At 37.0% G+C, this 72,089-nt stretch overlaps 1 protein-coding gene across 1 annotated transcript; it reads left to right on the top strand.

Moving 5' to 3' along the window:
* The first annotated feature begins 36,352 nt into the window (after positions 1–36,352).
* Positions 36,353–49,125, top strand: LOC127120088 (phospholipase D delta). Its single transcript, XM_051050468.1, has 10 exons — positions 36,353–37,620; positions 37,702–37,818; positions 38,126–38,320; positions 40,005–40,310; positions 40,434–40,502; positions 40,656–40,803; positions 41,355–41,503; positions 42,160–42,312; positions 48,054–48,254; positions 48,580–49,125. The coding sequence occupies exons 1-10, from the start codon at positions 36,682–36,684 to the stop codon at positions 48,874–48,876; spliced, it is 2,574 nt and encodes an 857-aa protein (XP_050906425.1). The 5' UTR covers positions 36,353–36,681; the 3' UTR covers positions 48,877–49,125.
* The last annotated feature ends 22,964 nt before the right edge of the window (positions 49,126–72,089 follow it).

Below are 72,089 nucleotides of genomic sequence, written 5' to 3'. Positions count from 1 at the left end.
ATGTGAAAATCTCCTAGTGAACTAAACAAAGCGCTTTCGCTGTTTTTGAAATAGTTAAAAACAATTAAGTTTAAAAAGACGTTGGACGGCTTTCGATCTTACCCAACGAAATTGAAGTGCGGGAAAACTTAAGTTGAAAGTTAAAATAGCCCTTAAGTGCTTCTACGAACAATTGTACGAATTATCGGTTCAATTACGATCCTTACATTCTAACCTTTTAGATTTAGTTAGACATGGTAAAGTAAAAGTGCATTAAAGTAAATAAAAGTAAAGCGAGTGCGGGAAATAAATAATTTAAAGCAAGTGCGGGAAATAAACAAATTTAAAGCGAGTGCGGAAATAAACAAAGTAAAAGCGAGTGCGGAAAATAAACAAAGTAAAAGCGAGTGCGGAAAATAAACAAAGTAAAAGCGAGTGCGGGAAATAAATAAAGTAAAGGCGAGTGCGGAAAATAAATAAAGTAAAGACAAGTAATAAAAACCTGCTCCAATCGGAGGGCTGAGTAAATTGCAATGCGGAAATGAAAATGGCGGCAGGATTAACTTCCTTCCAAAATGCTCCAAACTTGATTACAGACTCTATCACAGACTCGATTACACAATTGTGGTAACACTCCAATGCGAAGCGATTACCACTATAAAATACTGAATATATGCCTAAGTGAAACAAAGTTGCTTCTGAGTTTGCCTCTGCTCTAAGTTTGGATGATTGTAAAAGTGAATTCGCGTTTCTATTTATAAGCAAGTAAAAAGATGGAAATGACTTGGATGCCCTTCAACTTGAAAATAGGAGGGAACCTTTTTTCCTCTTGTGGCGCCCGCCACAAGGCCATGGCGCCCGCCACAAGCACAATATGGGGTGCCTTAGTGGAAGTAGTGGGAAAACATGGGAGTTGATGGAAGTTGAATTTGACACGTCATGGCAGGGGCGGGTCGGGGACGGTTTTTACCTCTCCCAAACCCAAACCTGAATCCCCAAACAATCCCCATTCCCCGCCCCAAACCCAAACGGGGATGGGGAATCAAAACCCAAACCCGTCCCAAACGGGTTCGGGTATCCCCGCCCCGCCACCATTCATTTAGTAAAATCAATTTTTTAATAGAAATATTTATTTTTCCAAAATAAAATTACATTACAAATAATAAAATAAAACAATCTAAAAAAATTCCATACATACATTTCAAATATTTTAAATAATAAATTCAAATTAAAATATCAAAACATTGACACAATATTTAATATTTTAAATTATCAAAAATAAATAATAATGTACATAGTAAAATAAACGGGGCGGGTTCGGGGTGGGTACTAATGTCCCCATTACCCGACCCATCCCCATATTTTAAAATCGGGGAAAACCCAATCCCAAACCCAAACCCAGTCAAAGCGGGTTTTCCCCGTCAACTTCGGGGCGGGTTCGGGTTGGTACCCGCGGGTACGGGTTATATTGCCATGCCTACCACAAACTGATTTAGATAAGGATGGAAAATCCTATTCATATCATATTATCATCTCACTACAAATTATCATAACCACTACATTCAATTCCTTGGTATGTAACTCACTAGTTTATATAATAATTCCTTAACTCCTTAGGTCAATTCAAAGAAAAATTTGGTGTTGTCAGTGCATTAATTCATAAGCAACAACTCATAAATTCATATTCCTAGTTCATTACAAAATTGAATAAATTACCTAGTTCAGATAATTAGACTAACGAATAGAAATCCCTAATTATCTATATTAGTTCATGCATCCATAAGCTACAAAAAACATTAAACACAAGAACAATTTAAATAAGATAATAATACTGAAAGTACTCAACAAATCTCAAACACACATATGATCTAACAGGGTAAAAACAAGGTTCATTTAAAAAAGCCCTAATCTAGAAAAATTAACTACTCATTGATAATTTTACAAATACCATGAGTGGAGAAGTATTCATCATCAAAATCTATGGAATAATTGCTCTCCAATGACTCAATGTGCTCCAAAATTGCTCATTGAATGACCCTAGTTGTCGCTTTATATCTCTGATTTGAAATCCTTGAAAAAGTAGCCAAATTTGCATATAAATAGAAAAAGGCGTGTCATGCTGAAAAAACAGTATCGCATCGCAGTCGGTTATCATCGTGTCGCGATGCAAGCCTCATCGCACCGCAATAGGTTGCATTGCGCACGAGAAATCCTGTGGCAAACTCAATTTTTTCCTCATTTTTCTTCATATTTTTCACCGAGTCTTTGTATCTTCCTTGTATTCACATTGTGCTCTTTTCTTTATGTTTTAACATGGTTTTTTTTTATCATTCTTCTTCCAAATTTACCTGAATTTCTTCATAAAAATCTCCTAATGATGATTATCATCACCTACAAAGAGTATCTCATTGAGAACATTAGAAAAACCCTGGCTTGTTTTGAGCATGGTGTCATTAGATTCACTAAGAGAGACTTGAGTAATGAGGCCCACAGACAAGCCCAAAAGTCCATCCAAGAAAAAAATCATATCATCTTCAAAGATCCCAATCCAAATTCTCTTAATGCCTTGGTAAAAATATTAAAAAATATATAAATTGAATTTTCCATTTTCAAAATATAAAAAAAACTTTAAACAAGTAATATATAATAAACTTTAAATGATGAATAAAAAAATTAATTATTTTCTAAATATTACTTCATTATTTATTTATATTTTAAAAGTTCTATTAGTATTTGTTTCAGGCTAACCAGAAGGGTCATCGGCTGACGATCCAAAGGGGCAATGATTCACTCAAAAATGGTCACACCATGGGGAAACTACCCTATGGAAGTGTATAATAGATCCAATGTCAAGATACATCAAACGACTCCCCGCATACAACGCCTAGAGAATAACATGTTGTTATAACTTCTCTATTATATAAAGGACACGCATGAAGAGTCTCGGGTACACAATTTCAAATTTAAATTTCATTCACTTTTCTCCTTCACATACTAAATTGAGCATTAGAGGAATAACCTTGAAGGTCAACACCTCATCCGCATCTGAGGCCTAGGTCCACCATTGTCAATCGCAACCATTGATTATCCGATTAGTTCTGGTTCCATAATGGAACAATGGTGTTTCCTTTTTATTCCAACGTTTTCCACAATCACACATTATTTCTTCTATCCATCAATTTGAAACCTCCTTAACTTATCGGATCTGAGTTCTCAAAATCAAACACTAGATTGACCATTTTCAACCTATTCGAGTGGCGGATCAACCTTGACTTTCAAATTTTCTAGATTCCTGACTTCTAAACCTTCCAACAATGGTTGAATCTAAAGTTACTCGTTCCATCACTTTATGTAAAACAACTACAGTTGTCGCTCAAGCGGCAAGAACTCAATCACCTCCTTTAACTCCAATCTCCTCTGATCATATGATCCACTCTAATACTTCTGCTCAGACATCTGGTATGACCACCAACCTTACGACCTTAATCATTGACTAATATACAACTGCTAGATGATAATGTTGAGGTACAAGTTTCTAATGATTTGTTGACTAGTAAGTACAACATGATTTGACTAGAAATATCACAGGCAATAGGAGAAATATTGCTTCACCTTGGAAAAATCTTGCACAACGTTACGCCTAAGGAAAATACCATGTAGGAAGTCCTTTCAAAGAGGATCAAAATCACCGTTCCTGTGCCAATCACATCACAGAGAGACGATGCTCAAAAATCACAGAACCACCAGAAGATCAAGAAGCTTCAAAGCCCTCCTTAAAGGCCCAGGGAAGACAGAGGTGGCCATTTTCCTCCTCAGGAGCAGGTAGAAATGCCACAGGCAAAGAATCCTCATCCCTTATACGCCCATATCATAGACAACGAAATACCGAAAGTACTAGAGAAACCTCTTAAGCTGAATGAGTACAATGGGAAAAGAGATCCCAACGAGCACATGCAACTTGTTGATAAGTGTTTGGACTACTTCCACGTTGATGAAGCTTCCAAATGAAAATTATTTGGATTAATGTTTATGTGTTTTTCAAGGTTGTAGTTTAAATCTCTGCTGGACAAGAGCATTGAGTCATAGGCTGACCTATGCGAGAGCTTCACGACTAACTTCACTACCCCCAGAAAGGTAGCCAATATCTTCCCTAAGCAGGATAACACATGGATAGAAAGATAGCTTGCAATCTTATATCGACTGTTTCACACAAGTTATCGTGGAAGTAAAAGAGTTTGAAGAGGGTCTAAAGTGATGGATATTTAAGAACATATTGTTATAGGATAGCTTCTTCAAGTAGAAGTTGGGGCGAAGAGAGACTCGTATTGTGAAAGAGATGATAAACATGTCACAACCTTTCATCAACCTTGAAGAAAATATTAACACCTAATTAAAAAATCCATACACAACATATGCAAACCCTAATCACTCATCTAGGAAAGACTCTCATAGGTGAAGAGATGAATTTGACCGTGGCACCCATGGTTGATACGATAAGTATACTCCTTAGAATGTCTAACGATAGAAGATTTATCAAGAGTGAACCAACATGGAGTTTTGAAAAGGAGGATTAAGAAAACCTTTCCTCTTTAGAAAGTAGTCTAGAACAAATAAGACAAAAAAATTCCACTTCCACAAGGGCCACGACCACAACATCGATGACTGCATCTAGCTGGAGAATGTCAATAAATTATTTAATAAGAGAGGACGTTTTCCCGAATATGTCAAGGGAGGCAAAAAAAGATAGATAATAATCGCCTAATAGAAAGTTCCTCGCAAAAGCGGTGTATGTTGTGACCAACGAATAGGGGACCGATAGCAAAGATAAGGGAGCAGGCAAAGGAAAGCACCGAGACATTGATATTGTAAGACCCCAATTTTGACCCTAAGATCCCTCATGTAATTCCATCATAAGCATAAGCATTGGGATCATAACCTGGTATCCTCCTTACCCCTTCCTTCATTGGGTTTGTTTTGGGAGAGATCACCAAGCACTTCGTGATTATATCATACTTGTATTTTATCATTTCACTAACCAAAATACCAAAAATATGTCTTTGTATTTGCCTAACTCTTTTGTAGGTAGGGCATGATCTCATTGATTGACCAAGATCACATCTAGGGTTTGAGACCCTCATGAACAAAGAGCACAACCAAGAATTGATTCAAGAATGGTTTTTAACATCATATATGAGTCCCAATGATCTCTACATGTTATATTTATCAAGTTTGTTTCAAGAGTTTGAGGGTGATTTGCCTTGGAAACCCTAGTTTAATTGGGTATCTTGAGTAACTTCCCCAACAAGCTATCTCACCAATTGATAAAATTTCTCAAGGGGAACTTAAAATTTCATCATATTATGCATATATGATCTACCATGAGCCAAGAAAGTCAAGAGAATTGGAAATTAGCAAGTTGGTCGATGGTGGTTGGCCAGATGAATTCATCTGATCAAAACCAGGTCTCCCTAAACCCTATCTCCTGCAATTTTCTCCATATGAAAATGATTCCAAGAGAAAACTTACTCTAAATGACATTATAAACAACTTTCATGTTGAGACCTAGATCGAGTTTTTCTTGGAAAATTATTTTCTATGTTAAAACATTATAGGTCATTTTGTATAACCCTAATTTGAAAGTCAACTTTCCAAGGCCATAACTTTCTCATTTATTATGAGATGAAAGATTTACAAGTTGCAAAATCAAATTCAATGTGTCTACTTCAACTTTTATGTTTGGAGTGGGAGCTAATTCAACTTCTTTGAACATGTGATATGAGGCTACATTATAGGTCACTTTTGACCTATACCATTGATCAAGTGATTTTTCCAAACTTCAAAAATGCATAACTCTATCATTTCAAATACAAATTACATGAAATTGGTGACCATTTTGAAGGTCTTTGATAGAGATACAACTTTGATAAAGACATGTTTCTCATCTGAAGCTCCCATAAAAAGTTAAGCAAGGTGGAATATTAAGACATATGGCTTGACACTTAGAAAAATTTTGATATGTCAAAATTTTCCAAACTTACACCTCAAATTTATCCAAGTTCCAAGCTCCAAATGAAAAAGTGTTCAACGTCAAACTTGTTCCTCTGGATCTCACCTTTCCAAAGAGTTCAAATTCATTCATTTTGGACATGAAATACATAGGCTACGCATGACTTAAACAGGATGATATCATTTGGCATGGATCCAACTTCAAGCATCAATGTTCAATTGCCTTGCATTCCAAATTTGCTTCAACACATCTGATTATTCATTTTGGACTTCAAGCCATCATTTCATGGGCCTATGCACGCCCATGCACCATGCTACCATCATTTGCCAAATTTGGAAGGTTGAAAAGAGTGTGCAAATATCACATGGATTTGGTTATAAATTCAGTTGCATTTGCTCAGAAATCACACACACATTGCGTCAGCTTTGAATCTCAAATGAAAACCCCTCACTCTCATAGGATAACCCTGATAAATTCATTTGAATTTGAGCTTGAATCTCCACTGTTTTGGAATTCAATTCTCCAGGAGTCCATTGCTTCTAAGCCTTTCCATTCCTCTCCTGCAAGCAATTGAAGTGAAGCCAAGCACAATTCAGATCAAGATCTATCAAGTTCAGACCTCCATTGAAGGTAATTTGTAGAAATTTTAAACTCTTCGATTCTCTCAATTTATTGCTCAATTCCATTGATTCTTGAGTTGTCTGAAGTCCTACCAATGTAGGCAAGAAGATTGAGTTGCTTTGAGGCCAAATCGAAACAACTCAGATCATGAACCTCATTTTCAATTCCACATATCTCTTAATATATTTGGAACTGGAGGAATTGGAGGTCATATTCGTGCTCAGTGATGTTTTTTCTTTAAGATCATGTCCCTATTTTGTATTTTGGTGATGGTTCATCTCAACCAGTCCGGTGGAGCTCACCGGAGAAGACAACCGGAGTTCTGGCTCCGGTGATGATGTGTCTTGAGTCTGAACCATGGGATCCATCTTCCACGTTTTAATCTTAACCGTTCCTTGTGAATACCATGTGTACAACGCTGTTGACTTGGACATATATGGAACGCGCGTTCTGGATCATTAGATATGCCACCTCAATTAATGAGGGAGATCTGATGGTCCACGTATTTTTGGATTTTCTGAATTTCATTTTAATTCCATTTTCTTCAATAATTCATAATAAATTTAATATTGATTCAAAAAATATGGGACTTTCACTAAAAAAATTCAAGTATTTTTCTCTTTCATATTCTGAATTAAAATTATTTTTTGGATCATTATTAATATTTTTTCATGAATTAATTGATTTTGCATTTGTTTTTAATTGTTTAAAAATATTTTTAAGTGTCCAAAAATTATGAAATTTTTTCTCCAAGGTCCTTTGACCTTGTTTGACCTATGATAAATCTCATGGCCATTTATTTGGTGTTTTGATGAGATTTTAGGATTTGGACAAAACATATTTAAATGTAATGCATTATTTTATTATTTTTAATTGAATAAATTCCATTTTAATTGTGTTGACCATTTGTATTGACTTTATTGAATTTCTTATTTTGTTGTTGGGCCTTGGTCAAGGTTGATTTGACTTTGTCAAGTTAATATCATTGGATTTAGGGGATTGATGGAATGTACATTCCATCTCCCAAAATGAATGAATGATATTAATTTGGTAAAAGTCCTCATTTGACCAATTTGTGATCTCACTCATCCCCTTCCCTCTTCATCTAATTCTCCTTCTTCATCCATTCATTTCCAATTGGCCAATGACATCTCAAAGTCCTAATGCTAGTTGATTGAAAGATTAACATGAGTATGGATGAGATTAGGCCACACCTTTTGCATATTTTTTGTGTGTGGTATGTTTAATGATCATAGTTCATAATACTATATCTCCAATATGCATTAACACCAAAATTCTATTGCCCGGCCTCAAATAGTTGTGACTTCTATATAAGTCCAATTACGATTGCTTAACATAGCGCTAAATTTATGACACAAAAGGCATAAGCATTCTAGTTAGTGAGATTGTAAGTCTCCCCTCTTCCATGGTATTATGTGGAAACTTGGACTTCTTTCCTTCCTTTGGAAGATGTTTTGGTTCAAGGATCCATGCTTGTGGCAAGTGGGTTGAGTGTTCTCCAAAGAATGTCTTGAAATCAAAAAGCAAAACAAAACTAACTACTAACTTACTAACTATTAACTTTTAACTTCAAGTCTTTACTTTAATACAATTTACTTTTAGCATTTTATTTCATTTGCCATTATACATATCATTCTAATTATTTATGTTAATGTAATTTTCACTTTGTTCATTTGGACCATATTGTGTGATATTATTTTGTTTGTGTATACTTTGTTTGCTTGTTTGGACTTTGACCATTAATGCACATAATAATAACAAAAACCCTAAAAGACTTTTGAGTGGACTGTTGGTTTGATCTTGCCCAATTGGACGTAGAATTTAGGCAACATTCCTTTGCTAATGGACTTGGCCAATGCCAACTTGTTGAAGAACCAAATGCTTGTAATGTGAAATTCATCTGATACATCATTCAAGATCCCTCCAGTTCATCTGCAACATTGATCATTGTTAAGCCTTAATGTTGAACCTGTGACTTGTGGAATTCATCTGCTCCATAGGCTATTTTGAAGAAGATCATGAAGTGGATAAGCTTGGATGAGGCCATCTTTATTTGATGCCTTTGCTCTTAAAGATTGATATAATTGTGCATTTGTGTGTTGCTTGATTCTAAAAGTCCAAGGGAATTCTGGGTTTCTATTGACATACTTGTCTATTGGATTGCTCCCATTTGGTCAGATCTTTTCAATTCTAAACTTTTAAATTTTTGTACATAGGGTAGTCTCTTCATCTTCTCCCCACTTCTTTAATTTCAAAATATCTCCCTCCATTTTCAAAACCTTCTTTGTGTGAACTACTTTTATTCTAAATTTTGACCACTCTTGCAAAAGATAGAAACCTTGGCCTTAGGCCATTGCATTTTCAAACTTCTTTTCTTAAATCAAACTTGTAAATAAGCTTAACTATACTTGACTTAAACTTTCAAAAAGCCAAAAAGAACTAACTCATTCAAACCATTTTTAGGCCTTTGTGCCTTTCAAACTTAAATTTTGTTAAAACCAACACACTCATTTTGAAATTTATAGCACGAACTACGAGGTTTTGATCCCTTATTTATATGTTGGTACGTAGGCACAGGACCGAAGGTCTTGTCAAACACAAAAATATAATTAATGAATTCTTTTTTCATCCCCCCATTCTATTTGTTTGTAAACATCATTTTGTACAAAATACATATGCACACAAAAAGGGCTCCCTAGGAGTACCTAGGACACTTTGGGTGCTAACACCTTCCCTCTGTGTAACCAATCCCCTTACCTGTGATCTCTGATTTTTATTAGTTTTTATTTGAAAACTTCTTAATAATTGGGTTTTGTTCGTAATTTTTCTCTTTTCCCTTGGAAATAATAAAAGCGCGATGGCAAATCTTGTTAATTGATCTCTAGCTTGTCAATAGCTTGATGATCATGAATTTCCCGCTACAGATATCATCACCGAAGGGGCACCTCGGGTGAATATCTCATCCAAGGGGATGATAAAGAGAAAAATTGTTGAGCTAATGGCCGTTCATAAGAAGTGTGGAACATATCAACTAAGACCCCTAACAGGACAATGCTCGAGTTTTGAGATTGCAAGAAAATCAGGGAAACCTCGAATGAGATCGTCTCCTTAGTTATAGCTTCTATAATCATGCATTTCGATGTTTCTAGAATTTTGATCGATGGGGGTAGTTTGTGTGACATGATGTACTTTGAGATGTTTGATAAGATTCTCCTCAATAGGTGAAAGTTATGGCCATATGAAGGATCAGACTTACATGCATTTAATGATACAACAACCCACACATGACGGTGTGTTGAATCAATGATATCTATAGGAGAATGAAGAAATGTCCAAACAATGAGCATGCAATTCCTTGTAGTCCCTTGCAAGAGTGTCTATAAATTCATTCGTGGCATACCTTTTGTAAGCTCCCTAGATCCCATGGCTTCACTAGTCCATCTCAAACTCAAATTTCATAACCTTGATGGTGAGCCGGTAATAGTCAATGCTAATCTTGAGGGAGAAAAAAAGAATACACCAAGCACTCCAGCAATACCAATGAGAGAGAAAAGCCATGGAAATTAATGTAGCATCCCTAACCGTCCATCTCAGAAGCATGAACATGCAACCTCCCATAAGTGGCTAATATAACAATATGTAGGATAAGGAGAATAAGCGTCAACTATTCCACCTGGTTATTTCTCGTATAATCAATTCTCTCACAAGTGTACAATAAACTCCTAATTGTTAATAAAGAAATTACAAGTTCTAAAATATCTCTTTTCTTTGTGATCTGTAAGGTAACAGCGAGTCCGAGGTAAGATCAAAAGGATCAAAGCACCAACACAAAGACTCAGGGATGGATGTTGTTGCAAACGCCACGAGTAGGCAACCATAACAATTGAAACCCACAACACGAAGCACACACATAAAGAAAGTGGAAAAACCACTAAAATGACAATAAAGATCCATCCCCCCTTTTGTAGCTAGTCACTCTATAGGCTGTGGTCGGTTGGCCACACGTCAACCTCGGACCAAGTTTTCACTTGGGGGGAAGGGGTAACGACCTTTGGCCAACCACGACCCCAAATACATTCAATAAACTTCGAGGAAAGACCTCTTAAGTTCACACAGAGATTGAAGTAATGTACTCAAAGTTAAACACATATACCTTAAACAGGTAAATATAACACCACATATATTTCATTTCACTTATACTTTACAGTATATGATGTGACAAAATAAATGTTATTAATCCCTGAGGGAGACAATCTTTCCATCTTTAAGCATTTGATCCGACCAAATTTGCTCCCTCGAAATACATCGAGGATGGTTAAAATGCACTACTTGGTGCAAGGCATTCTCAAAGGGCTCTGAAACAACTATGATACTAGCAACAAACGACTCCTTTAAACTTTGAGCCAAAGAGGAATTCTAAAGGTGCATGGCTTCTAGATATCCCTGAACCGCAAAATGGGATGGCTGAGCATATGATAAAGTAGCTCGAGCAGAAGCTAGAGCTTTATCCTTTAGTTGTACAAGGTGAAAAGAGGAGGAAGATAAAAATGGTAAATAAAATAGATTTATATATATTTTCTTTTCTATTTTTTTCTAACTTGAAATTTGTTTTGCTTTTTTTATGGGAGTTGGTGTTACTTCTTTTCTGTTATGAGCGATGAAGATGAGCAACCAACGAACTAAGAATGAGTAGACTGACAATGATTATTTTAGAATGTGGAGTTAGGGTTCATGACATTTCAGAAGAGAGTGGATTTCGTTATTGAATGTTTTACTTATTCTCTTTTTTAATTAGTTGATTTATTAAAATAGAAGAGATAATAATATTAGATTAATTTTTTTTATATTTTATAAAAAAACATTAACATAAATATTAAATTAAATAAAAAAAATTGGATTAATTTTAAAATGAATTGCCATTAACACGTCAACAAACTGAATGCCACGTTATTAAAAATAAGTCCCAAAATTGGAGAAGGGACTAAAATCTAACACAAAACTTAAAAGAGATACCAAAATCGCGGTTTCTAAAATGGGGGTACTAAAACAAAAAAAAAAGGCAAAATGAGGGGACCAAAGCTACAATTAAGCATACTTTTTATTACTCATTCAAGATTTTCAAATTTTTGAAGAAGTTTACACCCCCCTGTTAGCTAGTATTTGCGACAGGACTAAAATCTTAGCATAATAAAAGGGATTTTACTGTTGGAAGGATGAAAGGATACTTCGACATGATGTGTCCTCTAAGAAAATTGAAGTCTCAAGATGAAAAATGGAGAGTGGGACTTACTATTTTCTGAAAGGGGGTATTTCGTTCATCATTTTGACAACGACTTGGTTCAAGGTTTCGACGTTAGCAAGACACGTCAACAAATTGTATTTAGCGCAGAAGAATAATTTTGAAATAAGTAACTACTTTTCAGTCTTATACAGAAAGACATGTGAGAGACATTTCAGAGGTGAAACACATGCAAGAATGACATGGCAAGTGTTGAGGAGAAGAACATTACAAAACAATTATTTTACACTTGTATAAATGGGAGTTCTAGAATTAGGATTCAGGGTATTCTGTTGATTTCACTACAAACTCACAAACTCAGAGTACCTAGCGTAGCAAGAAACGAGTTTACTTGAGAAAAATGTATGATTTCTAAAACACCATTTCAATTAAACACAAAGTATTTACTTCAATTTACTTTCTTTGTAATTTGCTTTCATTATTCTATTAATTTCTTGTCACTTTACATTGTCTTTTAACAAACTTTTTACCCTTTTTATCATTGTCGAAATTCTCTACATTTCTAGATAATATATATATATATATATATATATATATATATATATATATATATATATATATATATATATATATATATATATATATATATATATATATATATATATATATATATATATATATATATATGCACTACTTTACTCAAAGATTTCGACCAAGTCGAAATCCTTTACTTTTCCATAAAAAAACTAAAAAAGTATTTAGCAATATGTCCTAAGATTATCTGGTCGATCCTGCAAATAACCTTTAATAAGAGACCAGTGCTTGTTTACCAAATTTCACGATAAACAAATTGACACACCTAGTGAGACCCATGCTAAAACTTTTGCTCTGTTAGAGATTTTCTAGTGTTCTTTTATAAAGTGTTCTGCGTATATGAAATGTTCTGAATATTTGTATGCATTTAAGAAGTGGAAAATATTTATCAAAAATGACATGTCCTTCTATGGATAATTCTAATTCACAAAACAATACTCAAAAGTAGTAGAATAAACAGTCATAATGTCAGTTGAAGAGGTAGTTATTTCAATTCCTGTTAGAACAACTGCTCGTATGGTATCATCAACTCAAGTTGCACCAATACAAACACAAAGGATGATTTCCCCACCACAACGTGGAAGTTCCCCTTTTAACCCGAAAGTTGCAAGACCTTTGTTTGGGTTTTCAATGCCAATGAATAATAGGGAATACCCTTATGGCATGCCAACACCGATGATGGGTGGCCTTCACACTAACATGTCAATATATGGTGACAATGAAATAGCCATATGGCCATCATATAACCCTCATAACGCCTTTACTTTGACCATACGACGTCTATGATGGCTATGAGGCAACAAATGGATGAAAGTAATCTTGAAATAGTTAATACATTGAACTAACAAATGGGTACAATATCCAATCCTTTGATTACGAACATTAACCAAACCTATGAGTTATGGGACAATCAAATAGGTTGAATAACCGATTTTTTTTGACACGCCTCAAGTTCAGGCTCGACCAACCCCTCAAATATCAAGCATTAGGCAAGTTGAAACACCTGAAAACGGGATGGCCCAAGTAAACTTATGCTAACATCCAGGTTTTTGACCACAAGAACCTACCAAATAGGGAGGATGAAGAGTATGTGGCCCAACATAACTCTAGGCTTGTAATGGTATAGAGAAATCAAGATTTGATCAAGTGCTTCGACATGTCCATTAAAATGACTGTGAGAGGCATAACAACATAGTGAACATGGTCAAACAAATTTTGGTCCAAAATGGCCTTAATGTGGGTCTACATAGACCCAACTTCATATCCCTTTTTTCAGAACACGTTCAACAAACAGAACTTCCTAGGGGCTAGAAAGTTCGCAAGTTCACCAAGTTTGCTAGTGACACCAGTGAGTCTATGGTTGAACATGCTGCAAGGTATCAGACTGAGGCAAAAGACATATCGAAGAATGAGAATTTTAAAATGAAGTATTTTCCCAATTCTCTAACTAAAAACGCTTTCGCTTCGTTTACCATACTCCCTCCATATTCCGTACAAACTTGGAGTCAATTGGAATGATTGTTCCATGAATAATTTTACATGGGCTAGTCGAAGATAAGCCTTAAGGAGTTGGCTAGTGTTAGGCGAAAAGCCCATGAGTCAATTGACGATTATTTAAACAAGCTTATACTTCTTAAAGAAATGTTTTTTACACAAGTCCATGAACACAGGTTAGTCGAAATGGATGTAGGAGTCTAGATTATTCCCTTAGGAAGAAACTAGACACTCAATACCTTGGGGACCTGGCATAATTGGCGGACAGGGTTTGCCAAGTCGAATGCTTGAAAGCTGAAAAAGCTAGGACAAATAAGTATCATAAGAAAGAAAAAGTTACATATGTAGATACATATGAGTATATCTATGACTTAGGCGACGAGCATGTCAAAGCGAGTCAAGCAACGTGGCAGAACTTAAGCCAGAACCTTCATATGTGTAAATTGTTGAAGTCGTCGAACGAGAAGAATTTTGTTGAACCCATCAAGAATTATAAATTCGTCACAAAAACATATACTTTTGATATAACCAAGTGTGATAAAATATTTGATTTGTTAGTTACTGATGGGCAAATTATACTGCCTCTGAACCTGAAAACTCATTCATTAGAACAAAAAAAAGAGGTTTTTGTAAGTACAACAATTTTATGGGTCATAAAACCTCTCAATGTGTGTTTTTCAGGGATTTGGTGCATAAGGCACTAAAAAAAGGAAGATTGCAGTTTGGAGAGAAGCCAAAAGCGTAAATGCAAGTGGATTCTGATCCACTCTAAATTGAAGAAGCTCATTATGTTGAGCCTGTCGAGATCCTTATGGTGGAAGCTACTGATGGCTTCGAAACAGATGTCAAGAAAGATGAACAGATTCTCGCAATTACTGATGAAGAAATGGATTTGGTGTACCCTTAGGCTAAAGAGGGATTGATTGACTTCTTAGAGCGTTGCAAGCTAACCAACTCCAAAATGATGTTATGCCCTAGGTGTAGCGCGACCTTTAACGAGGAGGCAAGAAATAAGATTGAACACACCAAAATGCATGATCCCCGGAAGAGAAATGGATGAAGTTCAACTGCTAGGTTGACTTTCAACAAACGAGGTGTTTCCCGCAGAAAAGAAGAATACATACGGCAGTTTCGACAGCCTCATCAAAGTACTTATCGTCCCCCTGCAAACGTACCCAAATGAAAATGAGTAAAACCTTTGAACTAAATGGGAGAAAATAAACCAAAATGGAAAATGGTCGACCCAAAGATATGGTTGCCAAACTAGAAAAATCGTAACGTCTCGAAGGGCCATCGACATGTCCCCCAAAACTACAAGGGAAAAATCCATATGACACGGACGCAATGAAGGCATCATTAAAGAAAGAAGAAGGATGAGTGTGAAGCCTTTGGATCAAAACATGAAGCTTTTATGTTGAAGCGTGAAGTTTTTGGCACAAGCACTAAGAAGAAACCTTTCACAAGGAGAGCGAGTGAAGAGGACAAGAAAATTGTTGATCACATATTATCCTTGAGAATTTCACACATGGTAAAGGATAGTGTTAAGGAAAGGGTGAAATCTCCTGAATATACCCCTCAACTAGAGTAGGAAATTCCTGAGTACACCCTTCACAACATGGTCTTGTTAAATTATGAAGGCAAGACCAATCATATTCTGGGAGTGATTCAAGTCGAACTATCAGTTGGATCTACAATTATACCAACATTATTTATGTTAATTGCATCTAATTCAAACTATAATTTATTGCTTTCACACAAATAGATCCATGGTATCGGTGCAATGTCTTCCATTTCGCACCAAAGGGTTTCCATATGGCACCTGTAATACCCCAAAATTTACCCTTCATTTTTCCTTAAAAAAAAAAAACGAAAAAAAAATTTAATTAATTAAATAAATAAATAAAATATAACAAATTATTTTGGACTTAGGTCTCCCTCATTTGAGCCCACTACCCACGAAAATCAGTCTATAAATACTGAAGTTTCAGTAGAGGAAAACAGACTGGGAGTTACACTTGGAGTTACACTGGGAGATTCACTTGAGAAAAAGGGAGAGAAGCAAAATACTCTGAGGTTTCCTTGGAACAAAACCCTGAGGAAAAAGATAGTGAGAGAAGACCTGACAGAGAACTCAGAGCAACCTCCAAACCCTGAAGGGAACTCAACTTGTAAACCTCACGGGTGCAACTCAATTTCAATCAAGCTCTCCAATCAGGTTTGCCCTATATCCATCATCTTTATGCCTTTTATTTGAATGCTCTAAATGTATGAGGTATTATGGGTGAATTTGATACCTTTTTTGTGAGCCTTTTGTGAATTTTGATGGAATTATTCATGTGGTTACATTTTGATTTAGGGGCAACTCTGGGTTACCCTATTTTGTTTATTCTAACCTGTCTTGTGTTTCCATGACATTGTTTTCTCTTGATTTCATCCTGCTGCTCTAACCCTTTGTCGAGTTTTGTGAGGGCTCACATGGCTTTCGCAGAGACACTCGCGTGGTTTCCCACTTTATTTGTGGGATACCCCCTGGAGTTTTATTCTGATTATTCGTGTTGACTGATTTCCTTTGACGGTCCAGCTGGAGACATTTCAGGGTTTCTTGCCCCTTTAACTGCTATAGCTTCGGATCTTTATCTGTGTGGTAATTTTTTCCCTTTCTCATACTTTATCGCTTTCTTAGCTGGAAGACCTCGATAGGAGGCAATGTTTGAGCCCCTTGGTGGCATTTTACTTTGAGATACATGTTTTGTGTTTTGTATTCATATCCCTGCAGGTAGCGCGGTTCCTTCGTCAAGGACTGCCTTTTTGCCCTCGAGCATCTCAAACCCTAAAACCCAAAGCAACACGTTTACTCCTTCTACTACAGGCGAGTAAGTCTCCAAAGGTCGAGCATCCGGTAGATTGCGTAGTGACGTCGTTCGTCCAAAACCCAATCCATAACCCCGTAGTTAGCCGAACTACGACTTGCTCTGATTCTCATTCCAGATGAGATACGTAGGCATAAAACGCGATGTCTTAGCGAGCACAATTACCCCTAACCCATAGGTCAGCCGAGCTACGAAGACTCTGATTCTCATATTCAGATGAGATACGTATGCAGTGGATGCGACATCCGCGCGAGTCATTTTCATTTAACCCCTTTTTTTTGGCAAACAACACAAGATAAACCCACACCCTTTAGACAAGAACTACAAAAGTGGATCCCGTAGAGTACTACGGATGCGTAGGGGTGCTAATACCTTCCCTTCGCATAACCGACTCCCGAACCCAAGATTTGGTTGCGAGACCCCGTCTTGTCCTTTCCTTTTTCAGGTTTACTTCGAGCGTTTCCTTTCCCTCCCTTGGGATAAATAACGCACGGTGGCGACTCTCCTGTCTTTTTCTTTCGCCGGTTGTTTTTTTTCGCACTGTATTTTTCAGGTTACGACAGCTGGCGACTCTACTGGGGACCTTTAAGAAGTTGACCTCTTGCTGGTCCATCTTCCCTAAGCGAGTCCCTCCTAGCTTTTGTAGTTTGTTTGTTTATTGGGTGTTCATGCTTTTGTACAGTTATTTATTTACCTGCTTTACCTTATTGCATTGTGTACATATCATTGTTGTATCTGTTGGCTGGCTATGGCTGCTTGGTGATCTTTGTGAGATGAGTTCTATACCCGAACTCGAGTGCACTTAAGATAGGAGAATGGCATAGTCCTGTCAACTTGTGTGGAGTATTCCTTAGCGAGTTGACTTGCAAGCCCATTCACTTGGTGGAGGTCATGTTGAGATCAATAATGTCACATAAGTAAGTTGTGGTTAGACATTACTTGTTCCAATATAGACCTAAGAAGCCAAGGACCTTAGTTTACCTAACCCATCTTGGCCTATTCGTAGGACGTAGTGCGAAAGTCGTTCAAATGTAAGATTTGATACGATTGTTACGTGATACTACACTCATAAGAGTCTCTCTTGAGAATATTGTTGGAATACGAGTAGTCGTTCCTCTGATAATATCCGAAAGATGGGATTATGACTATGGGAACCTTTTGTAGAACATGTTTGGCAGGTTTAAACCTTAGTACACTCCTTTTGGGTGGTTCTTAACCTAAACTCCATGCTCGTGACTTGCGACAAACCCTTGATTCATGGTTGATCTGATCAGGTATCCTTAATATCAATGAAACTCGGGTATTGATAAGGTGTAAACCATAATCCACCAAAATGGGTGGTTGATATTAAGGATAACATGATCCATCCCATGACCTTTGTTCGGTGTGCTCTTGATTTCTCTCCAGACAGTGCAACCTGACAGATGTTCAAGCAGATACAGCAATCCTGATTCCCATGCCACTACACTGCATTCACATCATTTTGCATCACATCATTTTGCATTCATAATCATTCACACATGTTTATCCATTTCTGTGGGGTTTATATCTTCCACTTGATTCTAGTTGGAATTTTCTTGGTTCTCATCAACGGCTTAGTCTTTTCTTACACTGTTTATCAAATGTGAGACTGGAATCAAGGGGGTAGAATACCTTTGGAATTGATAAACATGTCATTGCATTTGCATATTCATTAGCATGTCTTGCATAACAGGTACTGCCGCAGGGGTGACCATTCCAGCTACAGCGCCACTACAACAACAACAATCACAACGTCAACCAACTCAGTATCAACAATAGCAACAACCGGGTAACAGACCCGCTTATCAACAGAGGCAAAGGATGATGGACCGGCGTTTCGACACCCTTCCAATGTCGTACGCCCAGTTGCTTTCTAGTCTTCAACAACTACAACTTGTGCAATTGCGCACTCTGGCTCCTCCTGTTGGTAGACTTCCGGTGGGTTACGACGCCAACGCTAGGTGTAGCTTCCACTCTGGGGCACCTGGCCATGACATTAAGAACTGCAAAGCTTTTAGGCACGTAGTTCAGGACCTCATAGATTCAAAGGCCATCGACCTTGCACCAGCTCCGAATGTCGTCAACAATCCCATGCCCCAGCATGGTGGTGCGAACGTTAATTTGGTAGAGGGAGAAGCCAAGTCCATTAAGGATGTGTTGAAGTTGAAGACTCCATTGTTGGATATCAAAGGATGCTTGCTGAAGGCCGATGTTTTCCCCGGTTGTGGGAAGGGTTGTTTGGATTGTGCTACTCAGAGTGGAGGTTGTTTGAAGCTACAGCAGGGTATCCAGGCCTTGCTCGACAAAGGTATCCTCCAGGTTGAAGATTTGTCTGTCCAAGAGTCTGCAGAAGGGGTTAAGGAAGAAGGGTTTGAAGATGCTACTGATGAATTCGCAGATGTTGTTCCTACTGATTCTGTAATCCATGATGATGTATTTATTTTTTCCAATGTGGATGATCCTGATGTAATTGAACTTGATTCCGATGTTTCGGATGTGTGTACTTCAACGCCTCAGACTCTTCAGGGGCCGATCACTTTCTCCAGTGCTGGCATCATTCAGTATGGTCAAGTCTCTGCAGTCAACGAAGAAGATGGGGATAGGGATTGTGACATTGACAACTGGGTGCGTCCGAGGATCCCGGGTGAAGTTCTCAACAATTGGTCTTCTGAAGAGATTATCCAAGTCACTCTTCTTGAAGAGTAATTTTCTTTGTTTATTCATGCATATCCAAGTCTTACGTTCCGCCCAGGGCGTAATGACTCATTGTAGGGCCCATCTATGTGACACTTGCATTTTTTATCATAAATAAAGGACGTATTTTTGCATTCAAATATTTCGTTCCCTGTCTTTCTATTTTTGCAGTTTTTCAAAATAAAAAAATGGCAATGTTTTGTTTAGTTTTCACTTCTTGTTCACACTCATAAGCACATACCATCACTCATGCAGATGCACATCACCGGATCCTATTGATAACGGTTCTGCTATGGCTCGCTTCGACTTTGAAAATCCAATCTTTCAAGCTGAAGATGAGGATGATGAAGATTGTGAACTCCCTGAAGAACTTACCAGGTTATTGAAACAAGAGGAAAGGGTTATTCAACCGCATCAAGAGTCTGTTGAAGTGATTAATCTCGGCACCGAAGACGCCAAGAGAGAAATCAAAATAGGGGCTGCTTTGGGAGATGATGTGAAGAAAGGGCTGATTGAATTGCTGCAAGAATACGTTGACATCTTCGCCTGGTCTTATCAGGACATGCCTGGGCTGGACACAGACATCGTGGTACACCGCTTGCCTCTCAAAGAAGGTTGTCCTCCGGTCAAGCAGAAGCTCAGAAGAACAAGACCAGAGATGCTGTCAAGATAAAGGAAGAAGTGCAAAAGCAGTTGGATGCAGGGTTTCTAGCAGTCACCAATTATCCGCCATGGGTTGTGAATATCGTCCTAGTACCTAAGAAGGACGGAAAGGTACGGATGTGTGTCGACTATCGGGATCTGAACAGAGCTAGCCCTAAAGATGATTTCCCATTACCTCACATCGACGTTTTGGTGGATAATACAGCTCAGTTCTCGGTATTCTCCTTCATGGATGGCTTTTCTGGCTATAACCAAATCAAGACGGCACCAGAGGACATGGAAAAGACAACTTTCATAACCCCATGGGGCACCTTCTGCTACAAGGTGATGCCGTTTGGTCTGAAAAATGCCGGAGCAACATATCAACGAGCTATGGTAACTCTGTTCCATGATATGATTCATCATGAAATCGAGGTTTATGTTGATGATATGATTGCCAAATCTCAGACAGAAGAAGAACATTTGTTGAATTTGCAGAAACTGTTTGAGCGTTTGAGGAAATTCAAACTGAGACTTAATCCGAACAAGTGCACTTTCGGGGTGAGATCGGGAAAATTGTTGGGTTTTATTGTTAGCGGAAAAGGGATTGAGGTGGATCCTGACAAAGTAAAAGCGATACAGGAAATGCCAGAGCCAAGAACGGAGAAGCAAGTCCGTAGTTTCTTAGGGAGGTTGAACTACATTGCAAGGTTCATCCCTCACCTAACAACCACGTGTGAGCCAATTTTCAAATTGCTGAGGAAAGATCAGGCTATCAGGTGGAATGAAGATTGTCAAAGGGCTTTCGAGAAGATAAAAGAGTATCTACAGAAACCTCTGATCCTTATACCTCCAGTTCCTGGGAGACCTCTGATAATGTACCTATCAGTGACTGAGAACTCGATGGGGTGTGTATTGGGACAGCATGACGAGTCTGGTCGAAAAGAGCATGCCATATACTACCTTAGCAAAAAGTTTACCGACTGTGAAATCAAATATTCGCAGCTTGAGAAAACTTGCTGTGCTTTGGCCTGGGCTGCTCGCCGACTGAGACAGTATATGTTGAACCATACTACCTTGTTGATTTCTAAGATGGATCCAGTGAAATACATATTCGAGAAGCCGGCTCTCACCGGACGTGTTGCCCGTTGGCAGATGATTTTAACAGAGTATGATATCCAGTATACGTCACAGAAGGCCATCAAAGGGAGTATTCTGTCAGACTACCTTGCCGAGCAACCGATTGATGATTATGAACCAATGAAGTTTGAATTCCCTGATGAAGACATCATGTTCCTCAAGATAAAAGACTGTGAAGAGCCAGTTGTTGAGGAGGGACCTGATCCAAACGAAAAGTGGACTTTGTTGTTTGATGGGGCTGTCAATGCTAGAGGAAGTGGAATTGGCGCTGTTATTACTACTCCGAAAGGTGCCCACATACCTTTCACCGCTCGTTTGACTTTTGAGTGCACAAATAATGAAGCTGAGTACGAGGCCTGTATCTTGGGTATTGAGCAAGCCATTGATCTGAGAATCAAGACTCTGGACATCTTCGGAGATTCAGCTCTGGTGATCAATCAAGTAAATGGTGATTGGAATACTCTCCAACCCACTCTGGTCCCCTACAGAGATTACACGAGAAGACTGTTGACTTTCTTCACAACAGTAAAATTGTATCATATACCTCGTGATGAGAACCAGATGGCAGACGCGCTTGCTACTCTATCCTCCATGATCAAGGTAATTCGTTGGAACCATGCTCCAAGGGTCGATGTGATGCGCCTTGACAGGGCCGCGCATGTGTTTGCTTCTGAACTGGTAGTCGATGACAAGCCCTGGTATCACGATATCAAGTGCTTTCTGAAAAATCAAGAGTACCCTGCAGGGGCATCCAACAAAGACAGAAAGACTTTGAGAAGATTGGCAGGCAGTTTCTTCTTGAACAAAGACGATGTGTTGTATAAGAGGAACTTCGACATGGTTTTGCTCAGATGCATGGACAGACACGAGGCGGACATGTTAATGCAGGAAGTTCATGAAGGTTCCTTCGGTACTCATGCCGGTGGACATGCAATGGCTAAGAAATTGTTGAGAGCGGGTTATTATTGGATGACCATGGAATCAGATTGTTTCAAGTATGCTCGGAAGTGTCATAAATGTCAGATTTATGCTGATAAGGTGCATGTACCGCCGAATCCTCTGAATGTGATGTCTTCGTTGTGGCCGTTTGCTATGTGGGGCATTGACATGATTGGAAAGATTGAGCCGACTGCTTCCAATGGGCATCGCTTCATCCTTGTTGCCATCGACTATTTCACCAAGTGGGTCGAAGCAGCGTCATTTGCGAATGTCACCAGACATGTGGTTACCCGTTTCATCAAGAAAGAAATCATTTGTCGCTATGGGATTCCCGAAAGAATCATTACTCATAATGGTTCTAATCTCAACAACAAAATGATGAAGGAGTTGTGTCAGAACTTCAACATTCAGCATCACAATTCTTCCCCTTACCGCCATAAGATGAACGGCGCTGTTGAGGCGGCAAATAAGAACATAAAGAAGATTGTGCAGAAGATGGTCGTCACGTACAGAGATTGGCATGAGATGCTACCTTTCGCCTTGCATGGGTACCGCACTTCAGTACGTACATCGACCGGGGCAACCCCTTACTCCCTTGTGTATGGTATGGAAGCAGTCCTACCTGTTGAAGTGGAGATTCCTTCTCTAAGAGTCTTGTTGGATGTCAAGCTAGACGAAGCTGAATGGATTCGGACAAGGTTCAATGAGTTGAGTCTTATCGAAGAGAAGTGAATGGCAGCCATTTGTCATGGGCAGTTGTATCAGAGTCGGATGAACAGAGCTTTTGATCAGAAGGTGCGTCCTCGTTGTTTCCAAGTCGGAGATTTAGTGTTGAAAAGGATCCTTCCTCCTCAGACAGATCACAGGGGCAAGTGGACTCCTAACTATGATGGACCGTATATTGTCACCAAGGTTTTTGATGGTGGGGCTTTAATGCTTGCAACTATGGATGGTGAAAACTTCACTTCCCCTGTGAACTCAGACACAGTTAAAAAATACTTCGCATAAAATAGACCCGCTGGACAGTAAAAAAGAGTAGTCCAGGCAAAAATGGGCGTCCCGGCGAACCAAGAAAATGAAAGGGTTCGGGCAAAAATTAGGGACAAAATAAAAAAAGATTGTACACCCGGTAAGTTGAAAACCTGAAAAGGCAACTTAGGCAAAAATGGGTATCCCGGTGGATCGAAAACCCGAAAAGGGCGATCCAGGCAAAAGTTAGGGATTAAGCGAATGACTGCGTTCTGAGTAGTTCTGAATCTCATCTCGTGCCAATGACTGGAAATTTTTGAAGGATAGGAAACAGTCCAATCACTCTTTCAGAAGGCTGATTATCTGGAGGATCTTGAAGACGAGCAAGTCATAGCAGAATTGGAACCCAATAGAAATCCATTTCACATTGCCATTAGATTAATTTCTGTTTTTATCTTTTGTGCGATTACCTCTTTCCAGGGATTGCTTCCTGATGTAAATGCCTATTCAGAGGCCATTCAATCAATAAAATCATGTTATTCAGTATATCTCTGTTTTCATTTTCATTTTACTGTTTTGTTTGCAAAAATAACGTCCGAATTTTTGATAAACATTGCATCATGACACGTAAGGGCTTTACAGGTACATGCTTAATAAACATTTAAAATTGCTGTAAATTTTAAGTGCTTTGGATCGTCTATTCAGAACAGATACCCTCGGGGCATTTCCTTAAAATTCCCTGCAGATGATCGTGAATATCTTCCTCAGTGAAGTCACCAACAGACAAATTCGGTGTCTTATCCCTGCAGAGCTGATCAGAGCGTTGGATTCTTCAATCCCTATCAGTTTCTCACCACCGCACTTCCCCAAGCGGTTGTTTCAGGACATACACTCCCCAGCGGAGTTGACAATGCCAGACTGTATCTTCCCAGCAGAAGTGGCTGCTTCTTAGAGTTCGATGCCAGATCGATAATCCCAATGCAAGATCCATGGTTTCTTTTCTTGAAGCAGAACCTCGGTACCGTATCAGTGTTTGCTCCCCCTGCTGAGTCATCTCTCGCAAATCGTGGTTGCCAGAACCATTGTAGCTTTCCTCAGCAGCAGGCTTCCAATGCCATTCTTTCCCCGATCAGAGTCTCGGTATGGCCAGAACACCGCATGGCTAGTCATCTCCCCACAGAGTTCTTTGCGCTGTGCATCTCCAACAGCCTTGCCAGGGTCCAGAAGATGGTGATCATTTCCCTAGCGGATCCCCTTGCCTCGGCTTGGCATTCTACCCAACATTTCGCATCCCTGCATGTAGAATCATATTGCATTGCATCCTTCCAAATCGCGTAGCATTTCCATTTTCATGGAGCATTACGCCATTGAAAAATTCAAACATACGCATGTAAGCATAAAACATTCTCGGTATCCCAAGTGATAAGCTAGAAGTTGTTTCCAGTACTCAGACTGAAGATTGTTCATGACTTATCTTTGTTATCCCCAACAAGTGTCATTGGCCCATGCGCCGCCTCTATTATCATTCCCTATTTCTGCCAATGCTGACAGACATGAAGTTTTCCGGTATCCAGACCGAAGTGGCATTCAGGCCAGTTTTCCGGTATCCAGACCGAAGTGGCATTCAGGCCAGTTCTCCGGTATCCAGACCGAAGTGGCATTCAGGCCAGTTTTCCGGTATCCAGACCGAAGTGGCATTCAGGCCAGTTCTCCGGTATCCAGACCGAATTGGCATTCAGGCCAGTGTTCCGATGTTCAGATCGAAGAAGTTTCCGACGGTCAGGTCGATGCGACTTGTGGCATTCAGGCCAGTGTTCCGATATTCAGATCGAAGTGGCATTCAGGCCAGTGTTCCGATGTTCAGATCGAAGAAGTTTCCGACGGTCAGGTCGATGCGACTTGTGGCATCCAGGCCAGTGTTCCGATATTCAGATCGAAGTGGCATTCAGGCTAGTGTTCCGATATTTAGATCGAAGTGGCATTCAGGCCAGTTTTCCCGATATTCAGATCGAAGTGGCATTCAGGCCAAGTCTTCCCGATGTTCAGATCGAAGAAGTTTCCGACGTTCAGGTCGATGCGACTTGTGGCATTCAGGCCGATTTTCCGATGTTCAGATCGAAGAAGTTTCCGACGTTCAGGTCGATGCGACTTGTGGCATTCAGGCCAAGTTTCCGATGTTCAGATCGAAGTCATTTCCAGTATTCAGACTGATGAGCGGCATTCAGGCCATGGTTATTTCTGTGTTACCATTTATTTTGGTATCCAAGTTAACATTCTTTTTTGGTATTCAGACTGACTTTCACCGTACTAGACGGATTCTTCTTTCAAGACCACCTCTTTGCCGATTCTGACAGACATTGTTACTTCACTTCACTTCAGTGCAAATTTTTGGGCTTTTATTGTATTCAATCCCTTGATACCTCGAAAGCACGAAAGCAGCTGTCATCTTCCTTCCAGGTCTCCAGTTGATTGAATAGGGGCAGCTGTAATACCCCAAAATTTACCCTTCATTTTTCCTTAAAAAAAAAAAAAAAAAAAAAAAAAAAACGAAAAAAAAAATATTTAATTAATTAATTAAATAAATAAATAAAATAAATAAATAAAATATAACAAATTATTTTGGACTTGGGTCTCCCTCTTTTGAGCCCACTACCCACGAAAATCAGTCTATAAATACTGAAGTTTCAGTAGAGGAAAACAGACTGGGAGTTACACTTGGAGTTACACTGGGAGATTCACTTGAGAAAAAGGGAGAGAAGCAAAATACTCTGAGGTTTCCTTGGAACAAAACCCTGAGGAAAAAGATAGTGAGAGAAGACCTGACAGAGAACTCAGAGCAGCCTCCAAACCCTGAAGGGAACTCAACTTGTAAACCTCACGGGTGCAACTCAATTTCAATCAAGCTCTCCAATCAGGTTTGCCCTATATCCATCATCTTTATGCCTTTTATTTGAATGTTCTAAATGTATGAGGTATTATGGGTGAATTTGATACCTTTTTTGTGAGCCTTTTGTGAATTTTGATGGAATTATTCATGTGGTTACATTTTGATTTAGGGGCAACTCTGGGTTACCCTATTTTGTTTATTCTAACCTGTCTTGTGTTTCCATGGCATTGTTTTCTCTTGATTTCATCCTGCTGCTCTAACCCTTTGTCGAGTTTTGTGAGGGCTCACATGGCTTTCGCAGAGACACTCGCGTGGTTTCCCACTTTATTTGTGGGATACCCCCTGGAGTTTTATTCTGATTATTCGTGTTGACTGATTTCCTTTGACGGTCCAGCTGGAGACATTTCAGGGTTTCTTGCCCCTTTAACTGCTATAGCTTCGGATCTTTATCCGTGTGGTAATTTTTTCCCTTTCTCATACTTTATCGCTTTCTTAGCTGGAAGACCTCGATAGGAGGCAATGTTTGAGCCCCTTGGTGGCATTTTACTTTGAGATACATGTTTTGTGTTTTGTATTCATATCCCTGCAGGTAGCGCGGTTCCTTCGTCAAGGACTGCCTTTTTGCCCTCGAGCATCCCAAACCCTAAAACCCAAAGCAACACGTCTACTCCTTCTACTACAGGCGAGTAAGTCTCCAAAGGTCGAGCATCCGGTAGATTGCGTAGTGACGTCGTTCGTCCAAAACCCAATCCATAACCCCGTAGTTAGCCGAACTACGACTTGCTCTGATTCTCATTCCAGATGAGATACGTAGGCATAAAACGCGATGTCTTAGCGAGCACAATTACCCCCAACCCATAGGTCAGCCGAGCTACGAAGACTCTGATTCTCATATTCAGATGAGATACGTATGCAGTGGATGCGACATCCGCGCGAGTCATTTTCATTTAACCCCTTTTTTTTGGCAAACAACACAAGATAAACCCACACCCTTTAGACAAGAACTACAAAAGTGGATCCCGTAGAGTACTATGGATGCGTAGGGGTGCTAATACCTTCCCTTCGCATAACCGACTCCCGAACCCAAGATTTGGTTGCGAGACCCCGTCTTGTCCTTTCCTTTTTCAGGTTTACTTCGAGCGTTTCCTTTCCCTCCCTTGGGATAAATAACGCACGGTGGCGACTCTCCTGTCTTTTTCTTTCGCCGGTTGTTTTTTTTCGCACTGTATTTTTCAGGTTGCGACAGCACCAAGATGGCATAATAGGGAACATTGAGGCCGACCAAAGCTATTATATGGATGAAGTCAACAAGGTTGGTAAGAAACACTTTGAAAAAAACTTGGCTAAGACCCTACCATGTTATGAAACAGAGGATGTTTATACTTCTCATAAAGATGTTACATACTTTCTAAACCTCCATCTCAGTCATGGTTTCACCTAGGATAACGAGGAAACAAGGGATCATGTTATCGAAGAGGGAAGTGTCGCACCCACTGGGTGGACCATGGTCGAAGATAATGATTAATGAGTCAATATCGTTGGCTCGAATTTTAACTCATATGGTTGAAATAGACTAGACTCGACCCTTGAGGCTAAAGCATTGCAAAATATGGCTCTTGAAGCCATTGTCAAAAACCCTGATAAATTTGGAGATGACCTTTTGGCCAGACAACAACTTCAGAAAGCCGGAGGCTTGATTGTATCTACGACAACAAGCCTTTGGGGTTTGAAAATAACCCGTTTGATTCTACAAAGAAGATGAATGCCCAAGATCCCTTGGAGGAAATGAATTTGGGTGATGGAGCAATGAAAAAAGACCAACCTAGATCAGTTCTAAAATCAAGCCAAGCATGAAGAGATATGTGGTTGAATTACTTAAAGAGTTCAAAGATTAATTCACTTGGGATTACAACGAGATGCCAAGTCTGAGTCGAAGCATGGTGGAGTTAAAGCTACCGATTCGAGCTAGTAAGAAGCCGGTGAAGCAATTACCAAGAAGGTTTGCACCAGAAATCATGTCAAAGATCAAAGAAGAGATCGAAAGGCTGCTCATGAGCAAGTTCATTAGGACAACCATGTGAGTCGAATGGTTAGCAAATGTTATGAATATTATAAAGAAAAATGGAACTCTTAGAGTTTGTATATATTTTTAGAGATTTGAATAATGCTACACCTAAAGCCCGTGGCATAAATGTTAGTAGATTCAGTCATAGGTTTTGAGTATTTAAGTATGTTAGATGGTTATTCCGGGCACAATCCTATTTTTATAGTTGAAGAATACGTACCTAAAACGGTGTTTTGATGTTCAGGTGCTTTAGGAACTTATGAATGAATAGTAATTCCCTTTGGTTTAAAAAACTCTGGGGCAACCTATTAGAGGGGTATGAACTCAATGTTCTATGACTTCATCGAAACTTTCATGCAAGTCTACATTGATGATATAATCATAAAATCCTCACCAGAAAGTGCTCATTTAGGCCATCTTAGACAATCCTTTGAGAGGATGAGGAAATATGGATTAAAAATGAATTTGTTAAAGTATGCTTTCTGTGTCCATGCATGAGATTTCTTGGGATTTGTGGTGCTCAAAAAAGACATAGAGATCAATCAAAACAAAACAAAAGCGATCTTCGATCTCAAGCCTCCTTCGATAAAGAAACGACTCTAATATTTGTTGGGGGAAAATAAACTTCCTGATAAGATTCATCTCTAATTAAAGTGGCAAGACTCGAGCTTTCTCGCCATTACTTCGACTCGGGAAGGAAAGTGACTTCAGATGGGAGAGCGAGCAACAAAAGGCTTTCAATAAAATAAAATACTATCTTATGAAGCCTCCTATTTTGTTACCTCCGAGTAGAAATAAGAATATGAAGTTGTACATAGCCGTATCAGATTTGACTATAGAAAGTATGTTAGCCCAAGAGGACGAAAATGGCGTCGAAAGAGCCATTTATTACCTCAGTCGAAAATACTGATTGATGCACAAACTAGGTATAATGCAATATGAAATTTATGTATATGTTTATACTTTTCATGTACAAAACTAAAGCATTATATAAAGCTTGTTGACGTTTATATGTATTCTCATTTTGATGTGATCAATTGTAGAAACCTATACTTCATAGTCAAATAGGAAATTGGGATCTAGCACTCACTAAATATTCACTAACTTATTGTCCTTTGAAAGCAATAAAAGGCCAGATTGTCACAGACTTCATTGTTGAACACTCAATGGTCGAAGCAATAGAAAGTTACGTAGAGACTAGGCCTTGGAATTATACTTTGACGGTTCTAGGCATAAAGATGGAATGATAGTTGGAGTGTTTATAATTTTTCCAGAGGATATACCAAATAGGTTTAAGTTTAGACTCAGAGGTCTTTGTTCAAATGATGAAGCTGAATATGAAGCCTTGATAACAAGACTTCAGATTTTATTAGACTTGGGGTCAAGAGATGTCAAAATAAAAGATGACTCAGAGTTGGTGGTTAGACAATTGAAAAAATAATATAAATGCATTAAAGAAAATTTGATGATGTACTTTTTCATTGCAAATTACTTATTGAAATGTTTCAACCACGTCTATATTGACCATATACCTCGATTGAAGAATTAAAAGGCAAATGAGTTGGCCCGGATTGCTTCAGGTTACAAGATCTCTAAGGAGACATTAAAGGATTGGTCAAAATTAAAGATAAGCTAATCTCAATAGACATCTCTTCAGAGACATTGCCAATGTCTAAACTTGAGAGGGGGGGAGACGTACTTGAGATTTCATCAAACTTAGAAAATTCTGAATGTTTTGAAAATTTTGAGGCCTTCAAAGTTTTGGCCATTGACCTAATGTCAAACAATGACTGGTGAAAACCCATTGCCAAATATTTGGGAAATCCAACAGGAGTGACTGATCAGAAGATAAAGTACATGTCTGTGAGTTATGTAATTATGGGGAACAAGTTGTTTAAGAAAATCCATGAGGGATTCTTCTTAAGTGCCTTGGCGAAAGCGAAAAATACTTAGAAATCTCTAAGGTGAATAGAGGATCACATGGCTCTCATCAAGTAAACCATAAGATGAAATGGTTGTTGTTTCAACTTGAGGTTTACTTGCCAACTATGCTGAAGGATTGCATAGACTTCACCAAAGGTTGCCAATAATGCCAAAGGCATGCAGGTATTCAACATGTACCTGCAAGTGAGTTACACTCAGTAGTTAAGCCACAACCTTTTAAATGACAAGCTTTAGACATAATAGGCGAAATTAAGCCCTCCTCATCAAACTGACATAGTTATATCTTTGTGGGGATAGATTATTTCACTAAGTGGCTAAAAGCCATCCCTTTGCCTAACGTCGACCAGGAAGAAGTAATTAGTTTCATCCAAAATCATATTATATACAAATTTGGAATACCGAAGACTATTACCACTGACCAAAGCTCAGTATTGACAGGTCGAAAGATGGTAGAGTTTACTTCAGAAATAAGGTATAAGTTGTTAACTTCAACACCTTATTATGCCCAAGTCGAAGCGGCCAAAAAAAATTATAATTGGTTTAATTAAGAAGCATGTAGGTCAAAAGCCAAGAAATTGGCATAAAACTTTAAACTAAGTACTTTGGGCATGTCAAAACTCTCCCAAGGAGTCGACTAATACCACACCATTTTGACTTACTTATGCTCATGATGCATTACTCCCTTTGGAGATACATTTATAATCAGTTATAGTTTAAAGGCAATATGAAATTCCAACTTAGTATTACTGGGGTATGATGTTGGATGAATTAAGTGACTTGGGCGAAGAAAGATTAGTTGCTCTAGATGTCTTAATGAGACAAAAAGGAAAGAGTTGCTAATGGGTATAATAAGAAGTTAAATAAAAAAACTTTCGTGTAAGGAGACTTAGTTTGAAAAGTCGTCATGTCCATGGATAAAAAAGGTAGAACCTTGGGCAAATGGTCCTCTAATTGGGAAAGTCCATTTAGAATCTTGCAAGCATTCACAAATAATGCATACGAGCTCGAAGAATTGACCTCTAAAGGCCGAATCCTATAAAAAATGGAAAATATTTAAAGCAGTATATGCCTATATTGCAGAAAATCCAGATTAACGCAGAATACAAATTTTACTTCAAAATTGAAAAGGCTAAAAATATTGGTCTGAATGTCGAAATGCCACAAAAGGCATATTTAAAAGTTTACAAAACCAAAAAGTTGTTCAAACGACATAAAACCTTAGCATAAATAATAAAAATGTAAGCCCTAGAAAGGGAAAAAGGCTTTGAGTTTGTTACATTGGATCTTCTCTACAGATAGTCGACGATCAACTTGTGAAATAGTGGAGGAAAAACCTTCAATCTCAACATCCAGAGTATTGACGTTCTCCAGATGTTAGATTCCAACCAGGGAATCTTCATCTAATTGTTGTTGAATAAAAATAGTAACAAAGTTCCTCTTCATCTCTCCCTTACTCAATAGAAGAACGATGAGGTTGGTTTTTAGATGGAAGAATGCTTGATCGTGTTACTATGTTGAAGGAAGGGAAATGCCATGTTCTTTCTTGTGGTATGCTTCCAAGTTTCAATGATTTGTTGGTGTGAAGTTTGAAGTTGTTAAATATGATTGGAAGATGAAAGAGGTGGAGTTTTGGTGTGTTTTTGGTGGTATGGTGAGCGGTTTTTCGAAGGTGGTGTTAAGGTGGTAAAAATGGTGAAATAAGAGAGGTGAGTAAGGTTGGTGTATGATATTGTGGTTGATCTCGAGCTACCAACGTGAATAGTGTCAGTGACGGATTACGGTGGTGGATGTTGATGTGTTTTTGGTTGTGTTGGAAAGTTTGGCAGCATGTTTTGTTTTTACGGTGGTGTATCACGTGTTAAAAGAGTATGAGGTTAGTGGAGGTTGTTTTATGTGAACCATTTTTGTGTGGTTTCATTCATGAACATGGCTTGTTATAGTTTTCATGTTGAAGAAAATAGATTATGGTATATGCAAGGAAAATTTGAAGAGGAAAATGGATAGGAGAAGAAGGGTAACGTGCGTGGGGTCGCGTTTTTGCGGGCGTGGTTGAAGATGCGCATGAAAAGAATGAAAATATGGAGGTTGTGTTGTAAGATGGAGCGAGAGTTTGTGTTGGGCGCCGCGTGTTATTCTCCATCATGATCCTCTTTTTCTACGGATATATGGTATATTTATGATACACTTAGGTTTTACTATTTTTATATTCCACAAATGCCCTCTTTAGATAATTTTTTACTTCAAAATAAACTCATATTAATTAAATCAAGTAAATTTAAATAATTTAAAATAATTAGAATAAAAAATAAATAAAAACATAGATGAGCCTAATTATTTATTAAATATTTTAAAAATAAATAAATAAAAAGACTCAAAATGAATAAAAATTGAGCGCAAAAATGCTCGAAAAAATAAATTGAATGCACCAAAATGATCAACGCGAAATAAACTTCTCGGAAACATACAAGTTTTGACCAAACTTAAAATAAAAATTGACCGGTTAAAAGGCTCAGACATTTTAAAATGTGACTGAAAAAGTAGTCGAAAAATTAAAACGAGCACGTCAGGTTAAACTACGTGAATCGTAGATTAATAAAATTGACGTCTGCAAGCTTGATTTTGAAATTTTCCGTCCTCTAATTTCACGTATATTTGAGAATCAGTTTGACCGGTCTGTCTGTAAATCCAAAAATTCATTTGTGTTGACCTTTTGGGGATTATGCAAAATGAAATGCATGTTATGTTATGCAAATTATGTAAATTATGCAAATGTATTGATGAATGCATTGGTTTATTGAATGAAGTGCAAAATTGGGGTATGACTGTAGTTTACCCGACAGTCATATTTTTTTAAAAATTTAGAACTTGTTTTTATTTTGCAGCTATGAAAATTCCTTTACATATATAAGATGAAATTAAAACATGTGTAGATACATCCGATGTATTCTCAACTACACAAAGATTCGATACATGAGAATGGGTGATAAGGTGGATTAAAGAGGTTGGAATTAGAAATAAAGTCATTATTATCATCACCCGTTCATATACTAAAATAGGGGAGAGAGAGAGAGAGAGAGAGAGAGAGAGAGAGAGAGAGAGAGAGAAGCAACAAAATAATATTTGTTTGTGATAAGGATGGAAAATACAAAGATATAGACAATGGAACATAAAGTGGCAATAAGAAATGTGATTGTCCATTTAACATCAGGTCAACACCGTCAAGAAATGGGTATGGATGGTAGATTGATTTAAAATATGGACTTCATAACCATGATTTACCTGATAGATTAAAAGGTCATTATTTTATTGGTAGGCTAAACATATATTAACAACAATTGTTAATTTGACAAAGCGACATGTTCCACTCAAACACATATTGTTTTCCTTGCAAGAGCGAGATCCGAAGAATGTCACTCGGATCACACAAATATATTAACATAAGAGTAGGTTACAAAAAGAGATAAGATGTCCTAGAAGTGAGATATAAGATTTGTTTAAGCTGACAGAGGATGTATGCTATGTTTACTGAAGTAAGAGTAGAAGAACGGATGACTCGAAAGTTGTGAGAGATATATTTTTGGGCTCACCCAAATTCAATCAAGTTGTTGAATATTTTTAATATTGTGATAGTTATGGACAACACTTACAAGATAAACAAATATAGACACATTTGTTTGAAATAATTGGCATGACGTCAAACGAGTTGACATTTGGTGTTGCATTTGCCTATATGGAATATGAGTAGACATGGAACTTTTGTTGGGTGTTGGATAACCAGAAACAATTATTTATCAAGAAAGATTTGTGTCCACGATTTTGATTGATAGAGATCTTACTTTGATGAAAGCAATTGAAGTTGTGTTTCCTTGATCGGAAGGTGAAGCGGATAAGAAACACCATTCATTGTAATGCTCATCTCTCCAAATGACATGTGAAATAACGATGTATCTGAATGTCGTCCCTCTACAAATGCTTATACAGAGTTTTGGTCTATCCTCGACAAACTGATTATCTGGAGTGAAGATAAACCAAAGTCACACAACCACCTTTGGATCTCTGGTAAGAGATAATGTGGAACTCATCCTATAAGCCCGCTCTCTTGTCCAACAACCTTCAATTCTTTCTTCGGACCTTTCTCCTAAAAATAATTTAAAGTATATATTATAAAATATAACATTAAAATTACAATGTATTCAAAATAAAGTGTTTGTCATTTGCTTACCTCGATGAACCATATGTGGCGAGCAATATGATGCGCATAGTTTACCATAAGAGACGTATCACACGACCCTCATGGAAACCTTAATGACACTATAGTTGATGCAAATGCACCTACATGCTCATCAAAGTTAGGCACCGCCTCTCGAATGCCCTGTCCTACACCTACACTGACTGGGATACGACCGTCATGTCCTCGGGTTCGTGCCACTAAAACAAAAAAATGAAACACATTAAGAAAATAAATATTCAAATCAAAAATCTTTTATCAAATATATACAGTGGCTAAAAATTGCATTCCCCCAAATAATTATGCAAAAAGATATCTGGTATTGTTTTTTACTTCATCGGATAACTTCTTTTTAAGTTCTCCAAAGAGCATTTTCAAACAAGAATAATACAAGAGAACTTACGATAAGACTTTTGTTGTAAAAACTAAATTGATCAAATAACTTGTTTTATGACTTTCGATGACTTTCAATGATCAAATAATTAATTTAATAATTTTCGATTTGACTTATGTGTATCAGATAATCGTGTTAAAGTGTTTCAATTCCTAAAATATTTCTCTCACCGAAAAACTTACAAAATAGAATGAGGAAAAAAAGTAAAAAATTGGACAAATAAATTATAAGAAATAATAAGTTGACACCCATTTATTACATCAATACTGTATAAGCATAATTTCTATTCTTTTAGGGGGTGTTTGTTTTGTGGATACAAATGTTATTTCCGGGAATATGACATTGGAATTAACATATTCCCTTGTTTGTTTCAAGTTTTGATAGTTTATGCCTGAGTACTTTTTATTCATATGAATATATTTTGTTCATAAATTTCTCCATTTTTAAAATTTATATTCCCATGAGAATATTAACACATTTATTTTTAATTTTTTAATTTTTAAAATTTAATTAAATAAAAAAAATATTCCTAGAACTTTATTGATTTTGCCAAACACATTGATGGGAATAAAGTTCTAGACAATAATATTTCTAGGAATGATATTTCCGGAATTATAATTTTAATTCATCAAACAAACACACCTTTAATAATTTATCTTGTCTTGATTCTTCCCTAGAAATATTTATCTTTGTTATATTTTATGGTGTAAAATACATTATAGTTTAATTGAAATACACTAACAGTGTAAAAAGATTTTACACCGTCAGTTAATCATAAATGTCGGATATTAAAAAAAGTTTGACTTTTATTTCAAAAATCTATAAAGTAATACAAACGGATGATGGCGATGAATCGACGATGTAAAACTTTTTACATTGAGAGTCTCAATACATTATATCTAAAGTAACTCATAAATTATTTATACAATCCTATACTTATAGAATAGGGGAAAAAGTGTTGGGTAGGGTAAAACTTTTGAATATCAGGAAGTAAATAAAATCTTCACCTAAATATTTAGGACTCATATCCATATAGACTTAACATTTTTAGGGTCTAAAACTCCTGCTTTACTTGCTGTCCCCTTTGATCCGCTCTAAACACGTTGGTTTTTATTTCGTGTTGCTTTTTTTTTTTACTAGAACAGCTAAATATCCATCAAACAACCACAACAGCTTCCTCGTAATGGAATCCAAGCTCATGGTAGGTAGGACACACCACTTTGTGTCTCTCTTAGCCGTTGAGGGTCGATATCAGAGACCCACGAACATGGCCCCACTTCCTTTTTAACACCTACCAGTACCAGCCACCAACAACTCAAGTTTCATGACTTGTAAGTTTCATCACATCATCCAACCCTTAATTAATTGCACAGCAAATCACGATTAAGATCTAAATACATATCAAAATTGATTTCACATATATTTACTTTGACAACTAAGAAAAATCTCTAATAAATTAATCCACGTCCCGTTGAGCGTTTTCGATTCCGTTCCACGTTCTCTCTCGAAGTCCACGGGTTACATAAAGAATTTTTTTAACTATTAAATAAAACAAAAAAACAATTATAATAAAATAAAATTCACAAATTAAGCACGAAATCTTGTAAAGAAGCGACGCCAGCGAGGTGCAGAGAAACTGGTTTTTGTCGCTAAAAAAAGGAAAGAAAAAGAAAGAAAATCCAAATCATAAACATAAAAACAAATCACGTTCCCGAACTTAACCACTCTCCTTCAAACTCAAACTGTTACGTTATGCTTATTCCATTATTCCACTCCCACTTTTGCAAGCCATAACAATAACAAACCCTCGCTTCTCGTTCCCAATGCCTTGAGAAAAAGGGAAATTACATATAAAATCCCTTTTTCTCTTTCGCTTTTCTCAAAATCCTAGTATTATTTTACTTTACACCCGGCGCACGTTAGCACGAACGCGATGGCGGAAACCGGCGCTGACGGAAATGGTTTTACCTCTCTCCACGGCGACTTGGACTTGACGATAATTGCGGCTCGCCGGTTACCTAATATGGACATCGTTTCGGAGCGTTTCCGCCGCTGCGTTACCGCTTGCGACACTATTAAATACAATTCAACTTCTGATGCAGCGGATGAGATCACTCATAAGGAGCACCGACACCGGAGAAAGATCATTACGAGTGATCCTTATGTCACTGTTATGGTGCCGCAAGCTACGGTTGCACGGACGCGAGTGCTTAAGAACTCGCCGAATCCTGAGTGGAAGGAACGGTTTAACATTCCGTTAGCACATTCGGTTGCCGATTTGGAATTTCGTGTCAAAGATGATGATGTTTTTGGTTCTCAAACTATGGGAACAGTTAAGATTCCGGCACAGAGAGTTGCCACCGGCGAGACTATTTCCGGTTGGTTTCCTATTCTTGGGACCAATGGTAAACCGCCGAAACAGGACACTGCGCTTCATTTGGAAATGAAGTTCACGGCGGTGGACCAGAATCCTCTATACCTTCGCGGCATTGCGGCTGATCCCGAGCACAAAGGAGTGAGGCACACATATTTTCCGGTGAGGAAGGGAAGTTTGGTGAGGCTTTACCAAGACGCACATTGTCCCCATGGAACTGTACCGGAGATTGAGCTTGATAATGGTAACGTTTATAAACCGGAGAATTGTTGGGAAGATATATGTTATGCTATAACAGAAGCTCATCACATGGTTTATTTAGTCGGTTGGTCAATTTACCATAAAGTGAGGCTTGTTAGGGAACCTTCTAGACCTCTTCCGCGGGGTGGGGATTTAACACTTGGTGAATTACTCAAGTATAAGTCTGAAGAAGGGGTGAGAGTTTTATTGCTCGTTTGGGATGATAAAACTTCCCATGATAAGGTCTTCTTCAAGTCGGTAAGAAACTCGAATGTTTGCATTCATCATTTTTTGGCTGCTATGCTTTTGCTTATTGTGTATTTTTCATGTTTGGTGTAGACTGGAGTAATGATGACTCATGATGAGGAAACAAAGAAGTTTTTCAAACATTCTTCTGTCATGTGTGTTTTGGCGCCTCGCTATGCTAGCAGTAAGATGAGCTTCATTAAACAACAGGCAAGTATTGGTTGGTAAATATTTGTAGGTAGCAGTGTAAATTTCATTTTGTTGTTTCATTAAGTTGATACATAATTAATGTATATTGTTGGGAAATAGAATTCTTTGAATTAATAGTCAGTGGAGTCAAATTTGAAATACCTTGTGTTTTATGGTTTTAGCTCTAAATTGTGGGTATGTTTTTTTTGTTGATTCAAAATGAAGTTAAATTTCTTCTTCTTCTTATAAGTTATGATTTGGTTAAATTGTTTTAGGTCTTTTGAAACAAACAATGTAGTGAAGTTGCTTGTGATATGGTGTTATGCAGGTTGTTGGAACTGTCTTCACACACCACCAAAAATGTGTTATTGTGGACACACAGGCTTCTGGTAATAACAGAAGGATATCCACTTTTATAGGAGGTCTTGATTTGTGTGATGGACGCTATGACACACCCGAGCATCGACTTTTTCGTGATCTCGATACTGTATTTGCCGGTGATTTCCACAATCCTACATTTCCTGTAAGTTGTCATCCCAATTGGACAAATGAACATTGCATTTATTTCTTTTTATTTGTTGGGATTGGAGATATCCCTGTATAAACTCTTTCAATGGACTGTTTTCTGGTTACATTATTCATTATGTTTTGATTAAACCCCTAAGTTACAAGGTCAGAGGATTACATTTTAAAGATTTTACGAGACGTGCCTTGTAGACTTTGATTATGTATGATTTGTCCACCAAGTATTTAGAGTATGTGATATATCATTGGTAATGTCTTAATGAACTCCCTAGTTACAGGGTTGAATTGTAGGGATACATGATTAGGTTGTATGAAAAGTCTTGTTTAGATGTAGTTAAGTTGGTTGAATGTTGTCCCCAAGGATATTAAAACTAATAGCAATTTATCTTTTGTAATATTATATGTGATGTCACCTATAGTATTGGATCATAGGAGCTACGCCACCCCTATCTACCATTCTGGTTTGTTACCACTTACCAGAACTTAAGATACCCTTCATTCTTACCCTAATAGTGGACTGTACTACCTAGACAAGACATTGTTTAGAGTATCCTGATTATGTTTTCTGCTTCCAAATAACAATCTAGAGTAATCCTTTTTGACACACAATCTAGAACAATCTTAGATATCCAATTTATTGGACTTTGTTTGATGGTTGAATGCTAGGGAGGAACCAATTATAATTGTTAGCTCAAATATCTAATGTTTTTTGTTTTGTTTTTTTCCCTTGCTATCTTGCTTGTATGACCAACTTCTTTTGCAGTGTACGTTTATTTATTGATCTATTCTTCTTTTTATTGATCTATTCTTTACTAGAGTAGTCAATCTCGGATAGCGGCGCAGAGCTGCCGGTCCTAAAAGTGGGATAACATATAGTGGGATGACGGCTATTTAACTATTTTTTGAACAAATTACATATAATAATTATAAACATATATATTTAATGTAAAATTAAACAAAACTCAAACCCCATAAAATATTCATAAATCAAAGCACAAAACTGAATAAAAAACCACTCAAACAGCCATGTTTTGAGTGAAACTCTTAATCAACATCAACAAGTCTTAATCGAAACATTACATCCCAAAATTCAAACTTAAGTGCAGAAACGAGGATGAAAAAAGGTTAAGGTTGAGTCTCAACTCAAATTTGATTGAGAAAACCAAAACTACACTTAACTTTTTAAATTTAAGGGGTAATTTCGGTTTTTCAGAGCGGAAAGGATAGTGGGCCAGAAACCGCTCCGCTCCTCTATCTTGCTATTAACCTGATAGCGTCCGCTATAGTGTCTGCACCGCTAAGGCTCTTCCCATAGCGGCCGGCCTCCGCTATCCCACTATAGTGCCACTATTGTCTGCTATTGACTACTCTGTTCTTTGCATGTCTTGTGCTTAGTCTAAATTATATTAATAGATTTTGCATTTTCAAAATAAAGAAAAAAATATTGGTACAAGTTTTAATTATCTTGTATCTGTTATTGTACATCTATGGATTATGCAGTAAAAAAGACAGATTTTGCAGTTCTGGTTAGCTACCAATTTGCTATAGGCAATATGGTTTAGTTATAACATTGTAACACTTCGATTTCTGTTCCTCTCTTTTCTTTTTTAATAATAAATGATACATAAACTGATTTATCATTACTGCTCCCTGATTTTATTTTTGTTTGTTTTTTGTGATAGTCTGGAACAAGGGCTCCGAGACAACCGTGGCATGATTTGCACTGCAGAATCGATGGACCTGCTGCATATGATATTCTTATTAATTTTGAACAACGATGGAGAAAAGCAACTAAGTGGAAAGAGTTTGCATTTCTTTTTAAAAAAGCTTCTCAGTGGAATGACGATGCTTTAATAAGAGTAGAACGCATCTCATGGATATTAAGTCCTTCTCATCGTACCTCAAAGGATGATTATACAACTGTTCCAGGGGATGATCCTTTAGTATGTGTTTCGAAAGAAGATAATCCTGAAAACTGGCATGTCCAGGTTGGCAAAAAGCAAATTTGGTTTTAAGTAAATATTACTTGCATGTTATTCTTTCTTGATTTTGGAGATGATTCAATTCATCTTTGTTTTCCAACTCTTATTGGGCTACACGTGATTTTTCAGATCTTCCGCTCCATTGATTCAGGATCCTTGAAAGGATTTCCCAAACGTGTTGATGTTGCTCTATCCCAGGTCTATTAACTGCCATTTTACTTCACTGTCCATCCTTTTATATCTGTACATATAATATGTTAACTTGGACGAGCTATGCAAAGAAGATATTTATTGAGTTTGAGATATTATGTATGAATTGATCTTAATCATATTTACATATTTTGGATGCAGAATCTCATTTGTGCTAAAAGTTTGGTTATAGACAAAAGCATTCAAACAGGATACATCCAAGCTATCAGATCTGCTCAACATTTCATTTATATCGAAAACCAATACTTCATCGGATCTTCATATGCATGGCCATCTTACAAAGATGCAGGTTAGGTTAAATGTTATGTTTACGAAAAACAGGATAACTGTCTATATTTAAGTGAGGTGGTTTCCTCTGTAATGGACAAAAGAAATTGCTTGAAGTTTTAATGTTATGAGGAAAATGTTGAGTGTATATTAATTTTATAACCTACATCCCTTTCAAAAGTTAATCCGGTAAAAAAAAATAATGTTGTTAGTATAGTGTGAATCAGGTCCTTATTTGATTAAATGATTATTGTAGCTGTAATATTTTTATTTTCTACAGATTATTTTTTTCCACCCAACTGTGTAATCTTTTCCTTTGTCATAATAAACTTTATCTTTTTTCCTAAAAAAAACAAATTTAATCATATCTTTTGTTGTTGAGGGAATCATACTATTTTCTTAAGACATTAATTTCTTAATTTCTACATATTATTTTCTTAAGACATTAATTTCTTAATTTCTACATATTTCATTTAGCAAAAGGAAAAGAAAAAGGATTTCAAAGATAATGAGATAATATTCAACATCCTGTCTATAGTCAATGTTAAACTCATTGTTTTCTTTTGTGGTCAGGGGCTGATAATCTTATCCCAATGGAATTGGCACTGAAAATTGCTAGTAAAATCAGAGCTAATGAGAAATTTGCTATTTATATTGTTTTACCGATGTGGCCAGAAGGTGATCCTAAATCAGGAGCTGTGCAAGAAATTCTTTTCTGGCAGGTATGTGATTATCTAATATCAAAACTTATCGTAGAATTTTGGTTGGATCTAACTTAACCCCACAAAACCAGCCTTCTAAGAAGATGGTTGTCCCCCACTTATAACGACTTTTTTTGGCCATATCACTGTGGGATTCTCAATACCTCTCACAATCAGAATCTAAGATAAGCTGTAATACTATCTTAAAATTTGAGTTGGACTTAACTAATTAACTCAACCGCACAAAACTGACTTGTAAAGTGATGATTGTTTTGATCTCGAATAATGCTCCTGCTGCTCATATGGAACTGTTTAGACCACATCACTTCGGGACTCCCAACAGTTTATAAACTAGTTTCATCATAGAAATTTACAATATCTGATTATGAAGTCCTAGAACCTGGATTCTCTTTAGTGCATTTTAGAGAGCACAGGGTAAGTAATTGTCAATGAGGAAATCAAAGGATTGAGCTCTCACAAATGCTGGTTTGTTGTCAGTGTGGCGGTATCTTATCAAAATCTATTTATTGTTCCCATGAATGGTTTCAAAACCTGTATTTAACTGTGCAAAGTCTACCCGACATTAGAAGACTTTTCTGATTTACGAGTCAAAAGATAAAAAAAAAGCAACAAAAAAACATAGTGTTTATGCTCAATTCTGTGTGTTTTATATACAGGCTCAGACAATGCAAATGATGTATACTGTCGTTGCTAAAGAATTGAAATCAATGCAACTTAATGACGTGCACCCACAAGATTACCTCAATTTCTATTGCCTTGGAAACCGAGAACATTTCAATGAAGAAAGCTCAGGCACAAATGGTGCACCGGTAAATTTTCCATATAAATAGTCCAATTTGTTTACGGCTTCAGCATATCATATTCTTTTCTTCTATGCATCTCTAAATTGTAGTTCTTTAACATATTGTTAGACGAGATAAAATCGAGAGGAAAGTGATTCATTCCATTCTAAAAAACTGTTGTAATGATTAAATTGATTCAGTTGCAACTGAATATAGGTAGTTATATAGCCATTCTAATCCTACACAAAAGTTGCATTATCCCACACTCAGTCATAACTAACTTTTGGTTAGTTATGCCGACGGGGCAACAACTGGGAAAGTAAGCTTCTACTAAAACTACTTATCCCCCCTCCTCTGAAGATCAAGATGGGAATTCTGAGACAACAAAGCCACCTTGAGTTTAGTCTTGAAGGTAACAATCTTGTCACTTCTCATTGGAGACAGGCTTGGTCAAAATATTTTCCTTTTGGTTAGCACCAGGAATGTGCAGAACTTGCAATTGTTTGGCTAGAACCTTCTCTCGAACAAACAACAAATCTATTTCCATGTGCCTAGTCATGGCATGAAAACAGGACTGTGAGCCATAGCCACTGCACTTTCACTGTCACAGAAAATAACAGGAGGAGCAATTGAAACTTTGAGCTCATGAAGAAGAGTCTGTAGCCAAAGCATCTCAATAGTAGTCAAGGCTAGACTTCTACATCCAGACTCAAGTTTGTTACCACAGTTTTCTTTCTTGACCACCAAGATATTGAGTTGGGATAAAAATAGATGACACTGCCAGAAGTTGACCAGCGGTCATCCGAGCCAACAGCCCAATCTGCCTCACAAACTCCATGGAAGGAGTAAGGAAGTTGAGAGAATGCAGGGTGTAGAATCCTTTTTACTGCTTACGAATGGGAATCCAGACTTCTATATCCAGACTCAAGTTTGTTACCGCAGTTTTCTTTCTTGACCACCAAGATATTGAGTTGGGATTAAAATATATGACACTGCTAGAAGTTGACCAGCGGTCATCCGAGCCAACAGCCCAATCTGCCTCACAAACTCCATGAAATGAGTAAGGTTGTTGAGAGAATGCAAGGTGTAGAATCCTTTTTACTGCTTACCAATGGGAATCCAAAGGATTGACCATTAACTGACACCTAATTCATAGAGTAAAGTAACTCAATTCAGGTCTTGTGATAGTAGCATATTGAAGAGCCCTATTACTGACCTGAGCAGAGTAGGGTCATCAAAAGGTGCAGAGCCAACTTTTGAAAGTTTGGCAGTGGCAGTCATGGGAGTAGATGTTGAGTTAGCATCTTGCATTAGTATCCTGCGCAATAAATCACTATTATACTTGGTTTAACTCAATAGAAGAGACCGAAAGGGCTGTGTCCTTATTTTAATACTAAGGAAGTAGTCTAGTCTAATTCACCAAGTTGTTTCAGAGCAACAATTAGTGTAGTTTATGATTAGTGATGGTGGTCAAAAGACTAGGCGAGTTGCCGCCAGTAAAGATAATGTCATCCACATAGGCCAAGAGATAAGCAGTGGATGATTAAGAGTTGAAGGTAAAAGTAGAGAGAAAAGCAGAAGGTGGGTTTCAATAGTTTTGGTAATGCTTGAATGACATAGTTCAATAGTAAGGTGAGGGGTTGTACTGGGAAAATCCCAAGTTTCACATTGGTTAGACATAGAGCTTGAAAAGAGTGACACCCCGGTTTTATAAGGATGGGTTAAGCCAAAACTCTAACCATAGAAGACAACCATTAGGTTCAGAATTGGTAAGGAAGATAGAGGGATGAATTCTAGGGGTAGAGATGGCTCTCTTGATTCCAGTTTGCATAGTATGGGTATTGTTAAGTTGAGGTCAGTATATTGGAATGGAATTCAATGGTGATGTTGGGGGTGAAGATGAGCCAAATATGGATGTTGGAGAAAACTCAGATGTGGTTATTGTTGATGTAGTAGGGAGAGGGGTTGGTTCAGGTAGAGGTGATGGATGAGGGTTGAGAACAAGTGTTATAAGTCAAGAGTAGACCGATGTAAGGAGTGTTGTTTGAAACAATGATAGAGTTTAGGGTAGAAGGAATGATATTACAAGTAGGTGATTGTGATGGCAATGGAGGAAAGGTCATAGGAAATGTTGTAGTAATGGTAGGAAGAGGGCTAAGAGAGACAGGGTGAGGAGAACTAGATGACTTAGGAAACTTAGGAGTCTTATGTTCAAATAGATGAAGACATGGAAAGAGAGATTCATTAAACAAAGCATCTTTGGAGATATACAATCAACCATTAGGAAATAGACACTTATAGCCTTTATGAGTGGTGAAATAGCCTAAGGACGAACATTTATGGGATCTAAAGTCAAACTTATGAGAGTTTATAAGGCCCGAGGAAGGGAAAGCAAGCACAACCTAACGCTTTTAAGAATTTGTAGTCCGGGGTTGACCAAAATGAGCATAGTAGGGTGTGGCTTGATGGAGGGAAATAGTAGGTAGCGTGTTTATGAGAAAACATAAGTGATGAAAGCATGGTCTAGTATTTTAAGGGAAGAAGGGCATGGCTAAGTAGAGTAAGGCCAAGATCCATAATGTGTCTATGTTTTCTCTCTATTACACCATTTTGATGGTTAGTATGGAGACAAATTAGTTTGTGTATAATCTCAATGTCACCGAGAAACTTGGTGAATGGTCTGAATTCACCAGCCCAATTAGTTTGTGTATAATCTCAATGTCACCGAGAAACTTGGTGAATGGTCTGAATTCACCAGCCCAATTAGTTTGTAAGGGCTTAATGGGGAGGCCAAATTGAAGCTCAACCATATCTATAAACCGTTTAGAAACTAAAAGAGCATTAGATTATTTGAATGAGGCAAGGTCCTATAGGTCACTATATTTGTTCTAATGGTGTGTTATTATATTTGTTTTAATGGTGTGTTGTAGTGAGTGTATGAAGGTAGATAGTGAAGTTTGTGTGCTTTTCCCACACAACAAGCCGAACAAAACATAAAATCCTTTTTATTTCTTGAAATTGGAATGTTACATTGATGAAGAACATGATATGAAGTGTTTTCATTAGGATCACCTAACCTTAAATGGCAAAGAAAATAAGAGCTACATGACATAATGTCAACATGAGTACTAGAAGAATTACAAACAAAAGTATTATAAGTGTTGTTGAGCTAGCCAAGATGCTAGGCTTGAAGACTTGGGAATTCATAGAGGTCATCTGGTCCTACTGAGCCTTCTAGCAAGATAGAATCAATGGTCTGAGATTTTAACGAAATGATTAGGATATAATCAAAATATACAAGTTACCTTTAGCAAATTTACACACACATATAAGATTTTGGTAACGGAAGGAACATAAGTAAATTGTGCATAACTAAAGGAACAATAGGATTACATGGAGAGGAGAAATGAGAGGAACCAGAAGATAGAATAGACAACCCTTGGCCATTGCCTATGATAATCCGCTCTTGTCCTTCAAACGACATTTGTTGATGAATGTTTTGTAAACTATCCGTGACATGATAGGATGCACCAAAGTCAGAGAATCGAGATGGATTGTAAAGGGGTAGTGTTGGTGATCATGGCATTAGGTGTCGGGAAATTCTGAGGCATGGTAGGGTGGGGTGGGGTGGAGGTTGAGGATGAATCCATGTGTTCGGAAAGCCATAGGACAAACCATTAGGTGCATTTAAGCTTGCATAAGGTGCTTCAAGGCTTGTGTAATTTTGAAAATCAATAGGAAGAGGTGCTTGATAATGTTGATTGAAGTGGTGGTTGCACATAGTAGCAATATGACCAAATTTGAAGCAAATTTGACATTGGATATTGTTGAACCTGCCACGGTCATGCTCGTCCTGACCACGACCAACTCTACCCTAGCCAGGGAAATTGAGCACTAAGGCATTGTATGTTGTGCTTGGACCGCCTAATCCTCACCCTAAGGAGCAGAGGGGATTGCTGGGGAAAATCAACAAGACTCTTCGTTTGTGTTATAGATTGATTGTAGTTGTTTTAGAGACAGTGACTTTCTTGGACTTTTTAAGATGCATTTCATGCGCAAGATGGAGAGCTTCAACTTTCTCAAGTTGAGTCCATTCAAACTTGCTTTCAATAACAAAATTATTGACTAAAGTCATGAGGTAGACCTTAAAAGTATCAAATGAACGTGTTGTGAAGGAGGAAGGGATCACCTACGGAAGCAAGAGAGTCAAGTCAATCAACACCTTGATACAAAGGAGATACTCTTCACCAGTACAATGTGAGATAGAGTTGTTGCTTGCAATTTAGAGCGTTGCTGAAGAACACAAATGAACTTTTTGAAATGTGCGTGGATGCAATCTTAAACCCGATGAGCACGAAGGCAGCCAGCGACTCTGGTCATGATTGCATGGACTGAAGTCATGAGAGCAACAACTGATCTTGTGTGATCCAAGGACAATACGTAGGATTTTCAGTTCCTACATTTTGATCAGCAATCGAAAGGCACTGAGTTGGAATGTCAAAAGAAAAGGAATCAATTGAAGGTTGTGAGGATTGGTCATAGGCTCAACTTGTTGACGCCATATGAGAAAAAAAAATTCTCATCTAATTTCTATGAAATTTTGTGTTGAAAGGTGACCCTGGGAAGATCTGTCATGGAAGAATTTAGGATGTCGTAGATCTCAAGGCTCTATGATACCATGTTAGATGAGATAAAATCAAGGGCAGTTAGATGAGAATTTTTTTCTCATATGGCGTCAACAAGTTAAGCCCATGTTGCAATGACTGAATCAAGCCCATGTTGCAATGACTGAATTGAGCCCATGTTACAATGACTGAATTGATTCAGTTACAACTGAATATTGGTAGCTATATAGCTAGTTTTATCCTACACCAAAGTTGTCTTATCCTACACTTAGTCATAACTTGCTTTTGGTTAGTTATGCTGATGTGGTACCATATGGGAAGGGAAGCTACTAAAAGCTACTAAAGCTACTCATCTCACAATCATCTACTATAGATAAGGAAATCATATAGACCAATAAACATTGGTTACTTCTTCCAATACATATGACCGTTTATTGACGGCGTTTTTCACTTTAGTATTGGAGGATGCAATGAAGGCAACCCAAATGCCGCCGCAGCTTTAGGCTGTTAGGAACGAATCGTAAGCCGGAAGTGTGGATGGTGCTGTAAGCCTAGCAGCAAATCTAGCATAGGCTTTGATATTATTTTAGAGTTTGTGTTTGGTCTAATTCAACCTTACAAAACCGGCCTGTAAGGTGAGGGATGTTCAAATTTTTTACACACTATATAGGTCATATAGGTCATATTTCTAGGCAATGTGGAACTAAATTTACCCATTTACACCCAACACAATGAAGGCGACGGGGGCTGCAATGACGGCCCAAATGCCGCAATTAGACGGCGGCTGGAGGCAGACAGCTATGAAGACGAAATTTCCAACAATGATCAAATTGTAAAAAATGCTGAAATTTGTGTTTTGCCAAATATTCTTTATGATTATAGAAAAGGAAGGGACATACAAGTTGAAAATATATTTTTAATACATTTGAATAGCTGAGAGTGAGGATAGATTTTTCTTTATATACTATTCAGATTGTAGATGGTATTTTACAATTCATCCAACAAAACAGTTTTTTCTTTTTCTTCTGATTATATGTTCCAGTTTACATGATTCTTATAATATCCAAATTCTACTTGACTTTTGAAATACTTATCTTAAATGGTAGACACTGATCACCGATATGTTGTGATTTTTTTGGTCAGGTCTCTGGAGCATATAAATATCGCCGAAATATGATTTATGTGCATGCCAAGGGGATGATCGTGGATGATGAATATGTTATAGTCGGATCTGCCAACATAAACCAAAGATCTATGGCTGGTACTAAAGATACTGAGATAGCTATGGGTTCATATCAACCTCATTACACATGGTCTGCGAGGAAAAGACATCCACGTGGACAGGTTTGTATTTATTAATTAGCTTAATTTAAACTCTATCAGCAACTTTTCTATTTGAAAATTTCGTAATATTGCAGCCAAACACAATGAGCTGTAAATCATACCTCATCCTTAAAATAACCCTTATCCTACCAGAAATGTTAATGACTTCCCCCCCAATTTCTTAAATTACTAAATTGTGTATGTATAAACCAAACAAAAATAATTTATAGTTTGACTCTTCAACTATGTTTCTCTTGTACTTTCTATACTATGTTCAGAAAAATTGATTATTAATGTTGAATTTCTTAACTCTAATGCATATCTGTGATCGTTTTTATTCTTGCAGATTTATGGTTACAGAATGTCACTTTGGGCAGAGCATCTTGGCATGTTAGATGAAACTTTTAAAGAACCAGAGAGATTGGAGTGTGTACGGAAAGTGAATGAAATTGCAACCAATAATTGGAGAATTTACTCTTCCGACGAATTGTCACTTATACAGGGACATCTTCTTAAGTATCCTGTACAAATTGATTCTGATGGGCTGGTCAGCTCATTACCCGACTGTGACAGTTTCCCAGATGCTGGTGGTAAGATATTGGGGGCTCATTCTGCCACAATTCCAGATATCTTAACAACGTAAACTCCTTAATTCATTTGAAGTTTTGGTGAATATTTGTTGTGTCCCTCTTCACACGAAATAACACTGGAGTGAAATGTTTTGTTTTCTAGAATTGAATTCTAGATTGTTCAAATCGTAAACCTTTTACATAGGAAACAATCCACATTTGTAAAAAAAGATGACTAATTTGTATATTGTCAATTGTATTGTAGATTGTTGTGTCAATTGTATGACTACTATATGTGGCAGTAATAGTTTTCTGCAACTAAATCTGCACTCTACACACATTGCCCCGAAATTTAAATTAGTGATTCCTTTATAGGATCATAATTGGTTTCTATTGGAAATCCCACACAGGAATTAAAATTGCGTCAAGTTTAACTCAGATCACCTTCATAACGATTCTTCATAATGATTCTTGGTGGACCTTGGACTCATGGATATTTGATAACTTCATAATGATTCTTCATAATGATTCTTGGTGGACCTTGGACTCATGGATATTTGATAACTTCATAATGATTCTTTGTGCACCTTGGATTCATCCAACACCTCATGGATATTTGATAAAAAACACTTTTTGTTAAAGTCAACCAGAATTATAACGTTTACATACTAAAAATAAAAATAACGGCAACCAAATTAAAACTAGTTTCAATTTTTTTTTTAAATAGCCAAACAATTATATTAAAATAGATCGGGAAAGATTTCATTAGCTGACAGAGCTAGCCATCAAATCTAACCTATACACCTACATTTGTTCTTAAACATGCCAGAGGTGATACCTACACTTTTAATCACCATCAAGATATAGAGGTTATACCTTCACTTTTAATCACCTACATCAAGACAGTACAATCTTAAATATTCCTAAATATTTGAATTGAGACTGAATTTCTTTCATGTCTAACCAATACAGATATGTTTTAAAGAATGTATTGTTAAATTTGAGAGAATCGTAGAAAGAAGATGAAAGAGAATATAGATAGAGAATGTAACTGAATTGAATTATTTTCCTTACTATGTTACATCAATGGAAATTTATAGGTTGTTACATAGGTTGTTACATACAAATTGAACTCTGACTGATTACTTATTCTGTTACGAAACTAGAGGGAAGGATAAGGGAATTGAATCATGCCCAATTCCTTGTTACAAGGTTAATACCAGCCTTTTATCCTACAATCCTAATATCCCTCCAAACCTATGTTGATTGATTAAGTCAGAGCTTGTAAAACACTTTAAGTTTGCTTTTAAGAAATAGAAACCTATTAGTAGAGAAGGACTTTGTTAGGACATCGGTCCACTGGTTAGATGCAGGAAGATGAGAGATAGTCTGATTCTTGCTGAGCACCTTCTCTTTGACAAAAAAAAAACGTCGAGTTCTATGTGTTTGGTTCTGGCATGTAAAAAAAAAGGTTGTGAGCAAGTGAAACTACACTTAAATTATCACACAAGACAGTGGGAGTCTGATGCTTGATGTGAAATTTTTGGAGTAAGGATTGAAGCCAGAGAATCTCAGTTGTAGCATGGGCCAGACTTCTATATTATGCCTCAACACTTGACCTAACAACCAGAGTTTGCTTTTTAGTCCACCAAGAAACCAGATTTGTACATAGGAAAATGCAGGCCCCAGATGTAGATCTCCTGTCATATGGGTCAGACATCACAAAAGCCCGTGATAGGAGTGCTTAGATTTCCAGAGGTAAGGAGCAGTCAATGAGAGACATTACCTTGAAGATATCTCAAGATTTTTTTAATAACCTCCCAACGGTCTTGTTATGGATTAGGCAGGAACTGATACACCTTGTTCACATCAAAGGAAATCTTAGGTCTACTCATTGTGGCATACTGAAGTGCCCATACTGTAGACTTGAAGTGTGTAGGATCAAAAACTTGGGCAGAGCCAACTTTGGAGAGTTTTGTACTATAAGCCATATGAGAAGCTATACCCTTGGTTGATGCCATGTTGGTTTTGTGGAGGAGATCTCCTGATGTATTTTCCTTGAGATAGAATAAGAGAGACATTAGAGAGATAGTAACCTTAATGCCTACAAAATAGTCCATTTGGCCAAGATCCTCGAGAGGAAATTCCATGTTGAGTTTAATGGCAAGTTGTTGAATGAATGGTGTAGAGGACCTAGTGATGATTACATCATCAACATAGACCAACACTAATGTAGAGCAAGAAGGTATGGGGAGCATGAATAATCAGGGATTACACCTACTAGATGAGAAACCAAGCTGCAGAAGAGCATAGTTAAGTTTTCAAACCAAGCCCTTGGGGCTTGTTTGAGACCATATAAGGCCTTGTGAATCTTGCACACCAAACTTGGTTCACCTTTCTTAAACACTGGTGGCTGAACCATGTAAGCTTCCTCATTAAGCAGTTCATTCAGAAAAGCATTATTCATATCTAGTTGTTGAATGGCCCATTTATGGGATATAACTAAGGTTAAGATTGTTCTCACAATGAATGGTTTTACATCAGGTAAGAAAGTTTATGTGTAATCAAACCATTCAAATTGATGGAACCCTTTAGCCACCAACCTGGCTTTGTATTTGTTTATAGAACCTTCATGCTTCTCCTTCACCCTAAAAACCCAATTGCACCCAATAGGTTTTCTATGAGAGGGTGTAGGGACCAAGGACCAAGTCTTGTTACTTAATAGGGACACATAATCTGAATGCATTGCAACATGCCATTTAGGTATAATGAGAGTCTGCTTGTGAGATGATGGTTTAAGGTGAGTGAGAAGGAGAATAAGTTGTAAACGAGGTTGGACAATTCCATTTTTGGATCTAGTGGTCATATAATGAGTGTTGAGAGGATGAATATGTGGAGAAGGTAAGGACATGTCTATGGAGGATGAGGGAGAATTTATGTCCTCATAAATCAAATAAGAGACTCAGATGCAGAGTTAGTTGACATAAGGGGTGGACTGAGAGAAATACCAGAAGTAGGGTAATATGTAGGAAGATGAGAGTTTGATATTATTTATGTGTTTGGCTCAAGGAGATCAAGTGATGAATAACTAGGCTGAGAGTGGGCAACCTGACTTGAGGTAGGACTCACTCTGGTTGAAATAGACTGACTGGATGATAGAGACATGGAAACTGGAGCAGGACTAATAAGGACTTGAGTGGGAGGATTGAGATAGATTGAGGATATAGAGACATGAGACCCAAAGGACAAACCTGAGGTAAAGGTATAATTGTAAACCTTGAGGAAGGAAATATGGTAGAGTAAGGAAATTTGCATCCATTAAACAAAAAATATTTTGAGATAAACAATCTTCCATTACAATCAAGGCATTTGTACCCTTTATGAGTTGGAGAGTAACCTAGGAAAAGGAACTCCTTGGAGTGCATAACCAATTTGTTTCAATTATAAGGCGTAAGATAAGGAAAACATGAGCATCCAAACACCTTTAGGAATTTGTAATCAGGGAGTTTGAAATAGAGCGAGAAAAAGGGTGAGTTGTTTCCTAGAGTTGGAGAGGGAAGCCTATTAATAAGGTAGGTAGCTGTAATAAAGGCATGATCCCAAAACTTGATAGGCAACTTGGCTTGGGCTAAGAGTGTTAAACCAGTCTCTACAACATGTCTATGCTTCCTCTTGACTGATCCACTTTGGTGATGAGTGTGAGGCTATGAAGCCTGGACTCGGACACGGATACGAGGACTCCGCTAATGTAAAAATCATAGGACACAAATACGACTATATATATTTTATATATTAATATAATAACGCAGTTTATGGGCAAAATTTGTAAAGAGTTTAAAATGAGAAGCAAAATTTATATTTATTTAAGATAAAACAATCAAAAATTCTTTCAACACTTTCAAACATGATAATTGATATTTATAAATACCTTGTGAAAATCAAAGCAATGGTGTGCAAAGATGAAAATAACTGGAGAAGATAAAAGAATTTTGTGGAAACAAAAGCAGTGAAATATAAAAAAATAAGAAATCCTAATTGTGTTGTTTTTATAGTAAAGAAGTGGAATATGAAAGCTAAAAAACCTATTTATTTTTTTAATTTTGAAAAATTTTGAGTAGGGTTTTTTTTTACCAAAAAATTCTGGAATTTTCTGAATTTAATCGTGTCCTTTATTTGAAATAAGGTTTCGTATCCGTGTCCGCAACAATTAAATTCTTTTTTTCGTTGAACACTTCAAAAATGCGTCTGATATGTGTCGTACGCGTGTCAGTGTCCGACACGGCGACACACTGTGTGAATGGCGTGTCGGAGCTTCATGAGGGTAAGTAATTATATGAATAATACCATGCGAGGTAAGAAAGTGAGTGAGAGGTTTGAACTCACCACCCCCATCAGTTTGAACTGGTTTGATTTTAAGGCTAAATTGTAATTTAAATAAGCCTTTGAACTGAACAAATGTAGTGAGGGTGTGAGATTCTAATTTTAATGGGTAAATCCATGTGTATCTACTGTAAGGATATACACATGTCAAGAAATAAGTATAGCCACAAGTAGATTGGACCTGGGAAGGTCCATATAGATCATATAAAATTAATTCAAGAGGTTTAGTGTAAACAATAGTAGAAGAATTCAAAGGAAATGTGTGAACTTTTCCCATATAGAAAGCATTACAAAACTCATCAAACTGTTTATTAGGAATTGAGACATTACATAATTTGAGAACCTGCTTTAAGGTCTCATGACTAGGATGGCCAATTTTGGGATGCCATATTTGACACACACCAGACACTGAACCTAAAGTTATATTATTACAAGAGGTATTAAAAATACAATTAGGACTTACATTTGTAAGAAGAAACTTGAGGTTTGAGGAGGTGTTGACAATGCTGAAGGCTTGAGAAGATGATGGTGGTTGAGTGAAATCAAACTTGTATTAACTGTCATGTCTAAGAGAGCCACTCAACAGTATCTTAGATGTAGCCTGACATTACAAAACAAGAATTAGCATGGAATTCAAAAAGGACAGAATTATCCTTTTCAAATTTGCTTACACTTGTGAGATTTTTAGTGATAGAGGGAACTATAAGAAGTTGTATTAGTTTTAGAGAGGTATGAGGACACAAATTGGAGGGAAAAACGATAGAGCCAAGAGATGTAATGGACAAACCTTGATCATTACCAATTTGAACATGATATGTGCCAGACAGAGAAATTGAACCCATGAGGTTGGCGGCATCATGTGTGACATGATGTGAGGATCTTAAATCAGGGTACATAGGTTGATTGTAGAAATATGAAACTTCAGTGCCAACTACCGGGGCTTAAGGTCTTAGTCCATAGTATTTAGAGGAGAGGGAGAGACTCATAGGCCTAAACTGATTCATGTGCAGAGGGTTAGATGCTCTATGCCCAGGTTATGTCCACACATTGGACCGATTAGCTCGAAAATTACCATAGGTTGGAGGTATATCATAGTAGGGATGGCAAAATGGATGGATTGGATGGATATGGATTGGATCGTTAATGGATGGACCAAAACGATCCATTAGTCCATTAACACTCCACTCAAAGTTTTTTTAAAAATATCCAATCCAATCCATCCATTAAGAATAAAATCCATTCAATCCATCCATTATCATACTTTTAGTGGATGGATATCCATCCATTCATTTTTTTTTTTGAAAAAAATCACTTATTTTTTTGAAAAATTTATTTTTTTCAAAAAGTTTTTTTTATTTTTTTTGAATAAAACAATATCAATTTTTTTTCGAGAAAAATCATTTTTTTTCAAAAAAAATATATTTTTGTATTTTCAAAAAAAATAATTTAAAAATTGTTTTTTTTATTTTCGAAAAAAAATATTTTTTTATATTCGTAAAAAAATAAAATTTTCAAAAATAAAATCAAAATTTGGTATTTTTCAAAAAAAATATTTTTAAATTTTTGGAAAAAATCAATTTTTTGTATTTTCAAAAAAAAAATCGAAAAAAATAAATTTATTTTTATTTTTCAAAAAAAATGATTTTTTTTCGATTTTTTTTTTAATATTTGAAAAAAAATATTTTTTTAAAATTAGATAAAAAATTCATTGGATCATTAAAATGTGTTGGATGGATTGGATCAATCCATGCTTATAAATGGATGAATTGAATCAATCCATTAACTTAATTTTTATGTAGTGGATGGATTTGATGGATTTTTTGATGGATGGATTGGATGGATTTTCTCTTAATGGATCCAATTGCCACCCCTATATCATAGTAGGTGTAGGAACCATAAAGATCATGTGTATGGAGATAATAACAATAATTGGCATCATGCCCAGTTTTGTAATAGATCTGATATTGAACAAAGTTTTTGTTGGCATTGCGAGCACCACGACCCCAAAATCTTACGCCACGAGCACCTTTTCCTCGAAAGTTGTTGCCATGACCAAAACTAAGAAAGTTACCACCATTGAAGTCAGGATTTTGATAGTTGGAATTTGCTAATTGCAAACCTCCTTGAGTGAGATTAACAATTATAACCTTATTTACATATTTCTTTGGTTTTTCCACTCTAGCTTCTTGAGTAATAAGTAGAGATTCAAGTTCGTCAAGAGAGATAAATTCAGATTTCGAGTTTACTGCAGCTACTACTGAGTCAAATTCAGATGGTAAAGCTTCTAGGATGAGTTCAATCTGATCACGGTGCATGATCAGATCACCGATGGACATCAGTGTGTCAAAAATTATACGAACACGAGCAAGAAACTCTGAGATAAATTGAGTACCTTTTAAAAGAGAATGAAGCTCAGATCTAAGTTGACAAAACACATGAATCTCTTCCTAAACTTGCCAGGAATGACGTAACAAAACGAATCAAGAGAGAAGAGAATTAGAGATTGTCGAGAGCAATCGTGTTCAAAGCAGTGCATCCTGTTCTTCCCATGCGACATAGTTAGGATTCTCAAATCTAGATTCGAAATTGGAGATAGTGAGGAACTGTTTTGGATTTTGAGGAGTGACGATAAATTTCACCATTTATGTTGCACGAAGCACTCCTTCAACTTGCTGTTTCCACCGACGATAGTTAGTTTCATCCAATTTTACGAAAATATTCTTGTCATACCCTAATTTTTCCCTTAGATTAATAAACAAATTCATTCCTCATGACATTTGCATCATCTGCATATCATGACATGCATTTATATAGGCATAAATTCCAAAAACTCAACCAGAATAAAATTTTGGTTTTGTAGAGAGACTAATCGAAGCAATTTTCAATCACATGTAAAATTAGCGGGAAAAATATTTCAGTTTTGGGCATGCAACTGTCTATCTTACTGAATTACGTTTCACGTAGGTCAGTTTGGTGTGCACATTTTATTTTTCGTATCTTCGTGCGTTTGCATTTTGATCAGTTTGAGCATTTTCATTAGGGTATTTTTAACTTCAATATTTGATCTGCAACTGTTTGTTTTACTAAACTATATTTCATGTAGATCATATTAGTGCATTCATTTTATTTTTTCACACATTTGCGCGTTCGATTTCTATTCATTTTTATTTCCTTTTTAATCAAAATAATTAAGAAAGTAAGTAATAATAAAAATAATTAATTTGTTTTGTTTATTTTTATTAAAAAATTTGTTTGATTTTATTTTATCAATTTAAAACTCAAATTTGTCACTCTAAAATGAAAATGTAAACCATAAAATGATGGTATATGAGTTAACCATTTGGCCCATGCAATGAGAATCTACCGACGTTAGTCCTATAATCTCTCACTCTCTGTTTTCAATTTTAAAAAAAAAAGTAAAAGAAAAAAGCTAATAAAAAAAACTGAGTCAAAATAAGAAGACTTCTTCTCCTTATTCACGACTTAAAACGCATACATTCAATGCTCTCAAAAACGCAAGTCCTTCTTCTTCTTCATATTTCACTTTCATCTCCCCTGTTTCTTCTCACTTACAACAACCAAACTACTTCGCCCTTCTTCCACCCTCCCCTTACCAAACAGTCTGTGAAAACAACCTTCACTCTTTGCCAATCACCGCCATTTTCCTCAACCAACCACCGCACTGTCAACCGCTCCTCACTCCAACCATATCCTTAAAACATGTTGCCGACGAGAAACAACTTCACTTTACTCCTTCCGTCTGACACCAACTCTCCCTCCGTTCACTCCTTCCTCATTGGTGAAACCTCTCTTTCTCCTCTATCTTCCTTGCTCAAACCTCCATCACAACCACAATCTCACCAGCTCGCCACTCACAACCACCACAAACCGCCCATTTTCTCCACCGCTACCATAAAAACTCTCTCCGATTTGAAATGAATTTCAACTCACCACCACCCACCAACAATAACTCATTCAAATCACGTCGTTCAACATTCTCTGTCCACTGAATCATGACTCCTTAACAACCGTGAATCTGTTTTGACAACAACGCTTCAACAACAACCCCACAACTTAGCTTGTGGGTAATGTTGAATTGCAATTCTTTGTGTCTAAGAAGGTTGTTCGACATAATAAGGAAATGTAGAACCACCTAGTGTGTTGAATTGTGTTAGTGTGTCGAAGTGTCAAAACATGTTGCTTCACAAAGGATTTCGACTTAGGCCTATTTTAGTAGTGTTAGCTATTTTGGGCTTTGGCTTGAGGTCAAAGTTAACCTAAATCTATAAATAGAGGAAGTAACCCTTATTCTTGTAATGAAGTGAATAGAGTATTCATAACATTGTAATTCATAGTATTTTGCAGTTGCAAAGTGAATCAGAAGTTTTTCATAGTTTGTGGGCAGAGAGAAACTCTGCAGAATTTTATTACTCTTCTCATTTATCGTTATTTACTTTATTTCTTTCTCCATTATTTTTCTTTTTTATTGTTGTTGTGTGGGTGATAACAATCTTGTTCATCAAGATTGATTGAAATTCTCCATAGGTTGTAGGGGATTTCCAACATCTGGTATCAGAGCTCTGGTTTAATCGATTTGTGGGAAGAAAATCACCATGGCAACGATTCATCCAAACGGGCATTTTCCAGCAAATCTTCTGATTCTCAAGAACAACAATTATGAGAATTGGTGTAAGCAGATAAAGGTTATGTTTTGTTATCAAGATCTTTGGGATCTTGTGAAGGAAGGAGTAGCAACGCTTGTAGAAGACGCGATAGATCAAGAAAAGGATGCACATAAAGAATTGAAGAAGAAAGATTATAAAGCTCTCTTTATAATCCATCAATGTATTGATGCAAATAACTTTGAAAAGGTTAGTGATGTAAAGTCAGCGAAAGAAGCATGGGAAATTCTGGAGAAATCGTTTGGAGGTACGGAGAAGGTGAAAGAGGTGAGATTACAAACTCATAAAAGAGTGTATAAATTGCTTCAGATGGAAGACAATGAAAGCATAACTGATTTCTTCACCAAGGTTACGAAACTGGTGAATTAAATGAAGGTATGTGGAGAAGTGTTGACATCAAGATCTGTTGTTGGAAAGATCTTGGGGCTGTTGGCTCCAAAATTCGACCATGTGGTAGTATCCATTGAAGAGTCGAAAGATTTGTGAAAACTGATAAAGGAAGATCTTCAAGGGGCGCTTGAGTCTCATGAACAAAGAATGGTTGAAAGAGTTGCAGGAAAGTTGAAGAGTGATATGGCTTTGCAGGCGCAATCAACAAAAGAAAGGAAAGACAAAGGAAGCTGGAATGGCAACAAAGTCAGTGGAGACTACAACAATTCGATTGGTCGAAATCAGCAAGAAGGAAACTATTCGAATCAGAGAAAACCCTGGAACCAAGGCAACCAAATAGATGGTGTTGCAGGTAGAGGAAAAGGTGGTGGTCAAAAGCCAAATAAGAGTCACATTCAGCGTTACAATTGTCAGAAGTATGGTCACTACTCTATTGATTGTCTAGAAAAGCAGAAGAATCAAGAAACTTATGCAAAGTTGGCGAAACATGAAGAAGAAGAGAAGTTGTTGATGGTTACAACCAGAGATGAAGAGAGATTCAAGAACTAGTGGTACTTGGACTCAGGATGCTCATCACACATGTTTGGAAGGAAAGATTGGTTTATCATTATAAAGCCTTCAATGAAAAACATGGTGAAATTTGCAAATGACAACACTCTAGCAGCTGAAGGTGTTGGTGATGTTATGATTATGAGGAAAGATGGCAAGAGCTCAGTAATTTCAAATGTGTTGTACATATCAGGCATGAAGAGAAATTTGCTCAGCATAGGACAGTTAGTCAAAAAGAACTACAGAGTGTCGATCGAAGACAAGATGATGCGAGTTCTCGACTCAAATGGAAGGTTAATCTTGAAGGCTCAAATGTCTCAGAATAGAACCTTCAAGATTGAACTAAATGTGATGGAGCATAAGTGCCTTGCAACAACAACCAGCAGAGATGAATGGATATGGCATTATAGACTTGGCCATATCAATTTCAAAGACATCAGAGATTTGAAGAGAAGAAATATGGTTTCAGGATTACCAGAAATCGACATTCCAAACAAAGCGTGTGAAGAATGCGTACAGGCGAATCAACGTAAGAACAACTTCAGTAAGGATTCATGAAGCAGGTTGAAGGCAATTCTTGAAGTCATATACTCTGATGTATGTGGTCCTCTCCAGGTGGATTCGATTGGAGGTAACAAATACTTTGTTACATTCATAGATGATTTTAGTCGAAAACTATGGTCTTACCTGATCAAGAAAAAAAGTGAAGTGATTGAGGTATTTTCCAAGTTTAAATTTATGGTCAAAAGACAGAGCGGTCGAAAGATCAATATTTTGAGGACTGATGGTGGTGGAGAATATGTGTCGAAAAACTTTAATGCATTATGTGTGAAAGAAGGGATTATGCATGAGGTGGTGCCACCCTACACTTCACAGCAGAATGGAGTCGCGGAAAGGAAGAATAGAACCATTATGAATATGGTTAGAAGTATGTTTAAAGGCAAGCATCTATCCACAGAATTATGGGGAGAAGTTGTGTCGACTGCGACATATATCCTGAACAGATGTTCGATGAAGAAGCTAGATGGAATCACGCCATAAGAATGTTAGTCTGGTGTCAAGCATAGCTTGAGTCATCTAAAGGTGTTTGGATCTATAACACATAGACATGTGCCATATCAGTTGAGTAGAAAACTTAATGACAAGTTAAATCAGATGATCCTAATAGGATATCATTCAACTAGAGGTTACAAGTTGTTCGACCCAGTGAATAAGCAAGTGGTGATCAATAGGGACGTGATCATATATGAGATTAAGGAATGGGATTGGACTGAGAATGTCAAGAAAGATTCAGTGAGAATATTTTATGATGAACCAGCTAGTGAAGTCTAAGAAGTTCGACAGGAAGAAGTCAGAGGTGAAGCAAGCCCAAGCAGATCTCAAAGAACAAGACACATGCCTACAAGGTTACAAGAATGTGTGATTACATTAGATGATATGGTCAATGAAGAAAGTGAGCCGGTACATTTTTCTTTTTATGCAGATGTCAAACCAGTCAATGCAGCTAAGGCATTGAAAGATTCAAAGTGGATGAAAGGAATGGACGAAGAAATGAAGTCAATCGAAGTCAACAACACTTGGTCACTTGTCAAATTGTCCCGAGACAAGAAGGCAATCAATGTGAAATGGGTATACAAGGTGAAGTTGAATCCCAAAGGAGAAGTGACTCGACACAAGGCAAGACTTGTGGCGAAAGGATTTCTTCGGAAAGAAGGAATCGAATTCGATGAAGTTTTTAAACCTGTTGCTAGGATTGAAATAATCAGGTTGGTTATTGGTCTAGCAAACATGAACAACTGGAAGATGTGCCAGATGGATGTGAAATATGCATTCCTGAATGGCCCATTAAAAGAAGAATTTTATGTTGCACAACCAACTGGGTTTGTGAAACATGGCAAAGAAAGAAAGGTGTAGAGGTTGCATAAAGCCCTGTACGGACTAAAATAAGCTCCAAGAGCTTGGAATAAGAAGATAGATGGCTTTCTAAGGGAGAAGGAATTTATGAAGTGCAGATATAAATATGGAGTATATGTAAGAAGAAGCAAGAGTTAATTGCTTATACTATATCTCTATGTCGATAATTTGTTGATAATAGATAGTTATAAGAAGGAGATCGAAGACTTCAAAGGTGATCTCAACAAGGAATTCGAAATGTCAGATCTGGATGACATTTCATATTTCCTTGGCATCGAATTCTACAAGAGTGGTATAGGTTTTATGATGCACCAAAGAATGTATGCAGACGAAATACTCAAGAGATTTGAGATGCAAGATTGCAACCCAACTTCGACTCGAGCTGAACCTGGATTACAACTGTCGAAAGATTCAGATGAAGATGATGTCGACCCAACCCAATATAGAAGACTTATTGGGTCATTTTGATATCTTTGTCACAAAAGGTCTGACTTAGCATAAAATGTAGGTATGGTGAGTAGATTCATGCATAAGCCAAGGGCATCACATCTAGCAGCAGCGAAGAGGATACTAACGTATCTGAAAGGAACTCTCAACTATGGAATTTTATTTCCTGCAGCTGATGAAGGAAAAGAATGCAAATTAGTGGGATACATCGACTCAAGTTGGTGTAGTGATGTTGAGGATCAAAAATCCACAGCTGGCTATGTGTTTATGTTAGGTGGTGCACCAGTTGCTTGGAGTTTGAGAAAAGAGCCAATAATGGCATTATCGTCGTGCGAAGCATAATAAATAGTTGCTTCTCTTTGTGCATGTCAAGCAATATGGATGATGAATCTGGTCGAAGAGATAACATCGAAGAGTCATGGAGTAATTACCATGAAGATCGATAACGTGTCAGCTATTAATCTGGCAAAGATTCCGATAACACATGGTTGAAGCAAGCACTTCGAAATGAGGTTCCATTATCTTCGAGAGCATGTAGTAGATGGAAAGATGAATGTGGAACACCTCATAACTAAGAATCAGATTGCAGACATCATGACAAAGGGAGTGCAGGTCGAAATGTTCAGAAGACTAAGAGCTATGGTGAATGTAGATAGCTTAGACACAATGAATTAGGTGGTGTGTTGAATTGTAATTTCTTGTGTCGAAGCAGGTTGCTCGACAGAATAAGAAAATGTCGAACCATCTAGTGTGTTGAGTTGTGTTAGTGTGTCGAAGTGTCAAAACATGTTGCTTCACATAAGATTTTGACTTAGGCCTATTTTAGTAATGTTAGCTATTTTGGGCTTTTATAGTTTTGGGCTTTGGCTTGAGGTCCAAGTTAACCTAAAGCTATAAATAGAGGGAGTAACCCTTATTCTTGTAATAAAGTGAATAGAGTATTCATAATATTGCAATTCACATTATTTTGCAGTTGCAAAGTGAATAAGAAGTTTTCCACAGTTTGTGGACAGAGAGAAACTCTTCAAAATTTTATTACTCTTCTCATTCATTGTTCTTTACTTTCTTTCTTTCTCCATTGTTCTTCTTTGTTATTGTTGTTGTGTGGGTGATAACAATCTTGTTCATCAAGATTGATTGAAATTCTCCATAGGTTGTAGGGGATTTTCAATAGGTAACAGTTCAGATCCTTTTTTTATGTTGTGTATATTGCATATTTGTTGTCTTTTGCATATTCAAGTATCGATTATGCATTGTTTATTTTTACTGGTTGTGCTTTATTTTTTTGGTTTTTTCATGTCGAAACCGGACTGAACTTTGAAATCCTGTAAGGTTATTGGTTGTGTACTTGCGTAGTTAACTTGTTTGCGTAAATGATTGTTGTTTGGTATTATTTAAATCGAACTTGCTTTTGTCAGCAGCTTCGGTTATGTCGATTTCATTTTTATTCAATCATGATATGTGTATTCGACATTGGTGGCTTGGTGGATTTTGTTTGATTCAATTACAATGTTTTTCATGTTGTAATATTTGTTTCGTGCTACTGCTGTTGTTGTTTTTGTTATGTAAAAATCGAGTCCGAAAATATTACGCACGATAGCATTAATTTTACTTTTCTTTTTCAATTGCAATGAGCGCGTTTAGCATTATAATTTTATCGGCTGATTTTCTTTTGTTTACGTGCGGTATTTCAATTTTGTCGCCGCGTTTGACTCAAATTTGTGCAAGTCTTTGGTAGTTTGGCATAACGTCAATTCACGTTTGCATTCGCTACTTTGTGTTTCATTACGTGACGTTAGTTTAATTATTATACGATTTGTTGTGTTCGATTTGATTGTGATGGCCTCACTTCGCGCTATCAACTTATTGTTTAAGTCGTGTTGGCATAAAATATTTCAATTTCAGTACATTTAAATAAGATTTAGATTCAGCGTTAGAAGCTTTACATTGCATGTCCTCACATTACATGAACTCAATTCGCGTCCCCGCATTGCGTTAATTTAACATGTGTGTCATACCCTGAAATTCGCCATACCCTTCACATTGATCTTATAGGTAACTAATCCTGCACATTTTGTGTATCATCTTCATTCATTCCTTTCATTTGAATAAGCATGGCTCAATCCAATTACAAGTCGCGGCGGTTGAATTCACCGATTCATTGCATATACAGTCATCATTTTGTCGTCATTGTTCCAATTGATTCTAACTTCGTGTTGGTTTCGACTTCAAATTAACTTTTGAAGTTTAAATCGATTTTTGAGGTTAGATTGGATCTGTGAAGTAACTTTTGATTTTAGAAATCATTGCATCCTTTTTTTACAGTTAATTTTAGGTTTGCGTCATTCTAGAATCAATATTTCGGTTTCGATTTAATCTTAATCGTTGTTAAGACCATTCTTTCTTTCTTTTTAAGTCCATTCTGATTCTCTTTTTAAAGCCCATTCTCATTGTTTTTTTAGCCCATTTGACCATTTCATTTCAAATAATCATTAAAATCCATATCAATCCAATTAATGAACCAATTCACCATATCCAAATTATTAACCAAATCCACATATCATTTAATCAGGGACCATTTAGTCCATTTTTTATCCTACCTCATTTCCCATTTCAATTTTAATACAACTTAATAATTTTTATCCAACTAGCCAATTTTAATTCATTTAACCAAGTGTCCATAATCCCATTTTCACAACATTCACTAATTCATACACCTAATCCAACAAAACCCAGGATATGCGACTGATCCAATTCCCATTTTTAATACATAATTAAATCCATGTAAAAGGCACTTCTTTCATCCAATTTAATTATATTAATTCTTAGACAGTGCAGAAAGTGAAACGCAAATATAGCGTACATGTCCAAAACGCATGCTAAGCCAAAGCCAAATTTCAAACGGCAAAAGCTGCATAGTCAGCACAAACGGCAAGGAAACTTGAGCCAAAATGAAAATGAAAAGCTGCCATGAGCCAACTTAAGCTGCAGGCGTACAAAGCCAAAACTCAGCTGCACAACAATGCAAAGCACAAGCTGAAACGCAGCCGCTGCAACGTGGAGCCTAAAACGGAACGCAAACGTGAATCGCGTGCAATTCAAAAGCTGCAAGAAAATAAAGCTGCTACAGCAACAGAGTATTTGCCCAGACTACCCCATGCTGAAATTTTATTCCCACATTGTCACAGTTTGAAAAAAAAAAATTCAGAATGTCCCATTTTTTTATTTGGACCCGTCCAATGAATGGGCGGGATAATGAAGAGGTGTTTTTGCTGACTAGGCTCAGTCATTCATTAGCCGAGTTAGTGAAGGAATTTTTTAATATTATTTTAAATACTTTTATATAATTAAATAACTTTATTAAAATTATTATTAAATAGTTTTATAATTAATTCTATATTTAAATAATAAAATTGATTTTTTAAAAATAATAATAATATTTTTATAAAAATATTTAAAATAAAATATTAATAATAATAGTTTTTTATAATAATAATAGTTTTTTAATATTGTTTTTTTTAAAATATTAATAATAAAATGATTTTTTTAAAAAATATTAATAATAGAAATGATTTATTTTTTTAAATACTTATTATACAACTATAAATATTATAATGAATTGTAATGATTAAGAATTATTTTATTGATATAATGGAAGAAATACATTTTATTTATAGTGACCGCCTGTTCCACATCTTGTGCCAACTTTTTTGCGTTTTTCCTTGCCCAAGTCTTCTTGTCTTTGTCTTGCGGGAGACGGAGATGAGTCGGAAGACAATTCATCATGGGCGTCTTGTTGTCGATGTTGTTGTGATGTGTTTGGAGGCATATTCATACTGTCGAGATCTTGAATGCGAAAAGAAGGAATATTCATTAGATGATCATCAGTGAGGTCATAGTTGGGTAGTGAATGTGGGAGTTGTGTGTAGGTGCTGGGTTGGGTGTGTTGGATAGGAGGATAATAGACATCATCAGGGTTGTATGTAGGAGTGGGTTGTGCGAATGTGGTGTTAGATGTTTGGGGTTGAGAATGAGGGTTTGAGTATTCAAAGTTGGGTTGAGGAATTGGAGTGTATTGTATGGGTGGGCGTAGGTTGGTTTGTTGTTGATATTGTTGGTTGTAATAGTAGTTTGTTTAAGGGAATGAAGTGTGGGGATTATGGTGTTGGATTGAGGTGGAATAAATTGTGTGTTGTTGTGTAGTCTAGGTGTGTTGGTAAGTTTGTTGAGCTGAGGATGATGGTTGGTTATGTTGTTGTGGGGGTGATGTTGTTTGTTGGGTTGAAGAAGCTACATGTTGACGGGGATCATTTAAAAACTGTGTTGGAGCAACGTGCATAAAAGGAATTGATAAAAACCAACTCATGTATTCTCTACCTGACTTAGACTCACCAATTATTGAGTTTCCTTGTAACACCAAATGCCTTCTTCCTTTCCATTCTTTTAGCTCTTCTTTGTTTAAATATTACAAATGTGTGTCCCAAGCTTGGACCATAGTCATGTTATGATGTTCACTTAGAGATCTTGGCTGAGACGGTATTTGTTGTTCAAATCCAAATTGGAGTTTAACTCGACCCGTCTGATGCATCTCAACGGTAAAGTACATACCATATATGTTGTTGCACTCCAAACTCGGCTGACACTATAATCAGGCACTGGATATTGTATGTACGGCCTCCAAATAAACTGTTAAAAGAAATATAAATATTAGAATGTATAAAATAAATTTAAATAAGTTGAATATTATAATTGATCATTCTTACATCGTTTTCTTCCATGTGTTCTATTGCTACACGGTACCCTCGTAGATGATGACGAGGATTATTTCCATAATTCATACCTCGTTTGCACCATCTTGCATATTAAAAAAATACCTTAAAGCGACGTATAAATAATTTTGATAAATATAAATTGCATTTAAATGAAAATCGTTACCTTAATGCATAAGGATGTGATGGAACCTCGTTACTAACCGGGGCTAACAAGGGTATGCGTGTGAATGTCCATACAGTTAGTAATACAACACAGCCTCCTATGCTCTTGACTCCTTTATGGGCTGCCTTGCACATATGTCTATATAGTTTCGCCAGACAAGCAGAACCCCAACTGTATGTATTATATTTTTCTAGGTCTCCAACTAAAGGTAACCAAGAAGAATGCAACAAATTGTGACTCTTATCTGGCATTAAAAAAGTAGCAATTAAAAGTAAAATATAAATTTTTGAATGAAGAATATTTTCTGCCTCGGTCGGGTTAGGGTTATTTTTCAGTTGTGTTAATACGGCTTTTAACCAAACAATTTTGACAGAAGCCCCATTTTTATCAGAAGTTGTTGGTTCGATGTCCAAATTCTCCATGTAAACATCATTGGTTACGTTTGGTAGGCCATTAACAACTTTACCATTGATTCGGAGACCGAGTAACATACTCACATCCTCTAGTGTGATAGTACATTCACCCGTCGGTAAATGAAAGGTATGTGTCTCGGGTCTCCATCTCTCTAACAATGCAATAATTAATTTAGAATATACTTTTAGACTTGCAATCTTTGCCACATTTGCAAAACCGGCTAGTTCCAAATACGGTATTATAACCGCACTTGGTTGAATGTATGTATGCGAATGGACCTGGAACCTACCGTCTTTCTGAAATTCAAATAAAAATGGTAATGAATATTTGATGTGATATTTGTTGGTGTAAGCCCTAGAGGCCAATACTTTTGGTACTTGTATCGAATTATTTATTAATAATAAAAGGCATTTTCTTTATTATGTTTGTCTAATAAAGTCCCTAGAATAGATAACCTGTTTAATGTATTAAGTGTGACTTAATCATGAGATCACATTAAACATAAGGACATTATTCTTAAAGCATCCATAGTCGAGTTTTATTGTGAAGTGGGATAACATTAAAGCATTAAGACTATTATGTATATAGACTGATGATCACATCTCATGGATCATGGATAAAGAGTTATCAAGTCTTAAACATAGGTATGAATATTAAGAGTAATATTTATACTAGATTGAGCCGCTATGAGAATACTATATAGAATGTTATGCAAAGTGTCATAAGTTATTCTCATGGTGATAATGGTGTATACCACCCTTCGACCTGAAACCATGGACCCTAGATGTAGAGTTGAGTGCCTTATTGCTGATCAAACATTATCTGTAACTGGATGACCATAAAGATAGTTGATGGGTACTCCACGAAGCATGCTAAGGGACGTGAGTGACCTAGATGGAATTTGCTCATCCTGCGTAACAGGATAAATGTCTATGGGCCCAATATTGAACTGGACAAGGATGACACGGTCTATGCCTTGTGTTCAATATAGACATAAGGGCAAAAGGGTAATTATACACATAATTATTATCACAGAAGGATTTGTCAGATCACATGACATTTTCGTGTCTTGGGTAGCAGTGATGTGTTGCTAGATACCGCTCACTGTTTATTATGTTAAATACGTGATTTAATATAATTGCCAATGCCGCGAAAACCTACAGGGTCACACACAAAGGACGGATTGATGAGAGATAGAGTAATTAAGGAATACCGTAATGTACGGTGCCCTTAAGTGAATTGTAGAACATCGTAAGGTACGGTGTACTTAAGTAGAATACGAAATATGGTAAGGTACCACGCACTTAAGTAATTTTGGCATATGGGCCATATACACTTGAGTGGGCTTTTTAGCTTGCAGCTCACACAAGTGGTTCTATAAATAGAACCCTTGTGTAGAAGCATTAGTGCAGTTGCAATTTCGTTTCTCTCTCTCTCTCTCTCTCTCTCTCTCTCTCTCTCTCTCTCTCTCTTTCACTCAAAGCCTTCATTCGTAGCATCTAGCACTGAGATTAAAGGAATTCGTTCGTGTGGACTGAGTAGAGGCGTTGTCATTGTTCAACGTTCGTGATCGCTCCGTAGATCTGCATCAAAGGTTACAATCGCCATAAGAGGTAACGATTCTATCACTGATCATGCCCATTCGTAAGGATCATTAAAGGAGAAATTTTAAATTTCGCTGTGTTTTGGATCGCCCTTCTCCTTCAGTGGTATCAGAGTCACTTACGAAACCATGCATCTGATAGCTGTTTATTTTCTATATTTTCTGTATTACTACGATTAAAGACATAATAAATCAAAGAATAAACGAGTAATTAAATTGATATTGATCAAGTTATATATAGGATATAAGTAATCCTGATGCAAAATACGGTATATATGATATACTGTTTCTGTTTCATTCATTCAAACACTTAATGGTTATTTTCCTTTGAGCGATCAATGGTCGTTCCGACATTAGTATGGTGAAGCAATGACGTATTGATCAATCATACTGAATCAACAATCGAGATGTGTTTGACGGTCTGGAATTGGTGCATTAGGGTTAATGACGACACAAGGGTTGTGTTGTCAAAGAGTTATGCGATTAGGGTTGTGACTGCGCAAGAGTTGTGCTTTAAAGTATCAAGTGTTGATGCGAAAAACGACATCGATTTCAAATGAATTGTTCATTAAAATTTTCGGCCCGGGGCGCTGCCCCCTTGACCCCCGTCCGCTGAACGGGCAGCGGAACACCCGTTCCCGCTGACCGGGCAGCGGACCCCTCGCTAACTCTGCGTAGTGTGATCGGTCGCCGAAATTTAATTTGGTTTTAATTAATTAAAAGAATTAAAATTAATAATAATAATGTGTTTATTATTATTGTCTTGTGGTGATCAGTTATGGCCTTAGTTTTCCTTTATTATGTTTTGGGTTTTTAAAATATGACCTGCGTGTCGTGCCTCTCTTTTAATCTCATAATGTAACTTCTTTTCTCATCTCACTCTCTCATATGTAAAACGAGTTTCTTTTATGTAATGTAATATTATGAAGAAAGAGAAGAATTCAATATCAAAGGAGGACAACCTTGAAGATCTTGCTTGGAGAAGCTTAGATCGTTATTAGGTTAGCTTAGGTTCTCTCATTGGCTTGGGAGAACAATTGCGCTAGGGGCCATAACTGTTTCATTATGTATGTATGTTGATGCATGTGAATGTATGTTGATGCATGTGAGAGACGATTTATATGATAAATAAGTCGGTGAGATCAGAATAATTGCAAATTCCCTCAAATTAAATATTAAGTTTATGCTTTCCAAGTTTTAGCACTCATCAAGACTAGTATCGGATAATGTAGGTTTCGCCTACGCGAGGTGCATGTTCTATATTAGTAAGGTGCGACGGGATAATTGTAATATCCAATTGTTAAAACAATGGGTCAAACTTAACTAAACAAATTATAATAAGATTATATATGTTTAGAAGCAAGAGTTGGAAATGATCCATGTGATGGATTGGAATAAGGAGTTATTCACCCAACTAAAATATTCGAGACTTGTATTAGATACAATTGGAAGGAGTTCCTACCTAAATAACCTAGTTTTGTGTAATCCGCCTACGCGAACTTAAAACAAAGTGAAATATGGATCTCGACCCACTAGAAAATCTTCTAACGGGATTTTCTGAATCAAATGGTGAAGGTCATTTGTTTTGAGTAAAATAGTGGGAGCATATTTAATTAAAGGCCTAATTAAATATGTTATTGATACTTATATTTTCATTATTTTCATGTAGATTACCATGACAACAAACACCTCTAACAACATTTTGTGATCAATCCTTGACAAGGAAAAATTATCTGGGATAAATTTTCTGGATCGGCACCGAAATCTGAGGATTGTCCTCAAACATGATAGAAAGTTGTATGTCTTGGAGAAACCTGTTCCTGAAGAGGAACCTCCTAGTTCTGCACCTAAGGTAGAAAGAGATGCTTATAAGAAGCATGTCGATGATGCCAATGAAACTGCTTGTCTCATGCTAGCTACCATGAACTCAGAGTTGCAAAAGCAACATGAGAACATGGCAGCGTTCGATATGATCGAACACCTGAAGATGCTCTATCAAGAGCAAGCAAGGCATGAAAGGTTTGAAGTTTCAAAAGCCCTTTTTCAAGGCAAGTTAGCTGAGGGAGCCCCTGTAGGTCCCCATGTGCTCAAGATGATTGGGTATGTGGAAAACCTTGAGAGGTTGGGTTTTCCCCTTGGAAAGGAACTTGCGACTGATTTGATCTTGCAATCGTTGCCAGATAGATTCAGTCAATTTTTCCTAAATTTCAATATGAATGATATGGACAAATCTCTTCCTGAACTGCTAGCCATGTTAAGAACTGCTGAGCAGAATCTGAAGTCAAAAAGGAAGTCCATTCTGATGATCGGAAATGGAAAGAGACAGAACAAAAGGCCCACCAAGCAGGATGATAAAGGGAAAGGCAAGGAAGTTGCCAAACCCAAACCCACTGTTGCTGCTTTGAAGCCTAGTGGAGGCATAGCAAAAGAAGGCACCTGCTTCCATTGCGGTAAGATCGGACACTGGAAGAGAAACTGCCCAAAGTACCTGGAAGATAAGAAGAATGGAGTAGAGACTTCAACTTCAGGTATTTTTGTTATTGAAATTAATTTATCTACTTCTGCATCATGGATATTAGATACTGGATGCGGTTCTCACATTTGTACCAATGTGCAGGGACTAAAAAGGAGTAGAGATTTGGTAAAAGGTGAAGTTGACCTACGAGTTGGTAATTGAGCAAAGGTTGATGCTTTATCCGTAGGAACTTATGTATTGACTTTACCTAGTGGTTTAATAATTCAGTTAGTGAACTGTTATTATGTACCTGCAATTAGCAGGAATATTATTTCCGTTTCTTGTTTGGACAAGTTTGGTTTTTCATTTATAATAAAGAACAATTGTTGCTCAATTTATTTAAATGATATATTCTATGCTACTACACAAATGAACAATGGACTATATGTCCTTGATCTTGAAATGCCTATTTATAACATTAATACTAAAAGGATGAAACCTAATGAGTTAAATCCAACTTACCTTTGGCATTGTCGATTAGGCCACATAAATGAGAAACGCATTTCCAAACTCCATAAAGATGGACTGTTGGACTCTTTTGATTATGAATCATATGAGACATGCAGATCTTGTTTAATTGGAAAGATGACAAAGTCTCCATTCACAGGAAAAGGTGAAAGAGCTAATGATCTTTTGGCCCTCATACATACTGATGTATGTGGACCACTGAACATACCAGCCAGAGGAGGTTTTCAGTACTTCATCACATTTACTGATGATTTCAGTAGATATGGTTATGTGTATTTAATGAAACACAAATTAGAGTCCTTTGAAAAGTTCAAGGAATTCAAGAATGAAGTACAAAACCAACTAGGTAAGAATATTAAAACTCTTCGATCAGATCGAGGTGGTGAGTATTTAAGCCTAGAGTTTGATGACCATCTGAAAGAGTGTGGGATCCTATCCAAACTTACTCCTCCTGGAACACCCCAATGGAATGGTGTATCTGAGAGAACAAATTGAACCTTGTTAGACATGGTCCGATCCATGATGAGTCACGCCGATCTTCCAAACTCCTTTTGGGGACATGCACTATTGACAGCAGCTTACACACTTAACCGTGTTCCATCCAAAAAGGTTTGAGAAGACGCCATATGAGATATGGAGTGGTAAGAAACCACATATGTCTTACATGAAGATTTGGGGTTGTGAAGTTTATGTGAAACGACAAATTTCAACTAAGCTTGAGCCCAAATCTGACAAATGCTTATTTGTGGGGTATCCTAAAGAAACAAGAGGGTATTACTTCTACAATCCTTCTGAGGGCAAAGTGTTTGTCGCTCGAACTGGAGTTTTCCTAGAAAAGGATTTTATTTCCAAAGGAATCAGTGGGAGGAAAGTAGAGCTTGAAGAAATTCAAGAATCACAAAGCATCGATACACCTATGGATGAATTAGAGCAGGAAACACAAGTAGTTGTGGAAGAGCAACCTGCTCAAGTAGAACAAGACCAGCGTAG

This window comes from Lathyrus oleraceus, chromosome 2 (assembly GCF_024323335.1).
Source record: "Lathyrus oleraceus cultivar Zhongwan6 chromosome 2, CAAS_Psat_ZW6_1.0, whole genome shotgun sequence".
NCBI lineage: Eukaryota > Viridiplantae > Streptophyta > Magnoliopsida > Fabales > Fabaceae > Lathyrus > Lathyrus oleraceus.
The sequence above is the reverse complement of the archived record's forward strand: the minus strand, read 5'-3'. Positions and strand labels throughout refer to the sequence as shown.

Coding starts and splice junctions, on each gene's coding strand:
- LOC127120088 (XM_051050468.1), top strand. CDS start 36,682: ATGGCGGAAACCGGCGCTGACGGAAATGGTTTTACCTCTCTCCACGGC. Junction 37,819..38,125: donor TGAGCTTCATTAAACAACAG/GCAAGTATTGGT, acceptor GGTGTTATGCAG/GTTGTTGGAACTGTCTTCAC. Junction 38,321..40,004: donor TCCACAATCCTACATTTCCT/GTAAGTTGTCAT, acceptor TTTTTGTGATAG/TCTGGAACAAGGGCTCCGAG.